At 42.3% G+C, this 72,089-nt stretch overlaps 2 protein-coding genes across 2 annotated transcripts; both read right to left on the bottom strand.

Moving 5' to 3' along the window:
* Window positions 1-16,148: 16,148 nt before the first annotated feature.
* LOC129868355 (phosphoglycerate kinase-like) lies at window positions 16,149-51,946 on the bottom strand. The gene is made up of 11 exons (XM_055942268.1): window positions 51,689-51,946; window positions 40,308-40,358; window positions 37,162-37,317; window positions 36,819-36,963; window positions 27,531-27,634; window positions 27,183-27,302; window positions 21,657-21,771; window positions 20,632-20,811; window positions 20,089-20,266; window positions 19,650-19,748; window positions 16,149-16,895 (listed from the first exon to the last, which is right to left on the bottom strand). Exons 1-11 carry the CDS (start codon window positions 51,751-51,753, stop codon window positions 16,855-16,857), a joined length of 1,254 nt encoding a protein of 417 aa, XP_055798243.1. The 5' UTR covers window positions 51,754-51,946; the 3' UTR covers window positions 16,149-16,854.
* Window positions 51,947-67,171: 15,225 nt separating this feature from the next.
* LOC129868353 (cytochrome c oxidase subunit 7B, mitochondrial-like) lies at window positions 67,172-68,708 on the bottom strand. The gene is made up of 3 exons (XM_055942267.1): window positions 68,603-68,708; window positions 67,599-67,714; window positions 67,172-67,420 (listed from the first exon to the last, which is right to left on the bottom strand). Exons 1-3 carry the CDS (start codon window positions 68,637-68,639, stop codon window positions 67,337-67,339), a joined length of 237 nt encoding a protein of 78 aa, XP_055798242.1. The 5' UTR covers window positions 68,640-68,708; the 3' UTR covers window positions 67,172-67,336.
* Between the last annotated feature and the right edge of the window lie 3,381 nt (window positions 68,709-72,089).

Below are 72,089 nucleotides of genomic sequence, written 5' to 3'. Positions count from 1 at the left end.
GGGAAATTCAGAGTTGATAACTACACTCATGGAAATGCTAATACTTTGAACATGAACAACCACTCATTCGAAAATATATAGCAATTTACATATTTACGAGTGTATGCCTTTGTTGTCCCTCTCTGTGATCGCCGGTCCGTCTGCTGGATAGATTTGTTGACAGAAAGTCTCTGGTTTGTCCACCAGAGATCAAAGTCTTTCGTAGATGTATCTTGTTATAATGGATACGTCAGAGTACAATTTGGTCATTCGACCGGTTGCATTTACCAGACTAAAGTACTTAAACAACTACAGCCTGAATAATTCTTCTTTAGTTTGTAGATTTCTTAGCCATTTCAACGTGGGAATGATCTCCCCATTCTCTGGCCTTGTCCTTTGGTAGAGTTGCCAACCATTTCAACATGTAGCGACAGCTTCCATGTTTCCACAATGAAATGGGGTGCAGGCCAGGCAGCAGGCTGTTAGCCAGCCTGCCAGCTTAGTGGAGTCTGCCACTAGCATAGTCAGTGTAGTCAGCTCAGCTATCCCCATTGAGACTGTGTCTGTGCCTCGACCTAGGTTGGGCAAAACTAAACATGGCGGTGTTCGCCTTAGCAATCTCACTAGGAAAAAGACCTTCTCCATTCCTGCCATTATTGAAAGAGATCATGATACCTCACATCTCAAAATAGGGCTACTTAATGTTAGATCCCTCACTTCAAAGGCAGTTATAGTCAATGAACTAATCACTGATCATAATCTTGATGTGATTGGCCTGACTGAAACATGGCTTAAGCCTGATGAATTTACTGTGTTAAATGAGGCCTCACCTCCTGGTGATCATATCCCTCGTGCATCCCGCAAAGGCGGAGGTGTTGCTAACATTTACGATAGCAAATTTCAATTTACCCCCAAAATAATGACGTTTTTGTCTTTTGAGCTTCTAGTCATGAAATCTATGCAGCCTACTCAATCCCTTTTTATAGCTACTGTTTACAGGCCTCCTGGGCCATATACAGCGTTCCTCACCGAGTTCCCTGAATTCGTAATCGGACCTTCTAGTCATAGCAGATAATATTCACATTTTTGGTGATTTTAATATTCACATGGAAATGTCCACAGACCCACTCCAAAAGGCTTTCGGAGCCATCATCGACACAGTGGGTTTTGTCCAACATGTCTCTGGACCTACTCACTGCCACAGTCATACTCTGGACCTAGTTTTGTCCCATGGAATAAATGTTGTAGATCTTAATGTTTTTCCTAATAATCCTGGACTATCGGACCACCATTTTATTACGTTTGCAATCGCAACAAATAATCTGCTCAGACCCCAACCAAGGAGCATCAAAAGTCATGCTATAAATTCTCAGACAACACAAAGATTCCTTGATGCCCTTCCAGACTCCTTCTGCCTACCCAAGGACGTCAGAGGACAAAAATCAGTTAACCACCTAACTGAGGAACTCAATTTAACCTTGCGCAATACCCTAGATGCAGTTGCACCCCTAAAAACTAAAAACATTTGTCATAAGAAACTAGCTCCCTGGTATACAGAAAATACCCGAGCTCTGAAGCAAGCTTCCAGAAAATTGGAACGGAAATGGCGCCACACCAAACTGGAAGTCTTCCGACTAGCTTGGAAAGACAGTACCGTGCAGTATCGAAGAGCCCTCACTGCTGCTCAATCATCCTATTTTTCCAACTTAATTGAGGAAAATAAGAACAATCCCCCCCAAAACATTGATACTGTCGCAAAGCTAACTAAAAAGCAGCATTCCCCAAGTGAGGATGGCTTTCACTTTCAGCAGTAATAAATTCATGAACTTCAATGAGGAAAAGATCATGATCATTAGAAAGCAAATTACGGACTCCTCTTTAAATCTGCGTATTCCTCCAAAGCTCAGCTGTCCTGAGTCTGCACAACTCTGCCAGGACCTAGGATCAAGAGAGACACTTAAGTGTTTTAGTACTATATCTCTTGACACAATGATGAAAATAATCATGGCCTCAACCTTCAAGCTGCATACTGGACCCTATTCCAACTAAACTACTGAAAGAGCTGCTTCCTCTGCTTGGCCCTCCTATGTTGAACATAATAAACGTCTCTCTATCCACCGGATGTGTACCAAACTCACTAAAAGTGGCAGTAATAAAGCCTCTCTTGAAAAAGCCAAACCTTGACCCAGAAAATATAAAAAACTATCAGCCTATATCAAATCTTCCATTCCTCTCAAAAAAAAATGAAAAGGCTGTTGCGCAGCAACTCACTGCCTTCCTGAAGACAAACAATATATAAGAAATGCTTCAGTCTGGTTTTAGACCCCATCATGGCACTGAGACTGCACTTGTGAAGGTGGTAAATTACCTTTTAATGGCGTCAGACCGAGGCTCTGCATCTGTCCTCGTACTACTAGACCTTTAGTGCTGCCTTAGATACCATCGATCACCACATTCTTTTGGGGAGATTGGAAACCCAAATTGGTCTACACGGACAAGTTCTGGCCTGGTTTAGATCTTATCTGGCGGAAAGACATCAGTTTGTTTCTGTGAATGGTTTGTCCTCTGACAAATATGTCCGTAAATGCCAGACCGGTTCCCCTCTCTCCACTGGGATTCTCTGCCTCTAACCCTATTACAGGGGCTGAGTCACTGGCTTACTGGTGCTCTTTCATGCCGTCCCTAGGAGGGGTGCGTCACTTGAGTGGGTTGAGTCACTGACGTGATCTTCCTGTCTGGGTTGGCGCCCCCCTTGGGTTGTGCCGTGGCGGAGATCTTTGTGGGCTATACTCGGCCTTGTCTCAGGATGGTAAGTTGGTGGTTGAAGATATCCCTCTAGTGGTATGGGGGCTGTGCCTTGGCAAAGTGGGTGGGGTTATATCCTTCCTGTTTGGCCCTGTCCGGGGGTATCATCGGATGGGGCCACAGTGTCTCCTGACCCCTCCTGTCTCAGCCTCCAGTATTTATGCCTCATTAGTTTATGTGTCGGGGGGCTAGGGTCAGTTTGTTATATCTGGAGTACTTGTCCTGTCTTATCCGGTGTCCTGTGTGAATTTATGTATGCTCTCTCTAATTCTCTCTTTCTCTCTCTCGGAGGACCTGAGCCCTAGGACCATGCCTCAGGACGACCTGACATGATGACTCCTTGCTGTCCCCAGTCCACCTGGCCATGCTGCTGCTCCAGTTTCAACTGTTCTGCCTGCGGCTACGGAACCCTGACCTGTTCACCGGACGTGCTGCCTGTCCCAGACCTGCTGTTTTCAACTCTCTAGAGACCGCAGGAGCGGTAGAGATACTCTTAATGATCGGCTATGAAAAGCCAACTGACATTTACTCCTGAGATGCTGACTTGCTGCACCCTCGACAACTACTGTGATTATTATTATTTGACCATGCTGGTCATTTATGAACATTTGAACATCTTGGCCATGTTCGGTTATAATCTCCACTCGGCACAGCCAGAAGAGGACTGGCCACCCCTCATAGCCTGGTTCCTCCAGGTTTCTTCCTAGGTTTTGGCCTTTCTAGGGAGTTTTTCCTAGCCACCGTGCTTCTACACCTGCATTTCTTGCTGTTTGGGGTTTTAGGCTGGGTTTCTGTACAGCACTTTGAGATATCAGCTGATGTACGAAGGGCTATATAAATATATTTGATTTGATGTACATTTTGTCGGAAGTGGGTTTTATACTTAGTAGAAAGGGGGGCGTTCCATGACGCTGTGTAATATCTGCGCTCACCGGGGCGTGGCCACTGACTGATCCTAAGTTACTATGGGACGCTAACGTCCCACTTGGCCAAAAGCCAGAGAAAATGCAGAGCGCCATATTCAAATAAATGACTATAAAAATCTAACTTTCATTAAATCACACATGAAAGATACCAAATTAAAGCTACACTGGTTGTGAATCCAGCCAACATGTCAGAATTCAAATAGGCTTTTCGACAAAAGCAAATGATGCTATTATCTAAGTTAGCACCATTGTAAACAAAGAGAGAGAAGCATTTTTCAACCCTGCAGGCGCGACACAAAACGCAGAAATAAAAATATAATTCATGCCTTACCTTTGACGAGCTTCTGTTGTTGGCACTCCAATATGTCCCATAAACATCACAAATGGTCCTTTTGTTCGATGAATTCCGTTGATATATATCCAAACTGTCCATTTATTTGGCGCGTTTGATCCAGAAAAACACCGGTTCCAACTCCTGAAACATGACTACAAAATATCTCAAAAGTTACCTATAAACTTTGCCAAAACATTTAAAGCTACTTTTGTAATACAACTTTGGGTGTTTTTTTACGTAAATAATCGATAAAATTGAAGAAAATCCATTGAAAACAGAGTGACCTCAAAAAAACAACAACATCTGAATGGTTTGTCCCCGGGGTTTCGCCTGCTAAATAAGTTCTGTTATACTCACAGACATGATTCAAACAGTTTTAGAAACTTCAGAGTGTTTTCTATCTATATATAATCTACTAACAATATGCATATCTTATCTTCTGGGGATGAGTAGCTGGATGAGTAGCTGGCAGTTGAAGTTGGGTATGCTTTTCATCCAAATGTGAAAATGCTGCCCCCTATCCTAGAGAAGTTAACTGGCTTTCGAAGACCTTGGAAAGGCAGGGTAGGATAGATATAGGTCTGTAGCAGTTTGGGTCTAGAGTGTCTCCCCCTTTGAAGAGGGGGATGACCGTGGCAGCTTTCCAATCTTTGGGGATCTCAGACGATAAGAAAGAGAGGTTGAACAGGCTAGTAATAGGGGTTGCAACAATTTCGACTGATAATTTTAGAAAGAGAGGGTCCAGATTGTCTAGCCCTGCTGATTTGTAGGGGTCCAGATTTTGCAGATCTTTCAGAACAACATCAGCTATATGGATTTGGGTGGAGGAGAAATGGGGGAGGCTTGGGCAAGTTGCTGTGGGGGGTGCAGGGCTGTTGACCAGGGTAGGGGTGGCCAGGTGGAAAGCACGGCCAGCCGTAGAAAAAAACTTATTGAAATTCTTAATTATCGTGGATTAATCAGTGGTGACAGTGTTTCCTAGCCTTAGTGCAGTGGGCAGCTAGGAGGAGGTGCTCTTATTCTCCATGGACTTTACAGTGTTCCAGAACTTTTTGGAATTTATTCTGCAGGATGCAAATTTCTGCTTGAAAAAGCTAGCCTTTGCTTTCCTAACTGCCTGTGTATATTGGTTCCTAACTTCCCTGAACAGTTGCATATCGTGGGGGCTATTTGATGTTAATCCAGTATGCCACAGGATGTTTTTGTGCTGGTCAAGGGCAGTCAGGTCTGGAGTGAACCACGGGCTATATCTGTTCCTGGTCCTAATTTTTTTGAATGGGGCATGCTTATTTAAGATTGTGAGGAAAGCACTTTTAAAGAATAACCAGGCATCTTCTACATACGGAATTAGGTCAATATTCTTCCAGGATACCTGGGCCATGTCGATTAGAAAGACCTGCTCGCTGACGTGTTTTAGGGAGCGTTTGAACGTGATGAGGGGTGGTCGTTTGGTCGCAGACCCATTATGGATGCAGGCAATGAGGCAGTGATCGCTGAGATCTTGATTGAAAACAGCAGAGGTGTATTTGGAGGGCGAGTTAGTTAGGATGACATCTATGAGGGTGCCCGTGTTTACGGATTTGGAGTTGTACCTGGTAGGTTCATTGATCATTTGTGTGAGATTGAGGGCATCAGGCTTAGATTGTAGGATGGCCGGGGTGTTAAGCATGTCCCAGTTTAGGTCACCTAACAGCACGAGCTCAGAAGACAGATGGGGGGCAATTAATTCACATATGGTGTCCAGGGCACAGCTGGGGGCAGAGGGTGGTCTATAGCAAGCGGCAATGGTGAGAGACTTGTTTCTTGAAAGGTGGATTTTTAGAAGTAGAAGCTCAAATTGTTTGGACACAGACCTGGAAAGTAATACAAAGCTCTGCAGGCTATCTCTGCAGTAGATTGCAACTCCGCCCCCTTTGGCAGTTCTATCTTGTCGGGAAATGTTTTAGTTAGGAATGTTAATTTCAGCGGTTTTGGTGGCCTTCCTAAGCCAGGATTCAGGAGTAGGATACGGCTACGGCTAAAGGCTATAAGAACTGGTCGTCTAGTACGTTCGGAACAGAGAATAAAAGGAGCAGGTTTCAGTGCGCGGTAGAATAGATTCAATGCATAATGTACAGACAAAGGTATGGTAGGATGTGAATACAGTGGAGGTAAACCTAGGCATTGAGTGACGATGAGAGAGGTATTGTCTCTAGAGACATCAATTAAACCAGGTGAGGTCACCGCATTGTGTGTTAGTTGGGACAAGAGGGTTAGCTGAGGCATATTGAGAAGGGCTGGAGGCTCTACAGTAAAATAAGACAATAATCACTAACCAAAGCAGCAATAGACAAGGCCTATTGACATTAGGGAGAGGCATGCGTAGCCGAGTGATCATAGGGTCTAGTGAGTAGCTGGGCAGGCTGGAGACACAGCGATTCAGACAGCTAGCGGGCTGGGGATAGCAGATTAGCAGAAAGGCCTTAGAGGGGATGTCGTGACGGAAGAAGTATGTTGTAGCCCCCTCGTGCGGTTACGTCGGCAGACCAGTCGTGATGGATCAGCAGGGGTCCATGTAATAAAAGGGTCCAAGCCAATTGGAAAAATAGGTATCGTAGCCCAAGAAATTGGCTGATGGGCCTCTTCAGCTCACAGTCCGGTATGCTAGCGGGCCACGGCTAGCAGGCTAGCAGATGGGCATTCAGGGGACGTTGCGACAGAGGAGCCTGTTGAAAACCCCCCTCGGGCGGATTACGTCGGTAGTCCAGTCGTGATGGATCGGTGGCGCTCCGTGTCGGCAATAAAAGGGGTCCAGGCTAATTGGCAAAATAGGTATTGTAGCCTAAGGAGTGGCTGATGGACCTCTTCAGGTAGCCGGGAGATGGGCCTAGCATAGGCTAGCTCCAGGCTAATTTGTGCTTGCTTTGGGACAGAGACGTTAGCCAGGAGAAGCCAATCGGATAGCAGCTAGCTAGCTGCGATGTTCCAGGTGAAGAGGTTCAGAGCTTGCGGTAGGAATCCGGAGATATGGAGAACAAGAAGTCCGATAAGCTCTGGGTTGAATCGCGCTGAGCAGACTGGCAGGAGTTGTCCGGGCTAAAGGTTAGCTGATGACCACTAGCAGTGGCTAGCTGACCACTAACTAGTAGCTAGTTAGCTGGCTAGCTTCTGTTGAGGGTTCGGGTTCTAAAGTAAAGAAAATAGCAGATCCATACCACATTGGGTGAGGTGGGTTGCAGGAGAGTATGTTGAAGTTCGGGTTAAGAAGATAAAAAAATATGTGCAAAGAAAAACTATATAAAAATATATATATAAAGATATATACACAGGACACGACAAAACGAAGACAAAAGACGCCTGACTGCTACGCCATCTTGGATAACAGTTGGACCATGACAGTTTACAATCCAGGTTAACTCCAAGCAGTTTAGTCACCTCAACTTGCTAAATTTCCACATTACTAATTTCGAGATTTAGTTGAGGTTTAGAGTTTAGTGAATGATTTGTCCCAAATACAATGCTTTTAGTTTTGGAAATATTTAGGACGAACGCCATTCTGAAACTAACTTCAGCTCTTGGTTAAGTGTTGCAGTCATTTCAGTGGCTGTAGTAGCTGACGTGTATAGTGTTGAGTCATTCTTTACATAGACACTCGGACGATTCGGACGATTTCACCGCTTTAAATGACATAAGTCCAAAAAAATAAATGCCATTATAATATTTATACATTAAAAACAAAAAGTGTGCACCCTATTTTAAAAGCCATTTTTCGTCCGAATGTATTGTTTAACTCTCCATGTTCCGGGGTACCCCTTCCGTTTTGACCATGTCCTCCAGGGGTGTAGGGGGTTCGATGTCGGTTGTACATTTTATCATAAAAAATACATACAGTTGACATATAGATATCTCGTAAAATTCTGTGTCCGCCCGTTGCTCCTCGGAATTCCATTCTAACGAAGGCTGTTCCATAGCATTTATCCCCGGGTGCAGTTGGCTTAATGTTGGATATCCTGCGAACGTTAGATAATATTAACATGTTATACGATATATATACATTTTTAAATGACAAGAATATGGGCATTTGACATTAAAAAATCGTTGTCATCGGTTTAAAAAACATATAACTCCTGTTTAATATTACAATAATATCAATAATATTCAAACAATTCCCCGCCTCCAAATCTAATATATATTTTTTCACTAACTCACCTTCAGAAAGCTCCATTAGGATGGATTCACAGATGATCTTTTAACTGTTCGTTCTGATAACACTTCTGGGTTGTTGGCCTGTGGGGTTTGTAGTTGCGCTAAAGCAGTGCGAACAGAGGAGAAAATATCTGTTTCACTAGACTCGTTACGCGGTCGTATCCCTAACGAGAGATAGTACGGAATGAGTTTACAGAGCAGGGGTGACGTTTTTTTCCCCGGGCGATATCCTGTATGCTAAAAATGGGCCTGGAGTACCTGGAGGGGGTGTCGAGACACATTCTGTCTGCTTGTATTGCATTTATGCTTCATAGCACCTTAGGGGGTGTCCGATGTAAATTTATAGACCGGGGTGGGGGCACCGTTAGTATATGCGCTGATTAGAAATAACAATGTTTTAACCCCGGGGGTCGGTCTAGACATATTGTATTCTTTCTGGGGTGTTTGACTTTTTAGCCCCCACATCCTCGGGGGTGAGATGAATTCGGATTTGAAAGGCATGTGTGTTAATGAATCGAAAGTGCCCATTTTAACCTCTAACGAGTCACCCTCCCGGATCCGGGATCCTCCTCATCAAAAAAGCTGACTAGCATAGCCTAGCCTAGCGCCACAGGGATATCATATAATATAATTTCATGAAATCACAAGTCCAATACAGCAAATGAAAGATAAACATCTTGTGAATCCAGCCATCATTTCCGATTTTTAAAATGTTTTACAGCGAAAACACAATACATATTTATATTAGCTCACCACAATAGCCAAACACACAACGCCATTTATTCACCGCCAACATAGCTTTCACAAAACCCACAAATAGAGATTAAATGAATCACTAACCTTTGAACAACTTCATCAGATGACAGTCTTATAACATCATGTTATACAATACATTTATGTTTTGTTCGAAAATGTGCATATTTAGAGGTACAAATCGTGGTTTTACATTGTGAATACGTAGCGATAATGCACCAAATTGTCCAGAGATATTTTGGACAGTCACGTAATCTAACCAAAAAACTCCTCATAAACTTTACTAAAAAATACATGTTGTACAGCAAATGAAAGATACACTGGTTCTTAATGCAACCGCTGTGTTAGATTTAAAAAAATAACTTTAGTACAACGTACAGCATGCAATATTGTGAGACAGCGCCCAACAATTCTCCGCCTTGTTGGAGCCAACACAAACCACAAAAATACGAAATAACATCATAAATATTCTCTTACTTTTGATGATCTTCTATCAGAATGTTGTGCAAGGAGTCCTAGTTCCAGAATAAATTGTTGATTTGTTTTAGAATGTCCATTTCTTCTGTCGAATTAGCAACTTTGGCTAGCCATGTGGAGGGCACATGTCCAAGAACTCTTAGCGCATGGAACGAAAAATTCCAAAAGTCCCAATAAACGTCGAATAAACTGGTCAAACTCGGTTGAAAATCCAACTTTATGTTTTTCTCATATGTATCCAATAAAATCCGAGCCGGAGCATTTCGTCGTGTATACCTAACGCATTTCAAAAGACAATGTGGGGTTCCCTTATGCACAGTTGAATACTGCCAATAGAGCGGACCTGTCACTCCAAAAGCTCTCATTCGGTCTCACATCAAGCTAGACACCCCATTCAACATTCTACTGCCTGTTGACATCTAGTGGAAGGCGTATGAAGTGCATACAGATCCATAAATATAAGCCAGTTGAATAGGCAGGCCCTGACACAGAGCCCCATTTTCAGAATTTTCCCTTCCTGTCTGGAAGTTTGCTCCCAAATGAGTTCTGATTTACTCACAGACATAATTCAAACAGTTTTAGAAACTTCAGAGTGTTTTCTATCCAATACAAATAATAATATGCATATATTAACAACTGGGACTGAGGAGCAAGCAGTTTACTATGGGCACCTCTGTGCACCTTTCATCCAAGCTACTTAATACTGCCCCTGCAGCCATAAGAAGTCCATTTGATGTCACAAAGCTGTCCAGTACTTTAAAAATATCCTGTTGTCCCGGTTTCCAGTGGTTTGCAGAAGAGGATGTCTTCCTTAATTGACCCCCCATAAACATAACAGACATATACCAGGAGCTGTGCCAGGCCCGCCACATCTGTTGACTCATCCAGCTGTAATGCATAGACTTCACTGGCTTGCATGTGAAGCAGTAACTGTTTCAAAACATCTCCTGCCATGTCACTGATGCATCGTGAAACAGTGTTGTTTGATGAAGGCATTGTCTGTATAGTTTTTGTTGGCCTTTTCCCCCAGCATTGTCCCAGCCATATCCGCGGCAGCAGGAAGAATTTAGTCCTCCACAATAGTATGGGGCTTGTCTGTCCTAGTCACTTGGTAGCTCACCATGTGGAGTTGCAATCTACTGCAGAGATAGCTTGCAAAGTTCTGTCATACTTTCCAGGTCTATGCCCAAACAGTTCGAGCATCTAAATTTTTAAAAGTCATCTCTCCAGAAATAAGTCTCTCACTGTTGCCACCTGTTATAGACCCCCCTCAGCTCCCAGCTGTGCCCTGGACACCATATGTGAATTGATTGCCCTTCATGTATCTTCAGAGTTCGTTCTGTTAGGTGTCCTAAACTGGGATATGCTTAACACCCCGGCAGTCCTACAATCTAAGCTAGATGCCCACCATCTCACACAAATGATCAAGGAACCCACTAGGTACAACCCTAAATCCGTAAACATGGGCACCATCATAGATATTATCCTGCCCAACTTGCCCTCCAAATACACCTCTGCTGTTTTCAATCAGGATCTCAGCGATCACTGCCTCATTGCCTGCATCCGCTATGAGTCGACGGTCAAACGACCACCCCTCATCACTGTCAAACGCTCCCTAAAACACTTCTGCTAGCAGGCCTTTGTAATCAACCTGGTCCGGGTATCCTGGAAGGATACCGACCTCATCCCGTCAGTCGAGGAAGCCTGGTCGTTCTTTAAAAGTAATTTCCTCACCATCTTAAATAAGCATGCCCCTTTAAAAAAAAAATAGAACTGAGAACAGATATAGCCCTTGGTTCACTCCAGACCTGACTGCCCTCAACCAGCACAAAAACATCCTGTGACGGACTGCAATAGCATCGAATAGTCCCCGCGATATGCAACTGTTCAGGGCAGTCAGGAACCAATTACACGCAGTCAGTCAGGAAAGCATCGATAAAAGATTGTACTGTGCAGCCGACTTCAGCGACCTGGCAAAAGCTTTCGACTCTGTCAATCACCGTATTCTTATCGGCAGACTCAACAGCCTTGTTTCTCAAATGACTGCCTCGCCTGGTTCACCAACTACTTCTTCAACGATGTCGCTCTTACTGCGGGTAATTCCCTGATCCACCTCTACGCAGACGACACCATTCTGTATACATCTGGCTCTTCTTTGGACACTGTTAACAAACCTCCAAACGAGCTTCAATGCCATACAACACTCTTTCCGTGGCCTCCAACTGCTCTTAAACGCTAGTAAATGCATGCTCTTCAACCGTTCGCTGCCCACACCCACCCGCCCGACTAGCATCACTACTCTGGACGGTTCTGACTTTGAGTATGTGTACAACTACAAATACCTAGGTGTCTGGCTTGACTGTAAACTCTCCTTCCAGACTCACATTAAGCATCTCCAATCCAAAATTACATCTAGAATCGGCTTCCTATTTTGCAACAAAGCCTCCTACACTCACGCTGCCAAACATACCCTCGTAAAACTGACTATCCTACCGATCCTTGACTTTGGCGATGTCCTTTACAAAATAGCCTCCAACACTCTACTCCGCAAACTGGATACAGTCCATCACAGTGCCATCCGTTTTGTCACCAAAGCCCCATATACCACCCACCACTGTGACCTGTATGCTCTAATCGGCTGGTCCTCGCTGCATATTCGTCGCCAGACCCACTGGCTCCAGGTCATCTATAGTCTTTGCTAGGTTAAGCTCTGCCTTCTCAGCTCACTGGTCACGATAACTACACCCATCCGTAGCACACGCTCCAGCAGGTATATCTCACTGGTCATCCCCAAAGCCAACACCTCAGTTGGCTGCCTTTCCTTCCAGTTTTCTGCTGCCAATGACTGGAACAAATTGCAAAAATCACTGAAGCTGGAGACTTATATTTCCCTCACTAACTTTAAACATCAGCTATCCGAGCAGCTAACTTATCGCTGCAGCTGTACATAGCCAATCTGTAATAGCCCATCCAATCTACCTTCCTCATCCGCATATTGTTTTTATTTACTTTTTTGCTGTTTCGCACACCAGTATTTATACATGCACATCTATCACTCCAGTGTTAATTTGCTAAATTGTAATTACTTGCTACTATGGCCTATTTATTGCCTTCCATCCTCACGCCCTTTGCCCACACTGTATATAAACTTTCTTTTTTTCTATTGTGTTATTGACTACGCTTGTTTATTCCATGTGTAACTCTGTTGTTGTTTGTGTCGCACTGCTTTGCGTTATCTTGGCCATGTCGCAGTTGTAAATGAGAACTTGTTCTCAACTAGCCTACCTGGTTAAATAAAGGTGAAAGAAAAAATATATAATAGACTCTTCTAGCCCCTTCTTATTAATGATATATGTTGCTTTTATACATTCTCAGTCTTCATTCTCTCTCAAAAAACTCGCTTGGCTTATTTTTCAAATTGGCACGTTTTGTTTCTAAATGTCTGCGCAAGAGTGAAGGTTTCATCTAGTTGTGAGATAGTACTTTTGCACCTATAACCCACTGTGGCTGAGAAAAGGCACTGGATGTTAAATTATTTGACTAGGCTACCTGTATTTGACATCGTGTTGTGATTTCGCTGAAAACTAGATGGTTTCATTTTATTTTTGGCAGTGAAACGAGGCTACTCAGGCGAGAGAAAAAAAAGAAAAAAAAAAAAAAAAAATCGCACCCAAATGTATAGCCCCGTTGGAAAATATAAAATGCACTGTTTGAAAATGTGAAGAAATAAAAAAATATATATATATTTGGTGTACCCCCAGTTTGGGAATACCTGCATTAGGCTATAACTAGCAATGCAAATTAATATCTGATTAAAATAATATTACTACACAGATCATACACGTAACATTAGTTAGCAAGCCAGCAAGCTAACGTTTGCTAGCTAACCGCACGCTTTTACTTGCAATAAAACGACTCTGACAAAATCAGACTTATCTGAAAATGTAGCTACTCTTACCCGCATACATGGCAGACTAGAACCATTTAACTCTGTTTTGTTTCTGGCCAGCATTGTGTCAAGTAACTCCAGTTCACACAGACCGGTTCACACTGACCGTGGCTTGTGTAGAATGTAGCCCATCACTTTTTACATCTGATCTGTCGATAGCGCCTGCTAAATTCAGGGCATCAATGTTTTTAAGAAAAGCAGCAAACGTTCAATCTTTCAAAAACGGTGCGATAGAAAGGACTGTCAACACATACTGAACAGCTCACGTTATAAACAGCAAAAAAAGAAACGTCCCTTTTTCAGGACCCTGTCTTTCAAAGATAATTCTTAAAAATCCAAATAACTTCACAGATCTTCATTGTAAAGGGTTTAAACACTGTTTCCCATTCTTGTTCAATGAACCATAAACAATTAACGAACATGCACCTGTGGAACGGTCGTTAAGACACTAACAGCATACATACGGTAGGCAATTGAGGTCACAGTTATGAAAACTTAGGACACTAAACAGGCCTTTCTACTGACTCTGAAAAAGACCAAAAAGAAAGATGCCCAGAGTCCCTGCTCATCTGCGTGAACGTGTCTTAGGCATGCTGCAAGGAGGCATGAGGACTGCAGATGTGGCCAGGGCAATAAATTGCAATGTCTGTACTGTGAGACGCCCAGGACAGTGCTATGGGGAGACAGGACGGACAGCTGGTCGTCCTCACAGTGACAGACCACGTGTAACAACACCTGCACAGGATCGATACATCCGAACATCACACCTGTGTGACAGGTACAGGATGGCAACAACAACTGCCTGAGTTACACCAGGAATGCACAATCCCTCCATCAGTGCTCAGACTGTCCACAATAGGCTGAGAGAGGCTGGACTGAGGGCTTCTTGGCCTATTGTAAGGCAGGTCCTCACCAGACATCACCGGCAACAACGTCACCTATGGGCACAAACCCACTGTCGCTGGACCAGACAGGACTGGCAAAAAGTGCTCTTCACTGACGAGTTGTGGTTTTGTCTCACCAAAGGTGATGGTCGGATTCACATTTATCTTCGAAAGAATGAGTGTTACACCGATGCCTGTACTCTGAAGCGGGATCGATTTGGAAGTGGAGGGTCCATCATGGTCTGGGGCGGTGTGTCACAGCATCATCGGACTGAGCTTGTTGTCATTGCAGGCAATCTCAACGCTGTGCATTACAGGGAAGACATCCTCCTCCCTCATGTGGTACCCTTCCTGCAGGCTCATCCAGACATGACCCTCCAGCCATACTGCTCGTACTGTGTGTGATTTCCTACAATACAGGAATGTCAGTGTACTGCCATGGCCAGCGAAGAGCCCGGATCTCATTGAGCACGTCTGGGACCTGTTGGATCGGAGGGTGAGGGCTAGGGCCATTCCCCCCAGAAATGTCTGGGAACTTGCAGGTGCCTTGGTGGAAGAGTACGGTAATATCTCACAGCAAGAACTGGCAAATCTGGTGCAGTCCATGAAGCAGAGATGAACTGCAGTACTTAATGCAGCTGGTGGCCACACCAGATACTGACTGTTACATTTGACCCCCCCTTTGTTCAAGGACACATTATTCCATTTCTGTTAGTCACATGTCTGTGGAACTTGTTCAGTTTGTGTCTCAGTTGTTGAATCTTATTTTCATACAAATATTTACACATGTTAAGTTTGCTGAAAACAAATGCAGTTGACAGTGAGGACATTTAATTTTTTTGCTGAGTTTACACAGAAGCATGCTACATGGCAGACCAAACCAAACGCATGTCCAGCCCATCCATTATTTCAGACAATCATGGCTGTCTTTTTCCATGGCTGAACCAACTGGGTTCGTAATTTAACAATTTTATTCGTATTTATGGATGGAATACAAGTTTGTTATTAAGGCACATGAAACGCTCCTGTGAAGTGGCGTGCGACATAGTTTCGTGAAACTAGTCACAAATGGTTAACGGTCCAGTCTGCAAGTATCCTAGTTTTAGAACAGCCTGCGATATGCTTTAAGAAATGTAAAATTCAGGGCACCAATGCACGATAGAAATTTAAAAAAACATAGTGCTGGTATTATGGGTCATATCTTTTTAACAGTAATCTCTCAAGCCGTTTTCTCTAAGGAAAAAAAGAGGGAGACTTGGCTGCAGAACCTGGGTATGAAATGTAGTGGGGAAAGTGGGAGGTTTGAGCGAAACTACTAATTCAAAGACAGTAAAATAGTCTATACTCAAGGGAGAGAAACATAGCTAGACAACTGTTTCACTATAAACTCAATGCTGCTATTGTTTTAAAATTTCGTAAAGCCGCATGTGTTTATTAACCAGGCAAAGGGTAGCTAACTAGAAGGCTTGTGGTGACTGGTTAGCTATGGGGAAGCAAGAAGTCTTGCACAATGTGTATAAGCGGAGGCGGAGCCTGTCTGCCCATACTCATTGCTTGCTCCCCCACAGCTCACCAGCTGATGCAGGCTGTGTGTGCTGCATCCTTCCCACTGCTAAACAGTATTAAGTGTGCTCATCAACGAAAATCTCTCAAAATCAAAATATTTTGTCCATTCCCCTTAGTAGTCATATTTTAGTCATAAATATTCACCTTGTTTTAGTAGTCTGAAAATATATATATTTTTTTTCTTTACTTCAAATTTTTTCTGGTTCTATTATTTATAGTCTTGTCAATTGCCACTGAAAAATAGGTGTTTGACAAATATTTGACGAAATTAACAATGAATGACACTAAAGTACAAATAACTAGTCCATTTTTATTTATTTTACACCGTTTTATTCTGTGAGCGTCTGTTCAGGTCACATGACTTCCAGTAGCTCGACCCCTGAAACCACCACTGGGGAACAACCATCTTACAAGCCACAGGGTCATAGGATGGATGACATAACAGAGGGGAGAAACATGATTGAGACAATGGGGGCAACTGACACAGAGACATTTGTGTGAAGACAAATATAAAGGTCTAGATAGAGTTACAACACATTTTTAGGGTTGTAAAACTCCCTGGGCTGGCTGGCTATACAAGAGTAATACAAACAAACACACGCAAGCACTCTTTTACACAGGCGATGCAGATGACAAATTCCCACATTTCGGTATGATGAATACAGTTGTAGCTGCAGTTGACTGGTCTCTGAAAAACACAGCTCGAAGGAACATAAGTGCATATGAGGGAGGGAGGGTGGTTTCTGCTGAGAACACCTGCACTTCCTCAGTGATGTAGAGGTTGAACACGTGTAGGAGCGAGAGAGATATTGCAGTTTGTGTCAGCCATCTGTACAGTAGTAGACTAGAGATCAGGGGTGGTGCTAGACAAGCGCAGGGTGGGAAACTTAGGGAGGGAAACTTAGGGAGCACTTTGCCTTGGGGGCTGGGTGGGTGTCCAAACTCTGGCGGGTGTTTGTCTTCACTCCCACCTCTCCTAGATGATGGGGATGGGGCTTAAGCGCTGCTGAGGGCATCCACACCGGGCAACACTTTACCTGTGGGCAGAGAGGAAGGACATACAATATGGTCACCGCACTACTGTTCCCTGAAAGAGGGAAACGAGGTACAACACGCTATGGGGAGTCGCACTCTTGCGACTTCAGTTGAAGTATCTACAATCACACCTGACAAGGCCAATGAAAATCGGTGCTGCGCCGGAAGCCCCGCCTTCCACAGGTGATAAGCATGAGGTTCAGATTCATTCCTTCAAATGTAATACCGGTCTTTACCGAGCCCAGCAACAGGCAGCGTGGGGCCAAACAGGTGTTGTACTTCATTCCCTCCTTCAGGGAACAGTAGTTATGGTCATAACATTACATTCCCTTTTATGCAGTCAACTTCGGAAGAACATAATATGGGGAAATATAAATTACACCCAAAGCCAGCCCCAATGGATACTAAATGAAACTGCTAATGGCAGACCACCAAGACCTGACCCTGCCAGATGCGGCAGTCTGGGTATTGCGCACCCGGTGCACTGCCTAGTGACTTTCCTCTGTCCCAGCATTAAGCACACTGTGGGCTACACAGAGCAGTGACATCCAAGCGACAACACCTCACAAGTGTGTGGTGATGCCCAACTTGCTGCAGCACAAATATCTCCTATAGTCAATGCTCAAGACGCAGTCAGCTGCCTGGCGGAGTGGACGCGTAGGAGATGGCCTCCACAGTCCAGTGGGAGATATGCTGCTTGGAGAGCACCCTGCCATGAGCTGGATTAGCAAAACAGACAAAAAGCTGGTCACATAACCAGATATCCCGTGTCCGTTCAATGTACGTGCGTAAAGCTAGCACCGGACATAGGGCATGTAACCTCTGTTGCTCCTCAGAAGCAAAAGGAGGTGGTGAAAAAGTAAATGGCTCAAAAGCTAAGGACCTGACTTTCGGGACAAAGGTGGCTTTTGGATGCAACGTCACCTTTGTCACCTGGGGCAAACTGAGTACAGGAAGGGTGTACAGATAACGCGTGGAGGTCCCCAACATGTTTAGCCGAGGCTCTGCCAATTCCCACATGACATGTTGAGATTGCAGCCATGTACACTTCTAAACATGGAGAAGGCCCCACCCCTGCTCAAAAAAGCTCCTGTAGGAACATAAGGATGTCCCTCACAGAACACTGAAAAACAACAAGCCCTTTCTTTCGGCACCAGAGCTCAAACGCTTTCCACTTGTATGCATATAGCCCTCTTGTGGAGGGCGCACTTGCAGACGGAATGGTAGCAATAACATTTTGAGGTAAGCCTCAAACCATCAGATTGTTCCTTTCAGGGGCCAGGCCCATAGGAACCAAAACGTGTCAAAGCTGCCCATGCGCCTGGGACAATGATCTTCGTGAACCAAGGCTGCCTGGGCCAACGGGCAGCCAAAAGAATGAGTGAATGAATGAAGCCCTCCTGGCGCACTCTCTTCACGTGGGCTGAATCAGAACCACTAGCAGAAATGCGTAAAGGAGGGTCAGAGGCCACTGGTGTAGCCCCCATTTTGAGGAAGAGGGCCCCCCCTGGATAGCAGATCCGCACCCGAGTTGAGGCAAATGGGAACATGCATCACCCGAAGTGAGAGCAAATGCACACTGCTACACAGCTATAGGGAGCGGGCCAAGATGAGGAGTGGATGGACTGAGTCCCCTCCGCCTGTTGATGTACTGTATACCACCATCGCCATGTGGTTGGATCTGACCAGCATATGCTTGCCGACAAACGGGAGGTGGCTGAGCGCTAAGGACACGGTCAGAAGTTCCAGGTAATTGATATGTCGGGCACTCTGACACTGTCCATACTCCCCAAATTGAGTAAACCTCGCACAGCGCTCCGCACCCTTGGGGGGGGACGAGTCATGGCCACCTTGCGGGATAACACCTGGCCCCGAAGGCATGTTGGGGACACCTGAATCGACTGGTTTAGGTGGCAAGATGCATCCAAGCGCGTTGCTAGCACCCAGCGTAGAACGGCTGCACCAATAATAATCCCAGGGGAATGACCACTATGATAGAAGCCATTATCCCCAGTAGGTGGAGGAACTGTCAAAAACGACATGTGCGCCCTAACCAGCCTCTCTGGACAATAAAACGTCACCCAGCTGAGCAGCCGAAAAGTGACAGTGCTTGTTCGGGAGTGTAGGATTCGCATTATCCACATCCTTGTTAGCAAAAGGGGCTAGGTAGCCAGCTAGCTTGCCACCCACTGGAGAAGTGTGCATCAGCCCTGCCTCCTCCAGATCCATGAAGGGGGCACACACTGGTAGTATCAGCTTAGCTGAATGCGGCTTGGACCAGGTTGTTGTCCATTCGTCAACGAAATCCAGTTTCCAATTGTTTGCTTTAGTAGTGTGAATCGTTTCTTTTCATACTCAGGTGAAGAGCGGAATAATTGAAGAAATGAATCTGAGCCTCACGCTTATCACCTGTGGAAAGTGAGGCTTCCAGTGAGGCGCGGATTTAATTTGCCTTGTCAAGCGTGATTGTAGATCCTTCAACCGAAGACGCAAAAGTGCAACTCCCTATAGTATGTTGTACCGAAGTTAACTGATTGAAAGGGAACTACCATACAGAAATGCAGTCATTTGTTGCTAGTCTGCTGTTGCATCTACTTACAGACACTACATCATACCACCTTGCAGATCTGAAACAACTTAATGTGTGTAAGCAATAGGGAAGAAACTACGTAGTGTCATGGGGTAGCAGTTAGGGGGTTGATTTTGAACTGGACATAGGTCAAAAGTCCGGATGAGACCGTGCTGACGTCACTCACCCTCCAGAAGCTCCAGACTGGCTCCGCCTCCTGTGCTGACATGGCTGACCTTGTCCTCTGTGCCCCATTTGGCGCAGCAGGTAGCGGTGTCGCCTCCACCTGGGCATCAACAAGACAACATGGGGTTAAAATTAAGGTCATACAGACCCTTCACTGTGATAGTGATCATTCACTACTATAGATGTGAGGAAGAAAGGGCGTTGGTATTTGGCGCCATCTAACGGTGAGAATGATAGAGTGGATGAAGAAAAACTTCTAATCAAAACGGCAGAGCAAGCATAAACTTGAATAAAAACATTTGTTAACATTATACACAGTAGCAGGCTTGGTTTAATTAAATATCTCAATTATACATGTATTTATTTGCAAACATTGTCTCAGGTGCCTGGTGAAAGACGTGCTTCATGGTAATTGTGCAAACAGTGGTAGAGGGTCTTACCGATGATTGTGACACACCCCGAGTTGGTGACCTCCACCACTTTGTCCATCAGGCTCTTGGTTCCTTTGGCGAAGTTCTCAAACTCAAACACACCCACGGGGCCGTTCCACACAATCTGCTTGGCTCTGCCTACAGCCTCTGCGAAGAGCTTGTTGCTCTCCGGTCCACAGTCCAGACCCTGGGGAGAACAGAGGGAGCGAGGGATACAGAGCTCAACCCCAGTTTTACCTATTCATCTACAATATCTACATAAAACCATCCTATATTTTATTTCACTATGAAAGTGATACAGTATATCAAATTGCTAGCTAGCACAATAACTAAGGAAAATTCCCATGACTACCCACCCCTCAAGAAGACAATAAAACCCAATCAGGGTTGTGTTCATTAGGTACCAAACTGAAGAAAACAGACTGAAACTTGGAGGGACTTCCCTTGACTTGTCCAAAGCTCATTTTAGTTCTCTGTTACAAAGCGTTTCAATGTTTTTCCCGTTGCATGCCCTTATGAACATGACCCAGGTTGCTCTCCTCCTCTCCTCACCATCCAGCCTGCGGGGATGCCAGCAGCCACAGTGGCGTTGCCAGTCTGGGCATGCTCGTCAAACTTCTCGGCGGTGATGAAGTCGACCGGTAGGTTGATCTTGACCTTGTTCTTCTCAGCCTTGGCCATCAGCTCTTTGACGATCTTGGCGCCCTCCTCATCATACAGGGAGGTGCCGATCTGCCAGGGAAGAGAGGATCACTCATTTTAACTACATCCACTATGATATACAACACAGTCAATCATTGAACATATTTAACTAGGGTCGCGTTAACAAAAGGATTGTGTTTTTCCACACAGAAAAGGAAAGACAAAACATATATTTTTTAATCTTTCTGCATTTTGTAAACGCAGATCTAAAGCGCTTCTTATTGTAAATTATGCTCAGATTAATTTCGTGCTTCAGTTGCAATACATTTTCTTTGTCATTGGATCACCAGACAGCGCTCTGACTGATGTGTAGGCTACTTTTCTCCAGTACTTTCCTCCAGAGTAGTTTCTCTCTGATAGCAAGTTAAAATGCAAGATTCACTTCAAGCAAAACATTAGGAAATGTAGCTGGCAAAATTCTTTCTATAATAAAGATTACAAATTTGATGGCCATACATCATTTTTGAAAAATAATACCTTGCTTTTTCATTGTAAGCCAAATAGCGTTGCACTTCTAATGAAAACGATATTCTGCGTTTTTTGTGTTAAGAAAAACTATAGTTGCATGCCCCTTATTACTCTATTGAAGAAAAAAAAAACTTTCAATATAAAAAGTCGGTGAAATGGTTGAAACTCCGATTTTTTGATGGTCTGCATTTTTTAAAGCTAATGTGACCCCAGATTTAACTAGATTGTGCTGAGGCATGAGTGAGTTGAGTTACATTCAATCAAATAGGTTAAAATTATGATAAACACAATTGGCCCAAAAAAAGGGGCAGAATCCTCCTCTCCATTTCTCCCACCCTTCTCCCCTCCAGTGTCTCCCTTAAAACAAAGTATCATCTCCCTCAGTCCTCCACCCCCTTTGTCCTCACCTCCATGTTGTTGAGGACATTGAGGAAGGTGAAGGCCATGCCACCACCAATGATCATCTCATTGACCTGGTCCAACATGTTGTTGATCAGTTGAATCTTGTCCTTGACCTTGGCTCTGCACACAACAAAGAGAAACTATGAAAACACTGGTAAACATAGTAAAACAATGATATGAAGCTCATTTATTTGAAGCCCATATCTATAATCCATTATAAAACACAGTTACAATTTTTTATAATTTTTTTATTTTACCTTTATTTATTATCTAGGCAAGCCAGTTAAGAACAAATTGTTATTTTCAATGACAGCTTAGGAACAGTAGGTTACCTGCCTTGTTCAGGGGCAGAACGACAGATTTTTACCTTGTCAGCTCGGAGATTAGATCTTGCAACCTAATGCAATGTAAGCGTAGTTATAAACACACATGGTAAAACTCAGTTACGGAAAGGTTTCTAGTTGAGGAAGATAGCCATATTCAGAAAGTCATTTTTTTGGTGTTACATTATTTGTTTGTTGTTTAATGAATTTAGAACTAAATCCTACCGCCTTTCATGCATTGTCGTGTGGCTTATTATTAGCCAATTCACATCAATGTACTTTGTCAGTGGCAGAGGGCCAAAAAGCTGAACTGTGGCAGTGAAAGAACCGGATTGGATATAGCGGTTGCACAATGCCCGGCTGAAATGGACTCCAACACTGGCCAATTTCGACATGTTTCCAACGGTAGCTAGCTGTGTGTGTGTGGCTCAATTTTCCCCACTGTGCAAGGCTGTAAAGTGGCCAGTGATAAGGAAAGACTAGAATGCATGAGTACTGCCAGAAATATTAAAGTATTACATACAAGCTTAAAAGAAACTAGTCCATTGTTGACATAGTGCCAAAACCAAAACCATACCAGCAACAGTGTGTGAAAACCTTGTGAAGACTTACAGAAAACGTTTGACCCCTGTCATTGCCAACAAAGGGTATACAACAAAGTATTGAGATAAACTTTTGTTATTGACCAAATACTTATTTTCCACCATAATTTGCAAATAAATTCATTAAAAATCCTACAATGTGATTTTCAGGATTTTTTCTTCTCATTTTGTCTGTCATAGTTGAAGTGTACCTATGATGAAAATTACAGGCCTCTCTCATCTTTTTAAGTGGGAGAACTTGCACAATTAGTGGCTGACTAAATACTTTTTTGCCCCACTGTATATGAAGTGCAGATAACAAACCCTTAAGAGACACCATGGAAAAATATTTAATAGGGATGAAAAGAAAGGAGAGAGACAGAGATAATGAGACAAACGTAAGTCTCCCGAAAGCTAAGACGAGGAAATATGACGACGCGTATGTAGCGCTTGGCTTCACTGTGACTACGGTGGGAGACGAGGAAAGACCGGTATGTTTACTGTGTCTAAAAATGTTGGTAGTGGACAACATGAAGCCAAATAAATTAAGGCGTCACTTAAAGACATTACACCCCAATCACGCTGATAAGCCGCTTGAGTTTTTTCAGCGAAAACGTGCCGAATATTGCCAACAATCGTCCCGCTTTGTGAATGCTACTTCAGTAAACCAGGGAGCACTGTTAGCATCATATCAGGTGGCTTACCAAATTGCTCAGTGCAAAAAAAACACTCCATAGCAGAGGAGCTGATACTGCCTGCAGCATTAGACATGGTCTCTGTCATACTGGATGACGCAAGTGCTGCAAAAATAAAAACTATGACTTCCTCATTTTAAATTTAAATTATTATTATGATTTTTTTTTTTTTTTTAATCATCACAAATTGTTTTATTCATTTTTGTTTTATAGGTCAGTGTTTCATATATTGTGCTCCTGGATTAATGTTGCTGATCAATTTGAATGTATTATTATTTAATGATTATATTTTATTTTTCAGTATCAAATGGTCAAAAAATGTTTACAGTTTAAATAAGGCTTGAATATTTTTTTTTAATTTCAGGCAAATCGATGCACTTTAAGTCTTTTCTGTTACAGACTAAAAAACAACGTTAATAAAGTTATTCTTTGTTGTAAGTTGATCTATATTTCTTTCTTTTTTTGTTTTCTTTAATGTTAATAAGGATACAATGTTATCCAGAGGTGTACTTATAACAATTTTATAGACAAATGATACTATTTACAGTCGCGGCGGAGAGTTGGGGGGCGCGAAATGTTTACTTCTTGCTAGGGGGGGCGTAACATAAAATAATTGAGAAGCACTGGACTAATGAAACAAATACCAAAAGATAGTTTTTGAGTGGAATTCTCCTTTAACACTAGAAACTCTAGCTAAAGCAGTCATTTTGACTGCTCATGAAGGTAATTTTTTTAATAACTCTGCCATTTTTTAAGTCCTGACCCCCTCTGTCCTTGACCTTTCCTAAATAAGTCTATAGAACACACTGCCATTGTTGGAATCTTAATATCACAAACAGAATTGGAGTTCAAATCAAATCAAACTTGATGCGCCAAATACAACAGGTGTAGACCTTAACGTGACATGCTTAGTTACAAGTCCTTAACCAACAATGCAGTTCAAGAAATAGAGTTAAGAAATACTTTTTTATATATATATATTTAGTAAATATTAACAAGGCTATACACAGGAGGTACTGGTACCGAGCCAACGTCGTGCGTGGGTACAGGTTAGTCGAGGTAATTTGTACATGGAGGTAGGGGTAAAGTGACTATGCATAGATAATAAAAAGCGAGTAGCAGCAGTGTGGTAGCAGAGAAAATAGTCTGACTTGGGTGACTGAAGTCTTTGACAATCTATTGGGCCGTCCTCTGACACTGCCTAGTATATAAGTCCTGGATGGCAGGAAGCTTGGCCCCAGTGATGTACTGGGCTGTACGCACTACCCTCTGTAGGACCTTACGGTCAGATGCCGAGCAGTTGCTATACCAGGCGCTGATGCAACCGGTCAGGATGCTCTCGATGGTGCAGCTGTAGAACTTTTTGAGGATCTGAGGACCCATGCCAAATCTTTTCCGTCTCCTGCGGGGGAAAGGGTGTTTTGGTGCCCTCTTCACGACTGTCTTGGTGTGTTTGACCATGATAGTTTGTTTGTGATGTGGACACCAAGGAACTTGAAACTCTCGGCCCGTTCCACTACAGCCCCGTCAATGTTAATGGGGGCCTGTTCGGCCCGTCTTTTCCGATCAGTCCTGCCACATCCGACGAGGGTCAGAGCCGGTGTAGTAGGATTCAATCTTAGTCCTGTATTGACGCTTTGCCTGTTTGATGGTTCGTCTGAGGGCGTAGTGGGATTTCTTATAAGCGTCTGGATTAGTGTCCCGCTCCTTGAAAGTGGTAGCTCTAGCATTTAGCTCGGTGTGGATGTTGCCTGTAATCTATGGCTTCTGGTTGGGATATGTACATACGGTCACTGTGGAGAGAACATCGTCGATACACTTATTGATGAACGCCGGTGACTGATGTGGTATACTCCTCAATCCCATTGGATGAATCACGGAACATATTCCAGTCTGTGCTAGCAAAACAGTCCTGTAGTGTAGCATCCGCGTCATCTGACCACTTCCGTATTGAGCGAGTCACTGGCACTTCCTGCTTTAGTTTTTGCTTGTAAGCAGGAATCAGGACGATAGAATTATGGTCAGATTTGCCAAATGGAGGGTGAGGGAATGCTTTGTATGAGTCTCTGTGTGTGGAGTAAAGGTGGTCTAGAGTTTTTTTTCCTTTGGTTGCACGTGACATGCTGGTAGAAATTCAGTAAAACAGATTTAAGTTTGCCGGCATTAAAATCCCCGGCCACTAGGAGCGCAGCTTCTGGATGAGAATTTTCTTGTTTGCTTATGGTCTTATACAGCTTGTTGAGTGCGGTCTTAGTGCCAGCATTGGTTTGTGGTGATAAAGATGGCTACGAATAATATAGATGAGAACTTTTGGTAGTGTGGTCTACAGCTTATCATGAGGTACTCTACCTCAGGCAAGCAATACATCAAGACTTCTTTAATATTAGTTAAACAGTTTTATGAGGGCACGTCCTTTTTTGAATTGTTTTCCCCGTTGCCCCTCCTCCCGACAGTAGGACCTGCTCTGCTCCTTCTCCTGATAGTGGAATGTGCCGTGCCCAGTTGATAAATCACCATGATAATTGCCTCAAAACATAACCTAAACTAATTTCACACCTATAACAGATTAAATAAATGAAGGAAAGTGTGATGGGGAGAATGGGTGAGTTGATGAGGGAGGGTAAGCGAATGATGCATAATGATGTAATCACCAATTGTGAAAGAAGATCAGGGAGGAACATCCTATTGCGTTGGTATATTCTAATTATTATCTCAAAATGGTGTGTACCCTATATCAGTCCTTCAAATCCAAGCAGTTTTATCAGTCTACTCTGGCATACTTGGAGTACACAGTGAGAGAGTGCGTAATTTACAATGGCAAGAAGACCAAGACGAATGGATACACATACTGCGTTAGGGCTGCTACAAGATCTGAATGAAAACGACTCAGACAGCGGGGAAGAAATTAATCTTGACATCGCTGATGATTATTCTTCAGATTCTGAGCCTCAGCCTGAATAACACAGAGGCCTAAGCGCAAAAAAGGCAGAACGGTGCACACCACGCATGTGCTCGTGCCACTACCAAATGAAACAGTAAGACAGGAGCGAGGAAGGGACAGCACCGTTTACATAGAACAAGCCGGTGACAACGCTATAGGTCGATTATCAGCACAAAATCTCATCACTAAGAGCACGGGTCCTACAGCTCAAGCAAAAAAACAACATCAGCAATGCACTCACCATCTTTCGTTGATTATGTGACATGGACATGCTACAGCATTCAGGGACTGTACTGTGGCTAAGGCGCACACGGAGCAAGGAGACACTGCCTGGGATCAGACTGTTGATGAGCTGGAAGCATTCATTTCAATCCTGTGTGTCCGTGGAGCATTCGGTGTAAAGAGCGTCTATATGGAGAGCTTCTGGTCAGACATCTATGGGATACTTTTCTTTAGAGAAACCATGTCACGGGAATGCTTCAGAGAGATCATGTGTTAGCTCCATTTTGATGACAAAGAAACAGACATTCGTCAATTCGTCATGGTATCCAACGTATAAATAATAGACTATCTGACTGCTGTCATATCGACACATTCATTATAATGCCATTATTGCTTTTGTGCTGATTTTCACTATTTATCAAGCACACTTTGCGCTTATAGTGATTTTAGGCTACTGATGTTTTCATTTGACCGTGCATCTTGCTGACCATGCGTCTTGGTGGTTGGGGTATTTTGGGGTATCATTATAAAAAGCTGTCACCGTGTTGTAATACATTCTCTTTCTGTTTCATAGTTGTAACAAAGAACACTCCACAAATAAAATTGATTTAAAACATTGGTGTTTTTTGTGCTGCTAGTTGAAGAGCCAGTGCTCAATAGAGTGATACCAGAGAAGCAGATGCAGGCCTCTGGGTACTTTATTCCTAATTGATCACCGATGAGCTATCCCAGCCCCATCCATAACCAGAGCCGTGGACCAGTTACTTACCCTCCGAGAATGGCCAGAAAGGGCCTGGCTGGTTTCTCCAGAGCCATGGCAAAGTAGTCCAGCTCCTTCTTCATCAGGAAACCTGCAGCCTTCTGGGACAGGTTCACTCCAACCATGGAGCTGGGGGAGGGAGAGGCAGGTATGCAGGGAAGGGGAGAAAGGGAGAGGAAAAGCAGTGTGAGAAGGAGAAGCAAGGAGACAGAAAAAAAGAGGAAGAGAGGAAGAAAGAAGAGAATAAGATTAAGGAAAGTAGGAGACACGGAGTGGCAATGAGTGATTTGACAGAAAAATAATTATCTTGAAGGACAATAATCATCATCACTCCACAGTAGTGTCCAGTGAACCTACCTGTGGGCTCTGTGTGCTGTGCCGAAGGCATCATTGACGTAGACATCTCCCAGTTTAGACAGAGAGGCTCTGAAGAAATCAATCTGCTCCTGGGTTGCTTTGGTCTAGCAGAGAAAGGAGAGGATAGAACACATTGTTATAGATGGCAGAGGGCTCAGGTTACAACCATCAGGCTCTATTACATCTAGAATAGAGAGCTGTACGACCCATTGTGCAGTATATAGAGAGGCCTCATTTATTCATATAGATGGTATCAATGCCTAGTCATTCTTTATATGAAGTTATAGTTCATTTTTGGAAATTCAACAATATGACCCATATCTACACAGTGTACAAAACTGCTCTTTCCATGACAGACTGACAAAGGTAAATTCAGGTGAAAGCTACAATCCCTTATTGATGTCACCTGTTAAATTGCTTTCAATCAGTGTAGATGAAGGGGAGGAGACCGTTGAAAAGAAGGATGTTTATGCCTTGAGAGAAACTGAGACATGGATGGTGTAAGTGTGCCATTCAACGCACCGGTTTGAGTGTGTCAAGAAATGCAACACTGCTTGGTTTCACACGCTCAGTTTCCCGTGTGTGTATTAACTACGGTCCACCACCCAAAGGACATCCAGCCAACTTGACAACTGTGGGAACCAATGGAGTCAACATGGGCCAGCATCCCTGTGGAACACTTGACACTTTGTAGAATACTGTCATGACTTGGCCTCCTGGATGGAGATCAAAGGTGCAGGCTAACCAAAGGTTTCAAGACCCCCCCTCTCCTGGGGGAGTTGGCCAGTTTTATGATGGTCATAAATACCTTGCAGGAACTCTCTCTCCCACTCTGCAGAAATGGAAGTTAAAAAATCCCGTTGTTACAACAGAGCGAGACTTTGCAGTACTGTAATATAAAAAGGTTGGACATTGAAACAATATTTCTAATGTAAATAATGTGGGAAATGGTTGGTGGGACAATAATCTTATCAAATCAGTTATTGTTTAGGACGGTATAACTAAATAACTATCTCTGAAAGTTTACGCATTCAAGGGGTCAGGTTTACATCTAAATGTTGTTATATGATTAAATATGAAACTATTTGGCCTCCCGGGTGACGCAGTGGTCTAGGGCACTGCATCGCAGTGCTAGCTGCGCCACCAGAGTCTCTGGGTTCGCGCCCAGGCTCTGTCGCAGCCGGCCGCGACCGGGAGGTCCGTGGGGCGACGCACAATTGGGCTAGCGTCGTCCGGGTTAGGGAGGGTTTGGCCGGTAGGGATATCCTTGTCTCATCGCGCTCCAGCGACTCCTGTGGCGGGCCGGGCGCAGTGCGCGCTAACCAAGGGGGCCAGGTGCACGGTGTTTCCTCCGACACATTGGTGCGGCTGGCTTCCGGGTTGGAGGCGCGCTGTGTTAAAGAAGCAGTGCGGCTTGGTTGGGTTGTGCTTCGGAGGACACATGGCTTTCGACCTTCGTCTCTCCCGAGCCCGTACAGGAGTTGTAGCGATGAGACAAGATAGTAATTACTAGCGATTGGATACCACGAAAATTGGGGAGAAAAGGGGGGAAAATTTATTTTAAAAAAATAAAAAAAATATGAAACTATTTGTGAGAAGATGAAATGTGATTTTAGCCTTCTAAATGAGAATGTTTTTTCAGACTTTTGCCAAGTCAGTAACCACGCCCACGTGAGCACAGACATTGGGGCAACGTGATGGAACTGCCCTGCAAGGCGAGTGCTTAAAAGGACTCGCTGATTAATTAACATAATAGAACAGCGTGACCGACAGCGTGAGCTGAACGGTACGAAATGGTTAGAAACTCTGAAACTTTCAACAGAGAAGAAAATCTCTACAGACCAGTACATTGCCGGGTTGCTGCTGGCATGTAAAATGGTTCTAGCTGTACCCTGAATAATCAACCATTGAGACCAGTATACGGACGGTGTTGCGCCAGATGTCACGAATGGTTAGACTCTACCAGACCAGAAATTGTAAGACTCAAACTCTCGAGTTAAGAAGATAAAGACTACATGTTGGAGAGGGGAAGAACGAGAGGGGAAGAACATTTTCCTCCCACCCTTGTGTGGTACTCTGATGGATCCAGTCTAACGAACACTTCCAAAACAAAGATAGCCTACTTCCACAACTACTAAGTACATTGTGACTTCTGGTGGACAACCAGAGACTTCTGTCAAACTACTCTCCACAGGCTGATCGAGTGATTTCAACAGAGAGAGACGACAAAGTCATACATGCGTAAATATGTACATTGCATTTCTAAAGCCCGAATGAGCGGTTGTTGGGGTGCTAAATATCCATATTTACCATGAGCGTAGTATTCAACTGTATGTACGATAGTTGAATTCTTTTGTCTCTCCTCCCGCTCTCTTTCCCCACCCCTTTTCTTTGTGCAACCAGCCGCCATATCGGGTTAGTCCACTAGGGACTTTTAATTGCATTGTGTTAGTAATCAATGTATAATCTAAGGTGTGTGTTTATGTAATTCTGTGTGATTATTTCATTAGTTAGTAAATAAATAAGCCAATTTGTGTATCGCCGATTCATCATGGAGACTAGGGTTCGTACAGATTTATAGGATATTACGGCGTTCAGAATGAGACTGAAACAGGAGCAAATTATTGATGGATGACGGATAGTATATCGAGACATTCTGATATTTAATTCGGGAAACGGTAACTCGTTAAACTTTTCCCGTGGTGCCCCAGATTACTACTTAATTGTTATATGATTAATTTAAATGCGTAATAATTGAACGTGGTATGTAATTATTCGATGAATAGCCATCATCGCATTAAATGGTAGCAACGTCACGACAATACCATGCCCCTACGAATTGAGGCTGTTCTGATGGCAAAGTTAATCAAGTGTATTAATGGTCTATAATACATGTGGCAGATCACTAGGTGTGGAACATAGGAGGATGGTGATGCGAGACAATTCAGAGGTGCAACACATAAGGCACGGTTCAAAACAAGGCAAAAGCTGGTATATTTATCAAATGAAACGGTGGTTTACAGAAAGGGCCCAACTTGGTCCAATCTTTCCGAGCACCCGTCTTTGTTGTGGCAACTTTGGTACCAGTGCTCCTCCTGGCTGGCAGCTGCAACCTTGTGGTGTGGGAGGTGAGACTTCCTTCCATGGTGGTTAGTCATTCATGTCTCTTCATTTGCCATCTCTGGTTCTGAATGTTTCCCATAAGAAACATTACCATATGAAATGGATTCACTCACCGAGTTAGTGGGACCCTGGTAGTTCAGCGTTTGGCAATCATCTTCCATCTCCCGCTCAGCATCCCACCACCACTCATCTTCTTCTTCTTGAGTGCACAGGGCCTTCAGCATTGCACTGGGGTCACACTCACATGAATCATGGTTAACATCAGCATGGGATGGGCAGTTTTGAGATGCATCATTCTTATGCGATTCATCAAGCCTGACAGTCTGGCTACTCACAGAGATTAAATCTGGTGGGGTGTCCGTCTGGCTGTGACCATCTATTAATGTGCTGGTTTAGCAGCTTACAGCTTGAGGAACAGTATAAGACGCACAAGTCTCGGTTTCTTTATCTTGACTCTCGGGTACCTGCACCAGTTCTTCCACTTTGGCCTGTAGCTCACTCCTCTCCCGTTTCAAGTTCTCAATGCACTTTCCTTGGACTGTGCATTCTTCATTGAGGTCATCAACCTCTTCTCGAAGACACCTTTTCTCCTCTTCAGTTTTGCACAGGAGATCTTGAAACATTCAGCCTCCTCTTCAAGTCTTCAGCTTCATCGTGTGGAGCACATTTTCTTCTATTTACCCGTTTCAAAGTTTGCAGCTCCTGCAAAGTACCCTTCCAATACTTCTCCAGCTTGGCGGATCGCCGTTGCTCTTTCTGTTTCAGCAGGCTTTCTTTAGCCTTCTTCCTCTTCTCAGCTTCGGCAGTTAGCGGAGCTTTTAGCACATTTTCCCTATTATCTGGTTTGCTGACAGAAACTTGGACTTCTTGCTCAGGGGACTGGGTGAGTAAATGTCCATCCTCCATGCTGACAATACACTGTAGAGTACTACTCCTGGCCAAGGCATCCGGTTCTGCTTGCCAGGCCTTTTGGTGAGTGTCCAGCGCCACATCCATCATGTTATTTATAGCTTTCCATAGCTCCATTGATCCTTTTTCCATCTCACATCTCTGGGCACCTGGTGGCTTCTTCAGGAAGTTTAGAAGGAACTCCCTTTGAGCTTCAGGCAGTACTTCTTTGCCTTCCCCCTGCAGCAAGAACAGTGAGGGGATCCGTCATCCATCCATGAATGTCTGCAGCCATTTTGTACAAATGTGCGCTCTGAAATTCTGTCATGCACTACACCTCTTGGCAGGGCTTCCCAAACTGCCCCCCCCCCCAGAAAAAGCATGCACGGGGGGGGGGGAACAGAATTTGGAAAACCCTGCTCTAGAGGCCACCAGGTAAAGCTGTGCCTGCATTAACTCCACCAGAGTGGCAGAACACTAGGTGTGGCACATATGAGTAGTGATGCAAGACAATTCAGAGGCTCAACACACAAGGCACGATACAAAGGTAGGGTGATTTACACAAATGGTCCAAACGTCAAGAGAAAACACTGGCCTCCACACTTCGATCGTTACTGAGCATAAAAGGGAAGTTCTATATTTTAAAACGTAATGTTAGAGGGTCCCTCACCCTGAAAGTAGTCGATGGGCCAGGAGAGACTAATCCATGGTTCAGTTCTTTTTGTGGAAAGTGCTACGCTGCGTACAGACCCCCCGCACACTCAACATCGTTGCGATACATTGAGTTTCATGTAAGTCAATTTGGCGGGAAAACTGAAGGTAGCTGTAGCCTATTTCCTGTTTCTGAATCTTTTATTAAAGAATGTGAAACAATGTGTATTTGCTGCTTTTCATGAAATCATGTAGCTGTTCTTTAGGCTTCATGGCCTAAAATAAATGTGTTCATATAGGCAGAATATTATATTTTGTAGCATAGGCTACCGAATGTATTAAATAAACAGATCAAGCTAAAACATTCGGATATGATAAAAGGCCGACATTTGATCTTTTCAATTAAAAAAAAGACTGTCACATGACAACAAAAACAGAAACATTGTGATTTTAAAGACACAAAGTAACAATAGCCTCTATGATTAAAGGGATCGGAGTCCATCTATTACTGGGCTCTCACTATTATCATTATTTACATCATTCAAATTCACCATATAGGGGTATTGGATTGGATCCAACATGGATCCCAACGAGACAAAATATTCTGGACATTCTTCCAAACACCGTTTTCCCGCACTGGCTGTTTTTTCATTGTGTGCTATAGGCCTATCACAACAGCGGTTTGTTGCTTGACTCTCCTTCAAAAAAATATTTCCTGGATCAGTTGATGATGGTCGACAATATCACAAGGCCTAACTAAACAGCTGGATACCAAATGCGCACCCAACAAGTAAGGTATATTAGACTATGCATAGCCTATTGAAGAACCACGCAAGTTAGGTGACTTTGGTTAAAAGCGTTTGATTTTGCAATTGCATAAATCCTTTGGATTTGTGTGCCCATGAAAAAAGGGTTTAACAGCGTAGCCTAACATATCATTATGAACACAATCTAATAGACTCAGCAAAACTTTGTCCCACTGATGGCCCCCATAATGGGTTGTGGGGGCCATAATGGGTTTCGTAATCAGATGATTGATCTTTGAGAACATTCACACTGTCACGTTCTGACCATAGTTCTTGTGTGTTTTACTTGTTTTAGTGTTGGTCAGGATGTGAGCTGGGTGGGCATTCTATGTTGTGTGTCTAGTTTGTCTGTTTCTATGTTTGGCCTAATATGGTTCTCAATCAGAGGCAGGTGTTTTGTGTTGTCTCTGATTGGGAATCGTATTTAGGTGGCTTGTTTTGGGATTTTGTGGGTGGTTGTTTCCTGTCTTTGTGTTTTCTCTGCACCAGATAGGGCTGTATCAGTTTGCCACATTTGTTATTTTGTATTTGTAAGTGTTCACGTTTATTCGTCTTAATTAAATATGTTGAGTACAAACTACGCTGCGTCTTGGTCCGATCCCTGCTACACCTCCTCTTCAGACGAAGAGGAGGAAGGCTGCCGTTACACACACCTAGCCTACTTGACAATCAGCTCAGTCATCTGGACACTTTCCTGGGTGTAGTGCAGGTCAGTCATATTTCCCTCTCCTTTTCATATCGAAAAAATGCAACTGTTAGCCTATTGATACAAACTTTACATAGGCCATCATCACTGTAACCTAATACTCCAATTGATTGAAAGATTGTGTGTGCTGCCGCCAAACAGCAGTACAGTATTTCTAATAATTAGCCTAAACTGAATCCTAAAAAACTCCTTGTGCTGAAAATGAATGAATCTACACAGCCCTTGCTAAAGCCAATGACGTTTGAGTAGGCTAGGCCTAGTTTATATTGATAATTAGATTCTGTAGATCAAATTGAAAGAAAAATAAATGTTATTTCAACCTTGTAATTTATTATGTGAAAGTTTTTTTATTCATTAATTAATTAATGTATTAGTAGACTTATGGATGCCATTTTTCAAGTTATTCACCCAACCCAGTTTTATTTATTCTAAAAGGCATGCAACGAATGCAGAGCATTTTAATGTATTTTATACAATACTCGGCCCACAGAACACATTTATATACACCATTCTGCCAATATGAACACATTTATTTTAGGGCTTAAATGAGCCAATATATGAGCCTTCAGGACAGGTTTAACTGATTTTCCCCACAGAAGAGATGTGAGAGCCTTTACGAGTTCCCCATGGAGCAACGAAGCCACCAGCACATGCATTGTCCCCCAGTTAATTCGCGCACACGCGGACGAAAGTAACCAACATAAAATAACGCATTGCAGCGGTGCTTCGATTCTATACAGTGTATCTATAAGATGGTGAACATACCGCAGTATGCCAGGAGGTGACTGCACGATCAGGGTACTGCACGTCAATATACTGTACATACTTTTGATCCAGTTCCTACTGCACTTTAGCAAGCCAAGTTTATAACTCTTTCACAGAAAGGTCAAGGCTGATCTGTGGAGTCACATCAAAATGCCATGAGTTGGCACAAGAGCAGTTCAACCAGGTCATCATAGAATGTGCCCTTAACCACAGACCTGGGATCAGATTGCGCTACCCACAATCCTAACCTTAACCATAAAATGAATTTAAAAATATCAGAACCCGAATCAGTGGTTAGGGGTAACATCTAGGCTTACCTACTCCGTCGCCTGCCACCACCCAGCCAACGGAGGACCTTGTGAAAGGTTGACAGCTGCCCCCTTTCCCTATCTCCTCTGCCCCCTCTAAGGGCTGCATACCAGCCAGGGCTCACATGGCAAGAAAAGCAACATGCTCGGCCCGGGACAACCCACTACCCTTCACTCAAAATGTCAGCAGGTCAGGGCAGCACCGCGGCTGTATGAGAGGAGATGGAGGTGGTAGAAGTAGCCTCCTGGCCTTTGATTCAGGCACAAGCATAGATACTACAAAACTTATCCTATAAACCTATGCATTGACATAATACTCTCAGAGGTGCAACCTTCTTAAGAGCTGCTGTCTGTTGTAGCTGGTCATTCCTCTCGAAACTAGAATAAAGAAAAGAGCATGATTTGGGGGATTTTCACGACATTTAACCATACAAGGGGGTCCTTTGGAGGAAGGATTGCCAATTTTTCAATATATCGTTGAACATAATATATTCTACGGGCATATCGAAGTTCCAGAGCGGAATCTCTGCTGGTTTTAAAGTTATGACCCATTTTATACAGAGAAATTGGCATAGTAGACAATCAATTTAACCGATCACAGCCCTCCTTTCACTTGTATCATTGCACATCCTGCAAATCACCAGCAGAGGCAACCATTTTGAATCTATTTTCACATTCACTGTGTTGGTAATGCTTACAAATTGGATCATAACTAAAAGTAGCAGAAATCCCACTCTGGAACTTTGATTTGCCCGTAGAGTTTATCATGTTCAACAATATATAGAAAAATTTGGCAAAACAAAAATTTGTATATTTCAATATAAAGGTTTATATTTTTCAATAATCCTCATTTAAATGTAAGAAATTTGTTATAGAAATCAAAATACTACTCATATTACAGTGCAAGCGGTACACTTCATACGACACCAATGTTTGCTTTGCAGAACCTACAGATGAAATATTATCGAGTCTTAAAGTCACATCACATCATATTCACATCAAAACGAATTTAAATGATTTTAGATGGGCTACATACCTCATGAGTACAGACATTTTTTTTAGCTAGGTAAGGCCAAAATGTCACAAATACAAAAACTTCAATTAATTATTTCTCAATTATGGTGTTAAGATACAAAACGTAAAATATACACAGAGTATACCAAACACTAAGAACACCTTTCTAATATTGAGTTGCACCCCCCGCCCCACCTTTTGCCCTCAGAACAGCCTCAATTCATCGGGGCATGGACTCCACAAGGTGTCAAGTATTCCACAGGGATGCTGGCCCATGTTGACTCCAATGCTTCCCACAGTTGTGTCAAGTTGGCTGGATGTCCGTTGGGTGGTGGACCATTCTTGATACACACAGGAAACTGTTGAGCGTGAAAAACCCAGCAGCGTTGCAGTTCTTGACACAAACCGGTGCGCCTGGCACCTACTATCATACCCTGTTTAAAGCCACTTAAATCTTTTGTCTTGCACATTCTTCCTTTCAATGGCACACATACACAATCCATGTCTCAGTTGTCTCCAGGCTTAGAAATCCTTTAACTGGTCTTCTCCCCTTCATCTACACTGATTGAAGTGGATTTAACAAGTGACATCGATGAGGGATCATAGCTTTCACCTGGATTCACCTGGTCAATCTGTCATAGAAAGAGCAGGGGTTCTTAATGTTTTGTACACTCAGTGTCAACAATCCTCCCTACAAAGGATTAAATGTTGTGAAAAATCCCCCAAATCATGGTCTTTTTATGTTCTAGTTTCATAAGTGTAGTATGGATGTACTCACAGACACCATTTTCTCTACCCTGGTCTCAATCTGAAAAATTATTGTTTTTTCAGTCAGATATCTGACTGGTGACTGTAAGCTTGGTTCTATTTTTCTTCTCTGCCCTTAGCGGCTCTGCTGACGCTAACACCACAGGATGGTGACGCAGCTGCAGCTTGGGCCTCTGCAGGGCAGGAGTCCTCCATTTATGTAAATAGAAAAGGCCTCTGGGAATGGCTACTGCGGCTGCAGCCGGTGATATGCACCCACCTTGTTTCCGGAGGCGTCCTTGCCCTTGCCCTCCTCAGCGACGTGGAATCTCAGGTTCTCCAGGAGAATGACGGAACCGGCTGCGGGGTCGGCGCAGGCCTGCTCTACATCGGGACCCACACAGTCCTTCAAGAAGTGCACGTCCCTGAGAATGAGTGCAAAGCAAACACGTGCACATTTGAGTACTTTATTGGGCTACATAATGAAACACTGACTAAGTACAAAGAACCCAAATATTTCCAAAATGACAAATATGATTAATTAATTGGGAATAGTAATATTTCACTCGGCGCATGGTAATAGGCAGCTATGGAGGGCCATGGAAGGAGCCAGGAGATCTCACTTGCCCAGCAGGCTCTTGAGCTCGGCGGCCACGGGCTCCAGGGAGAATTTGTCAGGCATGGGGTTCCCATCAGGACGACCCAAGTGGCTCATCAGCACCACAGCCTTGGCCCCGTGATCCAGACAGTGCTTGATGGTGGGGACAGCAGCCTTGATCCTGGAACACATAGGTACAAAGTATGAGCAAAGGCTGGGATAGGGCTCCTATAAAATGACATAGCAGCATTTAGTCTAATAAGGTGTATTACTAACAGAAAATAACAGAAAATAATTGAGAAGCACTGCACTAAAGGCATCAGTCATAGACAAGTTATACTTAAATCCAAACTGGTTCTCTAGTCAATTGGTTCGAATGTCTCATCCTATATTCAAGAAGGGCCTTTTCCCCTTTATTTAGATTACACCTGCTCACTTTCGGTTGTTTGAAAAGGAAATAATCTCCAAAATATCTTTATTTTTTAAACAAGCCTTAGAAAGTTGGTTGCAATTTCAGTTTAATCCACCTGAAAGGACGGAACAAATAGTACAACAAATATTGTGGTTAAATTCAAATATACTAATTGATTAAAAAAAATATTTATCGAAGACATTTTTAAAAAAGGTATAATTTTAGTGAATGATACCATAAATAGGACTGGTGGAGTTGTCACACATGCAGCTAACACAGAATTACAACCAATTAATTGCAGCATTACCACAAAAATGGAAGAGGCAAGTAGAAGGGGAAAAAAGTAAGGAACTTGTATGTCGGCCATGTATTAAAGAACATAAATGGTTAAAGAAAAGTGTGATAAATAAAAACATATACCAATTTCATTTAAGGACCAAAAAACTGACAGCTGTGCCATATAAATTGCAAAATAGTTGGGAAGAGATTTTCGATGTAGCCATTCCATGGCACATGGTTTATGAATTGATACGCAAAACAACGCCGGATTCAAAACTTCAAATTTTTCATTTTAAATTACTATACAAAATTCTTGCAACTAATAGAATGTTATATATATGGGGGATACAATCTTCCCAGCTCTGCAGATTCTGCTGTGAGGAGGCAGATTCATTAGATCATTTATTTTGGTATTGTCCATATGTAGCTCGTTTTTGGTCACAGATCCAGGAATGGCTGAAGAATTGCAACATTTGCCTTGAACTAACGTTACAGATAGCAATACTGGGTGGTTTGAAAAGCCATAGTCAATCAATCAATAATATAATAATTATTTTAGCAAAAATGTTTATTATTAATTTACAATCCGTAGAAGCTATGAGAATATGAAGGTTAAATTATTTTGTGAAGCATCACAGCACAGTTGAAAAATATATGGCAAATAGAAATCCGAAATGGATGATGTTGAGAGATAGATGGGAGAGGTTGAATGGAGCTGAAGGGTGGGACTAATAACAAGATAAACAATGTAAAGCATACGAGATCTGTAAAATGTATATAGGTTCGGAACTTTTGTGAAATAGCATTGTTACAAATAGAAATCAAACTGGATGGACATCAGAAATAGAGGAAGGACTAAGAACAAACAAGAGAGTACTATTGTAAAGTAGACTGTGTCTGTAAAATGTGTATAAGATGTATAAATTGAAGGTAAAAGCAGAAGTGTTTATTAGTTTACTCCAAATGAGGGATCGGTGGTAGGGTTTGCGGGGAATAATAATAAAGGTATATTCTTTAAAAAAGTATGTATGTCTATATAGGTATGTGTATGTATATATGTGTATATGTATGCATGTGTGTATGGATATACAGTGAGGCAAAAAAGTATTTAGTCAGCCACCAATTGTGCAAGTTCTCCGACTTAAAAAGATGAGACGCCTGTAATTTTCATCATAGGTACACTTCAACTATGACAGACAAAATGAGAAGAAAAAATCCTGAAAATCACATTGTAGGATTTTTAATGAATTTATTTGCAAATTTTTGGTGGAAAATAAGTATTTGGTCACCTACAAACAAGCAAGATTTCTGGCTCTCACAGACCTGTAACTTCTTCTTTAAGAGGCTCCTCTGTCCTCCAGTCGTTACCTGTATTAATGGCACCTGTTTGAACTTGTTATCAGTATAAAAGACACCTGTCCACAACCTCAAACAGTCACACTCCAAACTCCACTATGGCCAAGACCAAAGAGCTGTCAAAGGACACCAGAAACAAAATTGTAGACCTGCACCAGGCTGGGAAGACTGAATCTGCAATAGGTAAGCAGCTTGGTTTGAAGAAATCAACTGTGAGAGCAATTATTAGGAAATGGAAGACATACAAGACCACTGATAATCTCCCTCGATCTGGGGCTCCACGCAAGATCACACCCCGTGGGGTCAAAATGATCACAAGAGCGGTGAGCAAAAATCCCAGAACCACACGGGGGGGACCTAGTGAATGACCTGCAGAGAGCTGGGACCAAAGTAACAAAGCCTACCATCAGCAAGGGCATTGAAGATGAAACGTGGCTGGGTCTTTCAGCATGACAATTATCCCAAACACACCGCCCGGGCAATGAAGGAGTGGCTTCGTAAGAAGCATTTCAAGGTCCTGGAGTGCCCTAGCCAGTCTCAACCCCATAGAAAATCTTTGGAGGGAGTTGAAAGTCCGTGTTGCCCAGCAACAGCCCCAAAACATCACTGCTCTAGAGGAGATCTGCATGGAGGAATGGGCCAAAATACCAGCAACAGTGTGTGAAAACCTTGTGAAGACTTACAGAAAACATTTGACCTCTGTCATTGCCAACAAAGGGTATATAACAAAGTATTGAGAAACTTTTGTTATTGACCAAATACTAATTTTCCACCATAATTTGCAAATAAATTCATAAAAAATCCACCAATGTGATTTTCTGGATTTTTTTTTGTCATTTTGTCTGTCATAGTTGAAGTGTACCTATGATGAAAATTACAGGCCTCTCTCATCTTTTTAAGTGGGAGAACTTGCACAATTGGTGGCTGACTAATTACTTTTTTGCCCCACTGTATTTACCACAAAAATATGGGGGATTGGATATGATGCAGACAATTACATTGGGAGCAACATTCTTTCCGCAATATTAAGCTGATCCACCCCTTAACAAAAATAATAATAATAAAATATATAAATAATAATAATAATAATAATAAAAAAAATAGATGATTAAATTAAAACTTACCTCTGGTTGTTTGTGATTTTATGGTCCTTCATGGGCACATTGAAATCAACCCTGCAAAAGAGAAATGTCAAACATCAGTTTTGGACACAGTAATAGTGAATTGTGTTCAGGGAACAGAACAGAAAAATAACGACATTGAAGTACAGAACCAGAACCAAGAAAGAAAGTGATCTATACTGTTTCGGAACAGAACTGTTTTAAAGGCATCGGAACCAGTTCATAATGTTACTTTATGTTCAGGGTATTATTTATCCTAGTCCCACAAAAAAACGCCTATGCAAAGCCATCGCCGTCACTCAAACTTATTCCAGTGTCTGCATGCCTGCCAGCTGAAAATATTTGCCAGTATGGTGTAGGCTACCTGCCCCTCCCTCCAAATATTTTTTATTAGAGAACAATGGATTAATTCTTCAATGTTAGTTAACTACAAAAAGGTAAGATGTGTTTTTATTTTAATTCTGGTGCCTTTCTGCACACAAGCTTGTTAGCTACCTAGAGCTGGTCTAGCTCTCAATAAAATCTAGGGAGTATTATGTGTAATCTAATGGAACTGAGAGTCTTCCTATTATTAATTTCCTTCAACCAATCACAGTCATTTGTGTCAGTGCAGTACACGTTGAGTGCCCTTCTCTAGAAACATGCTGAATTTCTCAGAACAAGAATAGACTGACGAGCTTCAGAAGAAATGTCTTTGTTTCTGGCCATTTTGAGCCTGTAATCGAACCCACAAATGCTGATGCTCCAGATACTCAACTAGTCTAAAGAAGGCCAGTTTTATTGCGTCTTTAATCAGAACAGTTTTCAGCTGTGCTCACATAATTGCAAAAGGGCTTTCTAATGATCAATTAGCCTTTTTAAAATGCTAAACTTGGATAAGCTAACACAACGTGCCATTAGAACACAGGAGTGATGGTTGCTGATAATGGGCCTCTACGCGCATGTATATATTCCATAAAAAAAGTTTTGAATCAGCCAGTTCCAGCTACAATAGTAATTTACAACATTAACAATGTCTAAACAGTATTTATGATCAATTTGATGTTATTTTAAAACGGATTTTTAAAAAGTGCTTTTCTTTCAAAAACAAGGACATTTCTAAGTGACCCCAAACTTTTGAACGGTGGTGTACATTCAGCAGTCATTTAATCAATTGGTGTATGTGTGTCTGAGGCGGGGCTGAAGCTACGAACCCATAGGCTTGGCTCTCTCATCCTCTACAGGAATCTGGGAGGGAGGGTGGACAATGAGCCTGTCATAGCAGATGTAAGCAATGTCCCCATACGCTCTAGCAGCTTTCATGGCTGGGATCAGTTCTTTCCTCTTCTGGCACACAGCTTCAGGATAGTCCTCATTGAGGAAGATATACATTCCTTTTAAGTTATCTTTCCAGAACAGCTACCTTCTCCTTGAACCTCAGGAACTTGACCACTATTGGCATGGGCCTGTCACCTGGGCCGGTGGTGGGTTTTCCAGTCCTGTGGGCGCGCTCCACCTCTATCTTCAATTTCTCAGATAATTTCTCTCACTTTGACCTCAGACTCCGTCTAGGTCTCATGAGATTCTGCAATTCCGTCCACAACCATGTTGTTTCACTTTGATGGATAAATCTTGAGTGACTATCATTTTAATCATAGATTCACATACAGAACTGATGACCTCTCGCAATGACTTACAGATTGCTGTCATCTTGCCATTCTCCTGTTTCAACTTATAGAGCTGACCCTGGAGAACTGCAAACTGTTCTTCAGGTCCTGGACCTCTCTGGCCAGGTCGTCCATTATTTTATTAGTTGAATCCACCAGTATTTGGACAAAACACTTGAAGCTATTTTCCTGTTGTAACAACTGCTTGTAGAACTATTTTTGTTCGTTTAAAAGAACCTTCACGTGTGATAGAGAGACACCACTGTCCTCAATGCTACTCCCACAGGCTTTGGTCTTTGTCATGTAGCTAGCAATGTATGTTACGCTGATACTCTTCGCAGTTCCAGACAGGGCAGGTCACATGAAAGATTGAAAACAAACAGCAGGGATCTAGACAGCCACAAACCCAGGTCAATCCCCAGTCCCAGCCACAATGGCTAGCCGTGTTGTGGGCTGCGTTCAAGCCCTCAAGAAAACCCTGCTTGCTTCATATGCAGCTAGCTAGCAGGTAGGCTAGCTGCAAGCCCAAATAGCTCCTCAGACCCGTCCTTGGTCGAAAGATCACAGGACATAGACAAGCAGTCCAGGCAACTGATGCGATCCAAACAAAAAACGTTAGCTAGCTACTAAGAACTCGCACGTGCCAATACCAAAGTGGGCAGTCTCCCTATATAACGCAACATTTTTTGTGAGAAGTTGAAAATGTGATGGAAACCCATTTAACTAGTTTTTTTTATTCGGTATATGGGTATTTAACCTCAAAAGGTTTTATGTGCACTATGTCTTCGCACACAGCCTTTTATCTTCCATAATTCAATTTGATGGTAACATATCTGGTGGGAAAATGTGCATATTCTTTTTGCAGATTTTAGAATAGTCGCATGAAAATCTGTCGCCAATTGAATGGAAATCTAGTTTATGACACTGGGCTAAGTATTGAAAAGAAATGCAGTGACAAACACTTTCCTGTTTGACTAAGGGTCAATTTCACAGTAATGACATTACACTGAGACAGATTTTTTTTTACTTTAAACTGTATGACAAACAAAAATCATTGATTTCATAGGTTTAACAAACCATACAACTCTGCACAAGAACAATTAATATTGTCCCTAAAATCCATCAAGTTTCAATAATTCATATTTAAATTGGAAGTGCCCATTTAAAACAAAGATATGGTCACAATGTCAGGGTTCTCCCCTAATAAGAGGGGTGCTGCATCGCCAATGACATTGTTGTGAATTAACAGGCAGTTAATCAATTCAGAGCATTATCATCTTCCTCAATTAATTCAGCGCATTTCAGCAGTAGGCCATTTCGACACAGAGCGTACTCCGAGTATGCTATAGCATTATCAAATCCTAAACTTTGTAACGGTAGTCAAACAAAAGTTAAATGACCAAAGTTGCTAGATGTCTTGCAAGATAACCTCTGACAAATGACAGAATATCTCCTATATTTGGCTAAATGAAGTTGATGATTATACAGATAGGCAGCAGATCAGCTCATGAAGAACGGAAATAGTTAAGATATCTTAACGGGGATCAAGTCTTTAAAAAAATATCCATATCTACTCTTATACCGTTTATTGGTCACACATTCTCTACCGAAGCGCTCTAATGGGCAGCAAGTATGAGACAGCGCAGATAATTGGGGGAAATTGTATAGGGTCCATGCTTTCCGGGATCTGTGGGATGTACCTACCCTATTGAAGTTGAAATGTAAAATGGTAAAGGTTCGGGTAGGAATTAAGGTAGGGACGTCCGAAGGATCTTGGATAGCATTGACCAATGTTATAGCGGTATTTTGACATGCATAGGCGAAAGATGTGCTTTGATAATGGACAGTTCTCAATCTCTTCAATCAAAGACTCAAATCATGGACACTCTTACTGACATTTGTGGCTACTTTGTGTGATGTATTGTTGTCTTTACCTTCTTGCGCTTTGTGCTGTTGTCTGTGCCCAATAATGTTTGTACCATGTTTTGTGCTGCTATCATGCTGTGAAGCTGCCATGCTGTGTTGTCATGTGTTGCTATCATGCTATGCTGTCGTCTTTATGTAATGTTGTGTTGTCTTTTGCTATGTGTGTTTTGTCCTATATTTTTTATCCCTGCCAGTCCCTACAGAAGGCCTTTTGGTAGGCCGTCATTGTAAATAACAATTTGTTCTTAACTGACTTACCGAGTTAAAAAAAGTCAGTCGAAAAATAAATCATAAGAAATATGTTTTTGATGTAGATTATATTATTTCCAGCGCTTTCTTATACATACACCTACTCATTCAAGGGTTTCTTTATTTTTACTATTTTTCTACATTGTAGAATAATAGTGAAGACCTCAAAACTCTGAAATAACACATAAGGAATCATGTAGTAACCAAAAGCGTTAAATCAAAATATATTTTATATGAGATTCTTCAAAGTAGCCACCCTTTGCCTTGATGAGAGCTTTGCGCACTCTTGGCATTCTCTCAACCAGCTTCATTAGGAACGTTTTTCCAACAGTCTTGAAGGAGTTCCCACATATGCTGAGCACTTGTTTGCTGCTTTTCCTTCACTCTGCGGTCCAAGTCATCCCAAACCATCTCAATTGGGTTGAGGTCAGGTGATTGTGGAGGCCAGGTCAGAGCACTCTCATCTGATGCAGCACTCCATCACTCTCCTTCTTGGCCAAATAGCCCTTAGACAGGCTGGAGGTGTGTTTGGGGTCATTGTTCTGTTGAAAAACCAATGATAGTGGGCCTAAGCTTAAACCAGATGGGATGGCTTATCGCTGCAGAGTGCTGTGGTAGCCGTGCTGGTTAAGTGTGCCTTGAATTCTAAATAAATCACAGACAGTGTCACCAGCAAAGCACCCTCACACCACCCACCTCCATGCTTCACGGGAGAAACCACACATGCAGAGATCATCTGTTCACCTACTCTGTGTCTCACAAAGACATGGCGGTTGGAACCAATCTCAAATTTGGACTCCGGTGGAAATCTGTCCTTTTCATCTGTCTAATGTCCATTGCTCGTGTTTCTTGGCCCAAGCAAGTCTCTTCTCCTTATTGGTGTCCTTTACTAGTGGTTTCTTTGCAGCAATTCGACCATGAAGGCCTGATTCACGCAGTCTCCTCTGAACAGTTGATGTTGAGATGGGTCTGTTACTTGAACTCTTGAAGAAAATTTCAAAGTTTTTGAAATACTCCGGATTGACTGACTATGTCTTAAAGGAATGATGGACTGTCGTTTCTCTTTGCTTATTTGAGCTGTTCTAATAGGGCTATCTTCTGTATACCACCCCTACCTTGTCACAACAGAACTGATTGGCTTAAACGCATTAAGGAAAGAAATTCCACAAATGTATTTTTTTTTTTTTTTTTTTTGTATCCCCTTTTCTCCCCAATTTTCGTGGTATCCAATCGCTAGTAATTACTATCTTGTCTCATCGCTACAACTCCCGTACGGGCTCGGGAGAGACGAAGGTCAAAAGCCATGCGTCCTCCGAAGCACAACCCAACCAAGCCGCACTGCTTCTTTAACACAGCGCGCCTCCAACCCGGAAGCCAGCCGCACCAATGTGTCGGAGGAACCACCGTGCGCCTGGCCCCCTTGGCTAGCGCGCACTGCGCCCAGCCCGCCACAGGAGTCGCTGGAGCGCGATGAGACAAGGAAATCCTTACCGGCCAAACCCTCCCTAACCCGGACAACGCTAGCCCAATTGTGCGTCGCCCCACGGACCTCCCGGTCGCGGCCGGCTGCGACAGAGCCTGGGCGCGAACCCAGAGACTCTGGTGGCGCAGTTAGCACTGCGATGCAGTGCCCTAGACCACTGCGCCACCCGGGAGGCCATACAAATGTACTTTAACAACGCACACCTGTTAATTGAAATGCATTCCAGGTCAATAACACCTCATGAAGCTGGTTGAGAGAATGCCAAGAGTGTGCAAAGCTGTCATCAAGGCAAAGGGTGGATACTTTGAAGAACCTCAAATATAAAATATATTTAGATTTGTTGAACACTTCTTTGGTTACTACATGATTCCATATGTGTTATTTCAGAGTTGAGGTCTTCACTATTATTCTAAAATGTAGAAAATCATAAAAATAAAGTAAAACCCCTTGAATGAGTAGGTGTGTCCAAACTTTTGACTGGTACTGTATTTATTTTTTTTACACATATTTAACACCTTATTTTTGTTCAAACAAAACTACCTCCATAATGTTGGAGAATATAAGACAATAGATAAGGTAGAAGAAAATAGAAGAAAAAAACCACCCAGTTTTTTTTACCACCACCTTTGAAATGCAAGAGAAAGGTCTGTTATAGCCATCACTATGGTTGTAATTCCGATAGAGTCCACAAGATGGCAGCAGTGATTGTGCAAAGTTTCAGATGGATAACTTAGAGTATGACTGATCCTCAAGACTTTTAGTGTGAAGTCCCCATGTACACTTGGGCAAATCGTGAAGGAGATATTCGCATTCATATTCCATTTTTCTGCAAGAATATCGTAAAATCTGTATACTTGGACTTTGATTTAGCTTTCCAAATATTAGTAGCCATATTATAAGTTTAACATTTACAAAACAAACAGTTTTCATAACTTCATAACTCTAAATATCCTTAGAATTTTTGTCCAAAATGAAAAGGAATGCTGTCGTACAAGGTTAGAAGCTACATTTTACGACATATACATGGTTTCCGGATACTCCCATAAAGCCCAGCTCATTGGCTATCTAGCCTCTACAGAGTACCTAACCCGGATCCGGGATCCCCCCCACCCCCCCACACACTGATTAGCATAGCTAGCATAGCTTCACAAGTAGATAGTAGCATCTAAATATCATTAAATCACAAGTCCAAGACACCAGATGAAAGATACAGATCTTGTGAATAAAGCCACCATTTCAGATTTTTAAAATGTTTTACAGGGAAGACAAAATATGTAAAGATGTAAATCTATTAGCTAAAAACACATTAGCATAATCCACCATCTTTTATTTGTCCACCAACACCAGTAGCTATCACCAATTCGGCTAAACTAAGATATTTATAGCCCCTAACCAAGAAAAAAACTCATCAGATGACAGTCTGATAACATATTTATGGTATGGGATAGGTTTTGTTAGAAAAAAGTGCATATTTCAGGTAGATGGCATAGGTTACAATTGCACCCACCGTCACAAATGGACTAGAATAATTACAATGAGCAACGTGTTTACCTAACTACTAATCATCAAACATTTCGTAAAAATACACAGCATACACTAATCGAAAGACACAGATCCTGTGAATACAGACAATATTTCAGATTTTCTAAGTGTCTTACAGCGAAAACACAATAAATCGTTATATTAGCGTAGCACATAGCACATAGCAGCCCAGCATTGATTCTAGCCAAAGTGAGCGATAAAAGTCAACATCGCCAAAAGATATTAATTTTTTCACTAACCTTCTCAGAATTCTTCCGATGACACTCCTGTAACATCATTTTACAATATACATATACAGTTTGTTCGAAAAGGTGCATATTTAGCCATACAAAACCGTGGTTACACAATGAAAATAGTAGCAAAACAAGCCTGAAAATGTCGGTCGCCATCTTTCAGAGTGATCTAGTTTAATTAATAGCTAATCATATACTTGACTAAAAAATACAGGGTTTACAGGAATCGAAAGACAAATTAGTTCTTAATGCAACCGCTGATTTACATTTTTAAAATTATCCTTACTTTTCAATACAGGGTTCGCCAAGTGAAGCTATACCAAACAAAATGGCGAAATATGCGTTTAAAATATTTCGACAGAAACACGATTTATCATATTAAATATTGCTTACTTTGAGCTGTTCTTCCATCAGATTCTTGGGCAATGTATCCTTTCTATGTTATAAACGTCTTTTGGTCGATAGATGTCCTCTGTCCTTCGAAATGTCCACCACCAACGACCGACACCCCAAAACGTGTCCAAAGTTTCAGAGTGCACAACAAATAAATTCCTCAAAATCGCACTAAACGGATATAAATTGCTATAAAACGGTTCAAATTAACTACATTATGATGTTTTTAACACCTATAACGAGTAAAAACATGACCGGAGAAATATTGCTGGTTAGAAAACGATTTGGAACGAGGCAGGTCCGATGTCCTTCACGCTTCAGGCGCACGACGAGAAAGGGCGGTCTCTATACATTTTGGTCTTTTATAATGGCTGTGAATATCCCATCGATTCCATTGAAAACGTGATGACGTACAGACACCCAGAGGAAGACGTAGGCAGTGTCGGTTTCTTCATAGCATTCACTGTCGCCTTAAAAACAGACCCCAGATCAGAGGTAAAAAATTTTGAAATCTGAACCCTGTCATGAAAAGTGCTGTAGAAATTGTTCTGTACCACTCAGAGACAAAATTTCAACTTCTATAGAAACTAGAAGGTGTTTTCTATCCAATAATAACAATAATATGCATATTGTACGATCAAGAATTTAGCACGAGGCAGTTTAATTTGGAGACACAAATATGCTAATGCGGAACAGCACCCCCTATAGTTCCAAGAAGCTAGCTAGCTTTGTTAGACCCCGATTGGTGCTTATTTGACCAAAGATAGTCGTTCAAGTGATGGCCGCCCGCGTCATCGGTGTGCCATGAAGGCATCGCTCTCTGACCAAATATGTTGCCCTATAGGACATACTACACCCCTATTGAGATAGTGAAGTCTAGTTACCTTCTAGGATCTCTGAGGAATAGATACGAACGTGATTTGACTCGTTGATACGTTGAAACCACGTTTAGGATGAGATTTTCAGATTCCTTTCTTTGCAAATTGAACGAGGGGAAATGCAAAAATCTATCGTGCATGCTATATTGACTTTTTTAGGATATGAAAAAGGATTTTATCTCACAAAACAACACTTCATGTTATCTCTGGGACCCTTTGGACGATAAATCAGAGCAAGATTTCAGAATGCAAGTACACATTTCACCTTCAGAGGTGAACTTATCAAACCTATCGCGGTGAGAGAAAAAAACTGTTTTGTCCGTTGACAGGACACCGATCCTTAAGACATTTCCTCATACCTGCAATTTTTTCCTTAACTACAGACTGATGAATAAAGTTATGCAAAGTTCCTATTCCTCAAAAAGTTTATTGGAAATGTTCTTGCGTTATTTCTTATGTTTCTCCTTAAGCCAAAAGTTAAGAAATTAGATTCTTGAAAATAAAGCTCTTGGATTTGTTCTTTGAAATGTTCTTAATTCAAAGATAGCTAAACCCTTGTCTTAAACTCAGGGCATTGAGACAATAAGCTAATGAAAGCAAATGAATTCACTCAAACATCTGAAAGTTTAAGTATATTATTTGAAACTAAATAACACATTTTAGAACAGTAATCTCAGTATGAAATATGCTAACATGATTGCCATTGCCTGCTAGATAGCTAGCTAAAAATCATTTGCCTAGTGAGAATCATTTTAAGATGATATTTAATTGTAAATAGATTTTTTTGTAATAAATATCATGAAAATCATGAAATCTGAAGATATTGTTGAGGAATTGCACTTACAAACAATCTTATGAAGTTTTTTTGTATTCTTTTTTTAAGAAGCTTCTGCATAAGAAATGTTTTGTACATCTGGGCCCTAGTCTGTCAAACAGCGCTGTAGCTCTGTCACTTTCCACCGCAGATGCGGAAGGGCGACATAGGCGGATGTGGTGGATTGAGACGCAGCCCATAAAAAAAAACATCTCTAGCTTAATCTACGGAATTATGATGGGGATTGTGTTATTATGTTACTTAGATTGACGCACCGGTGCATCAATAGACTAGGGGATTTAATAAATCCAACTATAGTATCCTTAACTAGGATTATTACATGCATTATCTGAATTAGGCACATAATTATACATACGGCAGAGCGGTTTCTATGGAGGAACTTAAAATGTCATTTAACTACAAAGTTGGACCAGCGCAAACGTTATCTAGCTAGCTAACAAGTGTGTGTGTGTGTGTGTGAGCAGAAAAGCATTAGAATTAAAAACACATCATACCTTTTTGTAGTTAATACATTCAATGGGAAACGTGATAACTATAGTATCCTTAACCAGTATTGAAAAAGTAAATCCATTATTTTTAACATCTCTCCCTAATTTCTGAATCATGCTTGTAATGTTGTCAGTAGGCAGTGTTTTCCAAACTCAGTACTGGGCCCCGTGCACGTTTTGGTTTTTGCCCTAGCGCTACACAGCTGATTTTTTTTGTGTAGTGCTAGAGCAATACCTTTCTGAGTGACAGAGAGTGCTTTGCAAAATCACTTTGTTGCAATTTTTGTGGGACAGGTGGAAAAAATTGGCCTGGAACGTAAAATAACATTATTCGGTTCCCATGCTTTTAAAATAACGGTTCTGTTCTGGAACAGTATAGATCATGTTCGTTTCCGCTTCTGTTCTTCAAATAACTTCATACTCTTGCAGTTTTCGGCAAGGTTTCAAATGTTATCTGTTTGGGCTTCTTGCAGTCTACAAATTATGCAATTGTGTTCGCCCTCATGACCATGCACAAAAAAATGATCAGAAAATCACCACACAAAAACATCGCACCAACATATGACGCAATCTCAATTAGACTCCACTGATCTCACCGACCTAGATAAAATGAATACATATCTGAGAATGCTGTTCATTGACTACAGCTCAGCATTAAAAAAAACATTGTCCCGCCAACTTTAGGATCCTGGGAATGAACACTTCCCTCTGCAACTATCTACTCCGATTTCAGAGCACTCTCGTCTGAGTGTGCCAGAACGCAGAATAACTGACACATTTACAAACGCTCGTTGAAAATGACCGGTGTCAGTAAACGTTGGCAAAAATGTGTAATACATTTTTTTTGCCAGAAGCACAGTTGCAGTCACCAACGCTCTGGATAACATAAAAACAGCCTAACCAGCTCTGTTAGGGCGAGTAAAATGGTCAGAGTGAGCTGTTCTCTCATTTGTGTCTGGAAGTAGCTAGCAAGCTTGACAGCCGTTAGGTCAGAACTCTCGGATCAAGACTACTTCTCCTCCAGAGCGTCCTGTCTGCGCTCTAAACGCGCGGAGAACGAAACGCTCTGAATTTTAAAACGGGCAATCTGACAACGCTCTGCGTTAACGACCGCCCAGAGCACACTCTGGTACTCCAGATTTAAATTTACGAACACACCCTATTGCTAACACAGTCACGTCATCCATGCTACTGTACATACGAGAGCCTGTTGAAGGATGACACCCACACAAAGTACATTTCATGTATACACGTTTTATAACTAGAACATGTATTTTTTTTATGTTAATGTTGTTTATAGTTCGGTTGATAGCTGCAATATTACTACCCCCGGGCCTAAAATGGCAGTTTTGGGCTCAGTTCAGGCTGCCAGATCTAGGCCGAATGACTCTCGCCTAGTCTCTACCGTCATTCATTTCGGACACGGGCCGGATCTGTCTGCCAGACCCAGGCCAGCAGTTTTAGATTTGGCATGCCGGAATCAGGCCAGATGTTTGTGCTACCTGGGCTCCCGAGTGCGGATAGTGTTCACACCAGCCCAAACGAACCGAACTAAGGGGGTAAACCAACTGGTGTGAAAGCACCGTAACGAATTGGCAGGCAACTCGGTAGCGATCTTGTAACGAATCACCGTGGCAAAGATGGTCGCTAGCGATGGTATACTGTAATCCCCTTTCCACTGGCTCTTCGAAGTCACATAATTGGAACTCACCTCATGATCACGCGCTTCCCCTTTACGTCCACCTTGTCCAGGGTGAGTTTATTTGACAGCGACATTTTGATGTTTTACTTGCACCTGCTCTGTTCCTCGTTTCGATCTTCACCTCACTCTGCTGATGCCGGGTAGTTCCCGAATGAAATTACCTTAGCGCAGGGAGGAACTTCCGATGGACGGGACGTTAGCTTTGGTCAAAAGCTAATACGAGACTGCTGCATCAGCACTGCCATTGGGTTGTTCTTCTTCTACTTCGATGCGGTTTAACAGCGGTTGGCATTCAATACATTTTTGCATTACCGCCACCTACTACAGTGGAGTATAACTTGTACTTTGCTTAAAAAAAAAAGACAATTATATTTAATCAACAAATGTCCTACCATCTAACCCTACACTCACTAAAACCCACCACCATATTCCACAATTTAAATCTATCTAGTCCTTACCTCAGGCCATAAGCCTGAAAGGACGGGACACCACCACTCAACACACCTTGTAACTCTTCTGAAGTCAAGTCTCTACACCCAAATACCTCTCTGCAGCTGCCACCACAATCTCAATTTTCTGCTAATTACATTCCATACATGCAGTACAGTCGATAATCATTGCTAAAAATCCAATCTTACTGAAGCATATATCACTTGTAGACCTATCCCTCTGTACTGGTACAGTTCTACTACTCACACCACTCCTCTCAGGGTCCCTCCCTCTTGACCCATTTTCCACTTCTTTATTCACTGCCTCAGCATACGACAACTTCTGCACTACTCTAACCCTGGAAACCTCAACCTGCCTCTCTCGCACGGGACATTTCTGATCCCCAGCCCATGGGCACCCCTACAATTAACACATACCACTACTTTCCCCAATGCTACACATTCATTTTTTGTGTGTTTTTATTTTTTATTTTTTTATTTTTATTTCACCTTTATTTAACCAGGTAGGCTAGTTGAGAACAAGTTCTCATTTGCAACTGCGACCTGGCCAAGATAAAGCATAGCAGTGTGAACAGACAACACAGACTAACTAAGTCAGTTAAGAACAAATTGTTATTTACAATAACAGCCTACCCCGGCCAAACCCAGACGATGCTGGGCCAATTGTGCACCGCCCTATGGGACTCCTAATCACGACCGGATGCGATACAGCCTACCCCGGCCAAACCCGACGATGCTGGGCCAATTGTGCGCCGCCCTATGGGACTCCCAATCACGTCCGGATGTGATACAGCCTGGATTCAAACCAGGGACTGAAGTGACACCTCTTGCATTGAGATGCAGTGCCTTAGACTGCTGAACCTACTTCCTACACACTGCTGCCACATGCCCACAAGCTTGACACCTGTTACAACGTAATATATTCTGCACAAAAGCTCGTACAGGAAAACGTATATATCTAACATCACTTCATCAGGCAACGACACAACATCAAAACTTAAAAGAACAGGCAACGACTCTTATGTTTCCTCACTCACGCCAGCCTGTGCGTCTCACCAAACGATGAGCATCACAAACACTGGGAATCTTCCCCTTCAGTTGGTCAACTTTCACATTTACCGCTACCCCAGTAATCACTCCTTTTAATGGCACCCTTTTCTTGAGAGCACAACAATTCACATCTCTTGCCCCCATTCGTTTAACACGGAGTGCCTACTCCCTCTGACCAGCAGAAACACAAACAATTATCACAAGACCACTTCTGGTAACCTTCCCCCGATTCCACAGAACCTAATTCTGTTTTCACCCACCCTGAAACCACAAATGGATCAGCCAAAAGGCAATGGTACACTTTTTCAAAGAATTTCACTCCTTCCGTCACAGACTCATCTTTATCCTGACCCTCGTTGCAAGCCTCGGACTCCGAGAGCTACACCACACCTACCACCTCCGCTACTTCGCCCTCGCTCACTTCCATTTCTCCTCCTGTCTTCAATCCGGTGTACAGCTCACTCTGCTTACACTTTTTACCATTCTTATTTAACAAACTATCTCCCTTTTTCCCACCATTTTTAACCGATTCAAGCACATGCTCTTCCTCCCTCTCTCTTTGACCTCCTCTGCCTCTCTTTTTCCCTCCATTCGTCCTCTGTATACCCCCCTGTATATATTGTTATTTTTTACTGCTGTTCTTTAATTACTTGTTACTTTTATCTCTTATTCTTATCTGTATTTTTTGAAACTGCACTGTTGGTTAGGGGCTCGTAAGTAAGCATTTCACTGTTGTATTCGGCGCATGTGACTAATAAAATTTGATTTGAAGTATACATCTCCTTATGATAATACTGCACTTTTCCTGACATACATTTTGTTCTTTCCCTCAAGGGACGCCATTTTCTAGGCCCTGCCATTGGGTTATGTCAGTGCCGGTCAAATGAGCCCTGCCCTCCATTGAGTATACAGTATGAGTCATAATTCCTATAAAACCTAGCGGTAAAACCCAGAAATGGTTCCAATAGTTTTTCTATCATTCCTATTTCCATAGGGGTTTTTAGAAATACTTCATACAAGGTATGTGTTTTGTGTAGGCTTACCTTGGTGTGACGTTTTGATAACCGGGCAAATCTCTCTCGGACAAGGTCACTTTTATCAATATATTCACCTGTATATTCGCCCAAAAATAAAATGCTAATTAGCTGCTAATGTGGCTATCATACAGAACTACACATCCTGTTGCAAGCTTTGACATAAGCACTCAAGGCACAGGGTGAGAAAGGGTAATTTGTATATGTAGGTAAGGGTGAAGTGACTACAGTGGGTGCTCCACTAAAGGTTTTGTGATTATGCTGCAGGACTTAGAGGTCATTTGTGGTTTAGTACAGTACCCTGCGTCACTACTTCATTGCTCCAGAACAGCGCAAGGGGGAGTTAGAGCACTGATTATGCTTTTGGGTCCCATGGCGCTACTGTGTCTCTCCCGACCGGTCACACTGTACAGTGCCTGAGTGGCACAGCAGTCTAAGACACTGAATCGCTGTGTTGCTACAGATGCTGATTCAATACCCGTACTGGCCTCGACTGGGAGACCCATGAGATGACTGTAGGTTTTTTGTTTCTCTCACTCTAAAAATAGCAATAAATAATTCAAAATAAGAAACTGGCTTTACTTACAAATTAGTAACAATGTCTCACCCCATGTTCAAGAATGGCCTTTTTCTCACTCATTTTACATTATTTGAAAACAAAATAATCTAAAAAATATTGTTATTTTTTAAACAAAGCGATTATTATTATTATTATTATTAATTTAGAATTATATAAAGCCCCTTGGATATTCTCACAGATATAGTATTAACCCTGTTATTAGCAGGACAATATATATTGGTAATTTTGGTCATGGCCGGTGATGTACTGGGCCGTACGCACTACCCTCTGTAGCGCCTTACGGTCCGATGCCAGTCGATGGTGCAGCTGTGGAACTTTTTGAGGATCTGGGGACCCATGCCAAATCTTTTCAGTCTCCTGAGGGAGAAAAGGTTTTGTCATGCCCTCTTCCGACTGTCTTGACTGCCATGATAGTTCGTTGGTGATGTGGACATCAAGGAACTTGAAACTCTCGACCCGTTCCACTACAGCCCTGTCAATGTTAATTGGGGCGTGTTTGGCCCGCCTTTTCTTGTAGTCCACGATCAGCTCCTTTGTTGTCCTGGCACCACACTGCCAGTTCTCTGACCTCCTACCTATAGGCTGTCTCATCATTGTCGGTTATCAGGCCTACCACTGTTGTGTCGTCAGCAAACTTAATGATGGTGTTGGAGTCGTGTTTGGCCATGCATGTCGTGGGGTGAACAGGGAGTACAGAAGTACACACCCCTGAGGGGCCCCAGTGTTGAGGATCAGTGTGGCAGACGTGTTGTTGCCTACCCTTACCACCTGTGGGCGGCCCGTCAGGAAGTCCAAGATCCAGTTGCAGAGGGAGGTGTTTAGTCCCAGGGTCCTTAGCTTAGTGATGAGCTTCGTGAGCACTATGGTGTTGAACGCTGAGCTGTAGTCAATGAACAGCATTCTCACATAGGTGTTCCTTTTGTCCAGGTGGGAAAGGGCAGTGTGGAGTGCGATTGAGATTGCGTCATCTGTGGATCTGTTGGGGTGGTATGCAAATTGGATTGGGTCTAAGATATCTGGGAGGACGATGTTGATGTGAGCCATGACCAGTCTCTCAAAGCACTTTATGCCTACCCACGTGAGTGCTACAGGGGCAGTAATCAGATAGGCAGGTTACCTTTGCTTCCTTGGGCACAGGGGTCTATGGTGGTCAGCTTGAAACATGTAGATATTACAGACTCAGTCAGGGAGGGAGAGGTTGAAAATGTCAGTGAAGACACTTTCCAGTTGGTCCGCGCATGTTTTGAGTACACGTCCAGGTAATCCGTCTGGCCACGCGGCTTTGTGAATGTTGACCTGTTTAAAGGTCTTGCTCACATCGGCTGCCGAGAGCGTTATCACACAGTCATCCAGAACATCTGGTGCTCTCGTGCATGCTTCAGTGTTGCTTGCCTCGAAGCGAACATAAAAGGCATTTAGCTCATCTGGTAAGCTTGCTTCCCTGGGCAGCTCACGTCTGGGTTTCCCTTTGTAGTCCGTAATAGTTTTCAAGCCCTGCCACATTCGATGAGCGTCAGAGCAATTGTAGTAGGATTCAATCTTAATCCTGTATTGACGCTTTGCTTGTTTGATGGTTCGTCTGAGGGCATAGTGGGATTTCTTATAAGTGTCCGGATTAGTGTCCAGCTCTGACCTTTAGCTCGATGCGGATGTTGCCTGTAATTCATGGCTTCTGGTTGGGATATGTACGGTCACTGTGGGGAAGACGTCGTCGATGCACTTATTGATTAAGCCGATGACTGAGGTGGTATACTCCTCAATGCCATTGGATGAATCCCGGGAACATATTCCAGTCTGTGCTAGCAAAACAGTTCTGTAGCGTAAAAACAGTCTTCCTGCTTTAGTTTTTGCTTGTAAGCAGGAATCAGGAGAATTATGGTCAGATTTTCCAAATGGAAGGCAGGCGAGAGCTTTGTATGCATCTCTATGTGTGGAGTAAAGGTGGTGTAAAAAAAAAAATCCTCCTCTTGCACGTGACCTATAGCGGCAGATTTACGAGGGCAGCATTTTCTGGAGCTACACTGACCAAGACGCACATCCAACAACAACAAAACCTTACATAAATATCCCAGTGCACCTCTCCAGGGTGCTGTTGGAGAGACTTCGCTGTGGCGCTCCACCAACATTCAGTCAAAAAAAGTATCTAATATAAATCATGTAGCAGATATAGCATTTGGTAGAAATAGTATGTGACCTTTTCTGTAGCTTACAGGCTGCTGGTGATAAAATGTATGTCAATGTAATGAGACGGACACTTTTTACATCATGCACGTTTCTCCAATCAAATAGCCTAACCTAAATGGTGCCCAATCAAATAAAAAATGCGCTGACAACAAACATATCCTAAAAACAAGACAGGTCAAAGTAAAATGGGCAAAGTGTAATGGACAATCAGGTTACTCACAACTACTGTCCAGGAGTTTCATCCCGTGGGCTCAATTGTCATGATCAGTGGTTTCAAGTTTGTATCAGTACATTTTTTATGAGCTGATCATAGCGAAAAAGAAAATACTTCTGCATTTCCCGCTGTGTAAGCACATTGCAAATAAGCTCAGGATAACTCCTCCTGATAGAGTTGGGTAGCTGATATCCAGAGCTTAAATAGCCACATTGATAAGTCACAGGAATCAGGACATATGACCTGTTTTACAAATGGTGGGCCTACTCCATGGATGGGTATTCATACAATTCCATTGCTGGCTGACATGTTTTTTTCTCTTCTGTTGGTTCAGATTTTGTCAGGTCTGGACAAGCCTTGATTTGGCCTAAACATAGATTTTTTATAAATTACATTTTAAACTTTCATTCAGAATTGAAAATTAACTCGATTTCAACATCCGGAAAATATGTCTTTTCACCTTTCATTCAGATTTTAGACATATTTTCAATGTAATTTTGCTTACTGGGACAATTCTTGTAGGGCGGCAGAATGGCCAGGGCCAGCTCTGCTGGTCACCTATAGAGACCTGCCAAGAGGAAGAAACTTAAGTTCCACGTGCCTTTCAATGCATGACATTGAACACCTTGAAATGCATTTGTTGTAAAAAATATGCTATATAAATAAAGTTTGATTTGTTTGATGTCATTACAGCTGTAGAATATTAAATAAATTGTCATTTTCACAAGGACAAGTGCAGTTTTTCAATAAACTTTTCATTGATAACTTGGGATATAGTGGGAAGTATCCTGCAAATCAAGACCGTGTGAATGCATGTACCACTCTAAATAAATAAATATTGTCAAACAAAGTCAATTCTGAATGCCAATATATTTTTAGATTCATTCTAATCACTGACAACATTCTAGAACTGAGTTATCATTCATTTAAATCTGGTGTCTGGGATAATCTGGTTAATGATTATATAATTGATTAAGTGGTTCTTTCCTTGTAGAATACTGACAGCTGTATATAACACATTGTATTGCTAACATTTTGCCAAACACATACTTAATTTGAGGTGTTTGTAAAAGTCATTATGTGAAAAATGAATGGTGGAAAGACAATTGTAACTATTTCCATGTTTGACTGCTTGGTTTATGGGTATTATGACTGCTTGGTTTATGGGTATTAGTCCACTGTGGTGGAGGAAATTAATTACCTGGGCCTTCCCCGGGTGAACCGGGTTAGCATTGATTGCATTAGTTTTATAACCTGCATGTTGATAGCCTACTGAAGGTATACAGTGGGGCAAAAAAGTATTTAGTCAGCCACCAATTGTGCAAGTTTTCCCACCTAAAAAGATGAGAGAGGCCTGTAATTTTCATCATAGGTACACTTCAACTATGACAGACAAAATGAGAAAAACAATTCCAGAAAATCACATTGTAGGATTTTTTATGAATTTATTTGCAAATTATGGTGGAAAATTTGTATTTGGTCACCTACAAACAAGCAAGATTTCTGGCTCTCACAGACCTGTAACTTCTTCTTTAAGAGGCTCCTCTGTCCTCCAGTCGTTACCTGTATTAATGGCACCTGTTTGAACTTGTTATCAGTATAAAAGACACCTGTCCACAACCTCAAACAGTCACACTCCAAACTCCACTATGGCCAAGACCAAAGAGCTGTCAAAGGACACCAGAAACAAAATTGTAGACCTGCACCAGGCTGGGAAGACTGAATCTGCAATAGGTAAGCAGCTTGGTTTGAAGAAATCAACTGTGAGAGCAATTATTAGGAAATGGAAGACATACAAGACCACTGATAATCTCCCTCGATCTGGGGCTCCACGCAAGATCACACCCCGTGGGGTCAAAATGATCACAAGAGCGGTGAGCAAAAATCCCAGAACCACACGGGGGGACCTAGTGAATGACCTGCAGAGAGCTGGGACCAAAGTAACAAAGCCTACCATCAGCAAGGGCATTGAAGATGAAACGTGGCTGGGTCTTTCAGCATGACAATGATCCCCAACACACCGCCCGGGCAATGAAGGAGTGGCTTCGTAAGAAGCATTTCAAGGTCCTGGAGTGGCCTAGCCAGTCTCCAGATCTCAACCCCATAGAAAATCTTTGGAGGGAGTTGAAAGTCTGTGTTGCCCAGCAACAGCCCCAAAACATCACTGCTCTAGAGGAGATCTGCATGGAGGAATGGGCCAAAATACCAGCAACAGTGTGTGAAAACCTTGTGAAGACTTACAGAAAACGTTTGACCTCTGTCATTGCCAACAAAGGGTATATAACAAAGTATTGAGAAACTTTTGTTATTGACCAAATACTTATTTTCCACCATAATTTGCAAATAAATTCATTAAAAATCCTACATTGTGATTTTTCTGGATTTTTTTTTCTCATTTTGTCTGTCATAGTTGAAGTGTACCTATGCTGAAAATTACAGGCCTCTCTCATCTTTTTAAGTGGGAGAACTTGCACAATTGGTGGCTGACTAAATACTTTTTTGCCCCACTGTATATGGACTGATGGTCTGTTTACATAGCAGCAGGGGCGGACTGGGCCCAAACTTTGGCACTGGTATTTGATCCGCACCAGCCCATGTAACCGGTTTGAAATACTTGGCTAGTTAACGGTGCCCGCTAGTAGCATTTCAATCTGTGACATCACTCACTCCGGGACCTGGAAGTAGTTGTTTCCCTTGATCAGCAAGGGCTGCAGCTTTTGTGTAGCGATAGTCAACGATGCTTCGAGGGTGACTGTTGTTGATGTGTGCAGAGGGTCCCTGGTTTAAGCCCAGGTTGGCGCGAGGAGAGGGACGGAAGCAATACTGTTACACCCACATCACTCTGCGCGCCGCCAACTGTTCAATAAAAATGTATTACATACATCTTTATGTGCACTAACTAATATCATAGTCTAATTAATTTGGGGATCAACACCTGAGGAATTTGTTTGGATCCCCATTAGCTTTTGCAAAAGCAGTCGCTACTCTTCCTGGGGTCCACAAAAAACACAAACATGACGAGTTAAAAACACTGATACACTAATAGACAAGGACAGTCACACAAATGTAAAATACAATGATAAACAAACAATACAACAAAATTATACAAACAATACAACAACAAAAATGACTTGTGTGTTAGTGTATCTGTGTTTGTGTGTCCCCTCACAGTCCCCACAGTTCCATGAGATGTTGTTTAATCTGTTTTTTTTAAAAAGGTAGGGGCGTGGATCAGAAAACCAGTCTGGTGTGACCACCATTTGCCTCATGCAGCGGGACACATCTCCTTTGCATAGAGTTGATCAGGATGTTGATTGTGGCCTGTGGAATGTTGTCCCACTCCTCTTCAATGGCTGTCCGAAGTTGCTGGATATTGGCGGGAACTGGAACACACTGTCGTGCACGTCGACCCAGAGCATCCCAAACATGCTCAATGGGTGACATGTCTGGTTATTATACAGGCCATTGAAGAACTGAGAAATGTTCAGCTTCCAAAAATTGTGTACAAATCCTTGTGACATAGGGCCGTGTATTATGATGCTGAAACATGAGGTGATGGCAGCGGATTAATTGCAAGACAATGGGTCTCAGGATCTCATCATGGTATCTCTGTGCACTCAAATTGCCATTGATAAAATGCAATTGTGTTTGTTATCTGTAGCTCATGAAACATGGGGCCAACACTTTACATGTTGCGTTTATATTTTTGTTCAGTATATAATACCCACTGCTAGCATCCATGTATTTATCCAACAGTATAGGCCTATTGCCATCACAATGGCCGGTGCACACGCTCTATATCTCAAAGCCATATAAAATATCTTGGTTGTAAAATACCGTAAAACTTCAATTAAAAACATAGTCCTTTTATAGCCAGGCAACAGCACACATTTCAGCAAATAAATACCTTTTTCAAATAAACGACGGGTCGAAATTAATTGTTTACAAGGTTACCATGAAGGGACCAATCTAACAATTGAAATACATGTTCTTAAAGGTGGAAGGCAGGTGGTAGAAGGAGGCAAGATCAGCTGGGACCATTTTAGCCAATGAGAGGGCAGATAGGTGTGTGAACAACTCCTATATCAAGTCTGGGTTTTTTCAAAGTTGTCGAAATGCTCCCTGCGTCCACTTATATCAGTGCATTCCTAACAACCTAACCTCTACGGAACTTCGATTAAATAAAGTAAACGTCACGTTGCAATTATCAAAACCAAAAATTGTTGACCAAATTCAACTCTCATTGACTCTCATTGACCTCTTTACAAAACTTCCACACAGGCTGTAAAGTAACAAAATGTAGAAAAAGTGAAAGGTTCTGAATACTTTCCGAATGCACTGTATGTACTGGCCCAGACAATATTACAATAAAGTAGATATGGGTAAATTAAACTACAGAGTTAGGAAGCAAGCCTGATGAACCAAACCACTAACCACAAATTTTTTCCATCTACGTAACATTGCAAAAATCAGAAACTTTCTGTCCAAAAATGATGCAGAAAAATTAATCCATGCTTTTGTTACTTCTAGGTTAGACTCCTGCAATGCTCTACTTTCCGGCTACCCGGATAAAGCAAAAAAACTTCAGTTAGTGCTAAATACGGCTGCTAGAATCCTGACTAGAACCAAAGAATTTGATCATATTACTCCAGTGCTAGCCTCCCTACACTGGCTTCCTGTTAAGGCAAGGGCTGATTTCAAGGTTTTACTGCTAACCTACAAAGCATTACATGGGCTTGCTCCTACCTATCTTTCCGATTTGGTCCTGCCGTACATACCTACACGTACGCTACGGTCACAAGACGCAGGCCTCCTAATTGTCCCTAGAATTTCTAAGCAAACAGCTGGAGGCAGGGCTTTCTCCTATAGATCTCCATTTTTATGGAATGGTCTGCCTACCCATGTGAGAGACGCAGACTCGGTCTCAACTTTCAAGTCTTTACTGAAGACTCATCTCTTCAGTGGGTCATATGATTGAGTGTAGTCTGGCCCAGGAGTGTGAAGGTGAACGGAAAGGCTCTGGAGCAACGAACCGCCCTTGCTGTCTCCGCCTGGGCGGTTCCCCTCTCTCCACTGGGATTCTCTGCCTCTAACCCTATTACAGGGGCTGAGTCACTGGCTTACTGGTGCTCTTTCATGCCGTCCTTAGGAGGGGTGCGTCACTTGAGTGGGTTGAGTCACTGACGTGATCTTTCTGTCTGGGTTGGCGCCCCCCCTTGGGTTGTGCCGTGGCGGAGATCTTTGTGGGCTATACTCGGCCTTGTCTCAGGATGGTAAGTTGGTGGTTGAAGATATCCCTCTAGTGGTGTGGGGGCTGTGCTTTGGCAAAGTGGGTGGGGTTATATCCTTCCTGTTTGGCCCTGTCCGGGGGTATCATCGGATGGGGCCACAGTGTCTCCTGACCCCTCCTGTCTCAGCCTCCAGTATTTATGCTGCAGTAGTTTATGTGTCGGGGGGCTAGGGTCAGTTTGTTATATCTGGAGTACTTTTCCTGTCTTATCCGGTGTCCTGTGTGAATTTAAGTATGCTCTCTCTAATTCTCTCTTTCCCTCTTTCTTTCTCTCTCCCGGAGGACCTGAGCCCTAGGACCATGCCTCAGGACTACCTGGCATGATGACTCCTTGCTGTCCCCAGTCCACCTGGCCGTGCTGCTGCTCCAGTTTCAACTGATCTGCCTGCGGCTATGGAACCCTGACCTGTTCACCGGACGTGCTACCTGTCCCAGACCTCTGTTTTCAACTCTCTAGAGACTGCAGGGGTGGTAGAGATACTCTTAATGATCGGCTATGAAAAGCCAACTGACATTTACTCCTGAGGTGCTGACTTGCTGCACCCTCGACAACTACTGTGATTATTATTATTTGACCATGCTGGTCATTTATGAACATTTGAACATCTTGGCCATGTTCTGTTATAATCTCCACTCGGCACAGCTAAAAGAGGACTGGTCACCCCTCATAGCCTGGTTCCTCTCTAGGTTTCTTCCTAGATTTTGGCCTTTCTAGGGAGTTTTTCCTAGCCACCGTGCTTCTACACCTGCATTGCTTGCTGTTTGGGGTTTTAGGCTGGGTTTCTGTACAGCACTTTGAGATATCAGCTGATGTAAGAAGTGCTATATAAATACATTTGATTTGATTTGATTAATCTTTCTGATGATACCAACAGATTTCATCACTTTGCTACAGACAAAATGAATAGGATCTTTCCAGGATAAATGTTCATCAATAAGAACTCAGAGGAATCTAGTGGGTGTGACTTGTTCCATTTCATTGCCACCAATTGAGATTCTGGATCTTTTTTTTCCTTCAAAGTTTCTTATTCTTACTAGTGAATACAATAAAAAAGGATTTTTTTACATTTAAAGATTTAAAAAAATATCTTGAACCATTCAGAAAATTTGCCCATACCGGAGCTGGTGTCATTAATTTGTGAATTAAAATTCTTGAGAGATAAAATCTAATTGTTACCATCAGCAAAGAGAATGGGAAGTACGGTATATTTGAGCCGATGTGAGAAAGACTTTAAACAGGTCAACATTCACAAGGCCGCGGGGCCAGAAGGATTACCAGGACGTGTACTCAGAGCATGCACAGACCAACTGTCAAGTGTCTTCACTGACATTTTCATCCTCTCTCTGACTGAGTCTGTAATACCTACGTTTCAAGCAGACCACCATAGTCCCTGTGCCCAAGAAAGCGAAGGTAACCTGTTAAATGACTACCGCCCTGTAGCATTCACGTCGGTAGCCATGTAGTGCTTCGAAAGGTTGGTCATGGTTCACATCAACACCATCATCCCGGAAACCGTAGACCCCGTCCAATTTGAATACCGCTCCAACAGATCCACAGATGACACAATCTGAATAGCACTCCACACTGCCCTTTCCCACCTGGACAAAATGAACACCTACAGTATGTGAGAATGCTGTTCATTGACTACAGGTCAGCGTTCAACACCATAGTGCCCACAAAGCTCATCACTGGGACTAAATATCTCCCTTTACAACTGGATCCTGGACTTCCAGACGGGCCGCCCCCAGGTGGTATGGGTAGGCAACAACACATCTGCCACGATGATCAACACAGAACCCCTCAGGGGTGCGTGCTTAGTCTACTCCTGTACTCCCTGTTCACCCACGACTGGGTGGCCAAGCACGACTCCAACACCATAATTAAGTTTGCTGATGACACAACGATGGTAGGCCTGATCACAGACAACAATTAGTCAGCCTATAGGGAGGAAGTCAGAGACCTGGTAGTGTGGTGCCAGGACAACAACCTCTCCCTCAACATGAGCAAGACAAAGGAGCTTATCAAGTACTACAGGAAAAGGAGGACCGAACACGCCCCCATTCACATCGACGGGGCTATAGTGGAGCGGGCCGAGAGTTTCAAGTTCCTTGGTGTCCACATCACCAACAAACTATCATGGTCCAAACACACCAAGACAGTCATGAAGAGGGCACGACATCGCCTTTTCCCCCTCAGGAGACTGAAAAAATTTGGCATGGGTCCCCAGATCCTCAAAAAGTTCTACAGCTGTACCATCGAGAGCATCCTGACCGGTTGCATCACTGCCTGGTATGGCAACTGCTCCTAAACAGACCGCAAGGTGCTACAGAGGGTAGTGTGTACAGCCCAGTACATAACTGGGGCCAAGCTTCCTGCCATCCAGGACCTACCGTTGAAGTAGGAAGTTTACATACACCTTAGCCAAATACATTTAAACTCAGTTTTTCACAATTCCTGACATTTAATCCTAGTAAAAATTCCCTGTTTTAGGTCAGTTAGGATTACCACTTTATTTTAAGAATGTGAAATGTCAGAATAATAGTAGAGAGAATTATTTATTTCAGCTTTTATTTCTTTCATCACATTCCCAGTGGGTCAGATGTTTACATACACTCAAATAGTATTTGGTAGCATTGCCTTTAAATTGTTTAATGTTTCGGGTAGCCTTTCACAAGTTTCCCACAATAAGTTGGGTGCATTTTGGCCCATTCCTCCTGACAGAGCTGGTGTAACTGAGTCAGGTTTGTATGCCTCCTTGCTCACACACGCTTTTCAGTTCTGCCCACAAATTTTCTATAGGATTGAGGTCAGGGCTTTGTGATGGCCACTCCAATACCTTGACTTTGTTGTCCTTAAGCCATTTTGCACAACTTTGGAAGTATGCTTGGGGTCATTGTCCATTTGGAAGACCCATTTGCAACCAAGCTTTAACTTCCTGATTGATGTCTTGAGATGTTGCTTCAATATATCCACATAATTGTTTTTCCTCATGATTACATCTATTTTGTGAAGTGCACCAGTCACCCCCGTGCTTCACGGTTGGGATGCTGTTCATCGGCTTGCAAGCTTCCCCCTTTTTCCTCCAAACATAACGATGGTCATTATGGCCAAACAGTTATATTTTTGTTACATCAGACCAGAGGACATTTCTCCAAAAAGTACAATCCTTCTCCCCATGTGCAGTTGCAAACCATAGTCTGGCTTTTTTATGGCAGTTTTGGAGCAGTGGCTTCTTCCTTGCTAAGTGGCCTTTCAGGTTATGTCGATATTGGACTTGTTTTTCTGTGGATATAGATTATTTTGTACCGGTTTCCTCCAGCATCTTCACAAGGTCCTTTGCTGTTGTTCTGGGATTGATTTGCACTTTTCGCACCAAATTACAATAATCTCTAGGAGATAGAATGCGTCTCTTTCCTGAGCGGTATGACGGCTGCGTGGTCCCATGGTGTTTATACTGGCGTACTATTGTTTGTACAGATGAACGTGGTACCTTCAGGCGTTTGGAAATTGCTCCCAAGGATGAACCAGACTTGTGGAGGTCTACAATTTTTTTTTCTCAGGTCTTGGCTGATTTCTTTAGATTTTCCCATGATGTCAAGCAAAGAGGCATTGAGTTTGAAGGTAGGCCTTGAAATACATCCACAGGTACAACTCCAATTGACTCAAATTATGTCAATTACCCCACCAGAAGCTTCTAAACCATGACATAATTTTCTGGAATTTTCCAAGGTGTTTAAAGGCAGTCAACTTAGTGTATGTAAACTTCTGACCCACTGGAATTGTGATACAGTGAATTATAAGTGAAATAATGTCTGTAAACAATTTTTTGAGAAATGACTTGTGTCAAGCACAAAGTAGATGTTCTAACCGACTTACCAAAACTATAGTTTGTTAACAATAAATTTATGGAGTGGTTGAAAAACGACCTTTAATGACTCCAACCTAAGTGTATGTAAATTTCCGACTTCAACTATATATACACTAGGCAATGTCAGACGAAGGCCCTCGTTATTGTGTTACTTTTACTTTCGTTTATTTAGTAAATATTTTCTTAAGTCTTTCTTTAGGGCTTGTAAGTAAGCATTTCATGGTAAGGTCTACACCGGTTGTATTCGTTACATGTGACAAATAACATTTGATTAGGTCATTGATACAGATTAGGAATAACAAGGTCCAATTATCCAATCCTCTCTTGGCCCTGGTAGATGCACAGCAGTTCAAACAAATTCTCTATAAACATAACTACATGTATAATCATGAAAACTGTAATAATGCATTTTAGAAAGTAATATTTCATGATCAACTGTGTCAAACACTTTGGATATATCTAAAGATGCCAAGAGGTTATTCACTGTTAAGGGCTGTAAATATTTTATCCACAAGTTGCAAAAGAGCAAGTTGCAAAATATCTGTAGAGTACTTCTTACAAAAACAAATTGGTGCTTATATTTAACTACACATGACAGTAATTCTTATTTACAATGATGGCCTAATACAGTGTTGATTTAAATGTGGCAACATTCTCCTACACACCAATTCTTCTAGGATTTTAGAAAAACATGGTAGTACAGATATATTCTTGACTCTTACTTTCCTGATTCCATTTGACAAAGGCACCCCCTACCATTTGAAAGGTACATGAAAGGGGACACCACAACAGAGTGCTGAAGTAAAAGATATTCAGTCAATGTTTGGTTTACATTTCATTTACTGATTACATGGGTAATGCCAGGACGGCAACAAGTTAAAAACATGGGAATCCAGCTGTACAACCAGAATGTTTATAGGGATATCTGGGATAAGTGTTTTGTGGTCTGCTGTGGTCGATTTCTCAAAAGAGAGCAGTCTCAGTCCATTATTCTTCCACCTCCCTCCATGGTTTGGGTTGGACCTTCCCAACTGGAGACAGATTCCATGTGATGCCGGTTTGTGTTAGTACCTGAAAACGAGGACAGATGTTGAGCATCCCAAATAACAAATGTGTGTACACAGCAAGTTAGGATTTATGTTGGTGTGGGGAAAGAATAATACACACAAGAAAGACTAGGCTATACAAATGTTATACACTGTTTTAGGCCTACTATAACTTGGCACAACAAAGATTAAAATAAACATACAAATCCCCAGACTGATACACAGAACACGAATCCTCCAACCATCAGGCCAGTGCCATACTTGGTATGGAATTCGGGGGCATGCGTCGAACTGAGCCTCACATGACGAGCACCTTGTCCTGCATTGAATAGATAAAACAAAAATGTAAAGGAAAAGGCACAACATCCACATAGTGATTTTATGTCAGTGATTCAGAGGTCATGAGCCCTTGGTTATTTTGTATTTATTTAACCTTTATTTAACTAGGCAAGTCAGTTAAGAACAAATTCTTATTTACAATGACGGCCTACCCTGGTCAAACCCGGGCGACGCTGGGCCAATTAACAGGCTTCGGAATTCGAACTACTCCGTTTTAGCACCCCAGAACTTCTCTCTCATCTTATCCAAAGAGTGGTGGGGTGGAATGTCAAGATTACTTCTGCACGGTTTAACTATTTTGTCATGTTGGATTATTATATTAAAAAGTACATCAGTATCTGACTTTAACACCAAAATGCCCTTGAGTATGTTAAAATGGTGCAATCTCTAACCAATACATGACTCTGGGGAAGGGGTGAGGTGAGGACAACTAGCTAGCTAGCTAGGAGGCAAGTTGACATTGTAAGTGACCATCTAATTGTGCTCCTCATTGCCTGTAAATGAGTGTCAAGGCAAACTAACCTAACAATGACAAGAATTGCACGAAACAATAACACAGACCTGACCAATGTTCAAAGTGGACTTAGCTAAGTAAAGAACCTTCAACTAAATTAGCTAGCGAACGCAAGCCAAATAACTTTACTAGATACTACTACAATCACTGTCAGTCAATTTACAAGCGCTAACGTAATATGGTTAAATTAGGTAGGCTAGCTCACTACAGACTAAGTTAGCTGTCAGATAGTTTAGCTAGGCTAAGTAAGGACAGTCACTTATAACACTGAAAAATAATTTCCAGTTTACAGAAATGTTCAAACAGACACAAGATGAAGGTGCAGCAATCTATCCCTTTTAAACGATCTCTTACTGGAGACGTTCAGAGCTGCTTTAGTAAACCGAAGCATGTTGACTCTAGTTCGTAGATACCCTTCAAGAACGTTTACGACAATTACCGGAAACTGGTTAAAAGTAACTCATACGCGTATGCGCATAATGTGCTAAACCTCGGTTAGTGCTATCTGAGATCCTTCGGACGTCCCTACCTTAAACCCTAATCCTAACCTTAACCCTAACCCTCACCTTAACCATTTTACACGTCAACTTCAATGGGGTAACGTCAGAGTTGGGAAGTCCCAAGGGCGGCGCATAGCAAGGACCAAACATGATCAGCTATTTTTTAGCAATTTTAGAAACTGTTCCTACTCCTTCAAATCAAATTGTATTAGTCACATGCTTCATAAACAACAGGTGTGGACTACCAGTGAAATGCTTACGGGCCCTTTCCAACAATGCAGAGAGAAAGAAAATAGATAACTAATACAAAAGTAAAACACATAATAATAAAAGTAATAATAGATACACAATGAGTAACGATAACTTTGCTATATTCAAGGGGTACCAGTACTGAGTCGATGTGCAGGGGTATGAGGTAATTGGTGTAGATATGTACATATAACTTGGAATAAAGTGGCAGATAGTAAACAGTTGCAGCAGTGTATGTGATGAGTAAAAAAGTTAGTTTAAAAAGGGTCAATGCAGATAGTCCGGGTAGCTATTTGGTTAACTATTTAACTAACTATTTAGCAGTCTTTTGGCTTGAGGGTAGAAACGGTTCAAGAGCCTGTTGGTTACAGACTTGATGTATCGGTACCGAATGCCGTACGTTAGAGAGAACAGTCGATGACTTGGGTGGCTGGAGTCTTTTTTAGGGTCTTCCTCTGACACCGTCTGGTATAGAGGTCCTGGATGGTATGATGTACTGGGCCGTCCGCACTATCCTTTTGGTTTGTGTGTTCAGAGGGCATCGCAGGTTTTCTTATAAGCGTCTGGGTTAGGGTCCCTCTCCTTGAAAGTGGCAGGTCTAGCCTTTAGTTTAGTGAGGATATTGTCTGTAATCCATGGCTTCTGGTTGGGATATGTACATATAGTCAATGTAGCTTAGCATCTGCTTCGCCACTTCCTGTTTGAGTTTTTACTTGTAAGCAGGAATCAGGAGGATAGAATTATGCTCAGATTCGTAAAATGGAGGGCAATGGAGAGCTTTGTATGAGTCTCTGTGTACGGAGTAAAGGTGATCTAGTGTTTTTTCACCTCTAGTTGCACAGGTGACATGCTGGCAGAAATTACGTCAAACGGATTTCAGTTTTCCTGCATTAAAATCCCCGGCCATTAGGAGTGCTGCCTCGGGATGACATTTTGTTGTTTGCTTATGGCCCTATACAGCTCATTTAGTGTGGCCTTAGTGCCAGCATCGTTTTGTGGTAGTAAATAGATAGCTACGAAAAATATAGATAAAAACTATATATTCTTTTTGAACTAGAACCGTTTTAAATGTGCATAAATGCAACAAAGGCTTGAATGGGAAGTATTTGGATTTGCCACTGCTCTTGAAGCGTTTAAGCTAGAAACACCAAACCAACATTGACATGTACAGACTGACTTAAAGTAGATTGCTTGTGAAAAGATTGTTGATGCTATTTGCACTGTTTTGAACTATAATCATTTTAAATTAGCATAAAAGCTCCATAGACTTGAAAGACAAAATTGGGATTCACCGCTGCTCTTGATCCGTTTCAGCTACAAACACCACCCCAACGTTGACATGTGCAGACTGACTCAATTTAGATGGCTTCAACACAGCTTTTTGCTACCATTTCATGAACTACAAAGCTTGTTGTATCCCAATTCATTTCAATGGCGGAGTGCAGGCTTCAACATTCTAAACTGAAATGACCGCCACAAAACTTTCAGAATGTTCAAACTAGAACATTTTGAGAGCTTAAAAACACATTATGTGGCTTATGATTATATAGTCAAAGAAATAGAATGAATTCATTATATTCTATGGATATACTCACTAAAGACGTGGGGATATCATTGTTTAGTTTCTTTGACATTCAGGGGCTGATTGTGCTTGGGAAGTAATCTAATTCTGTCACTATCAATTGATTAAGCTATTCAACAGAAAATGTTTAAACCAAGACAGCTTTTAGGGAAACACTTGTGACCTTCTCTCGTTGGGTTAAGCCACGGAAAAAGAGATAAAGCTTACGTTTTTCTGCGTCGGTAGGCCTACTCTCTCTAAGGTGGAAAGGTAGGCCTATCTTTTGAAAGTACCATGCTCAGATTCCTAATGACGTCTCAGATTAAATGATTTTCAAACAAGGACAGTTTTGTTACAAACAAGACACACTGATTTGGCATTGGAGAAATATGATAAGATGAACACATAGGCCTATCTCTCTGTCCATTCTTAGCCTGTAATTTCAGTAATTTGTGTGTTATTAAAAAAAGATTCAGCTAATATGTAAAATCACATTGAATTGCATGAAATGTTTATAAAAGGCAATTTTTCTCGGACCTAGAAAAACACAGATAGACTGCCCACCCCAACTCACGCCCTGACCATACTAAATAAAGACAAAACAAAGGCAATAAAGGTCAGAACGTGACAGTTGTGTTACAGCCTGAATTCAAAATTGATTAAATATATTTTTTTCTCACCCATCTACACACAATACCCCATCATGACAAAGTGAAAATATGTTTTTAGGCATTTTTGAAAGTCTATTGAAAATGAAATACAGAAATATCTCATTTACATAAGTATTCACACCTCTGAGTCAATACATGTTAGAATCATCTTTGGCAGAGATTACAGCTGTGAGTCTTTTGGGGGTAAGTCTCTAAGAGCTTTGCACACCTGGATTGTACAATATTTAACCATCATTCTATTCAAAATAATTCAAGCTCCCGAGTGGCTCCTGAGTGGCTTCCGAGTGGCTCCCGAGTGGCTCCCGAGTGATTCCCGAGTGATTCCCGAGTGGCGCAGCGGTCTAAGGCACTCCATCTCAGTGCTAGAGGTGTCACTACAGACACCCTGGTTTGAATCCAGGCTGTATCACAACCGGCTGTGATTGGGAGTCCCATAGGGATACATACAATTGGCCCAGCATCGTCTGGGTTTGGCCGTTGTAGGCCGTCATTGTGAATAAGAGTTTGTTCTTAACTGACTTGCCTAGTTAAATTTGTTATTGATTATTGCTAGACAACCAAGTCTTACCATATAGTTTCAAGCAGATTTAAGTCAAAACTGTAACTAGGCCACTCAGGAACATTCCCAGTCATCTTGGTAAGCAACTCCGGTGTAGATTTGGTCTTGTGTTTTAGGTTATTGTCCTGCTGAAAGGTGAATTAATCTCCCAGTGTCTGGTGGAAAGCAGACTGAACCAGGTTTTCCTCTACGGTTTTTGCCTGTGCTTAGCATTTTTATCCTGAAAGACTCCCCAGTACTTAACGATTACAAGCATACCCATAACATGGTACAGCCACCACTATACTTGAAAATATGAGAG

Source organism: Salvelinus fontinalis, chromosome 13 (genome assembly GCF_029448725.1).
Source record: "Salvelinus fontinalis isolate EN_2023a chromosome 13, ASM2944872v1, whole genome shotgun sequence".
Classification (NCBI taxonomy): domain Eukaryota; kingdom Metazoa; phylum Chordata; class Actinopteri; order Salmoniformes; family Salmonidae; genus Salvelinus; species Salvelinus fontinalis.
This window is presented reverse-complemented; position numbering and strand designations above follow the sequence as displayed.

What these genes read in the sequence shown, in the direction of transcription:
- LOC129868355 (XM_055942268.1), bottom strand. Translation starts at nt 51,753, where the DNA reads ATGTCGCTGTCAAATAAACTCACCCTGGACAAGGTGGACGTAAAGGGG. An exon ending in GGGAAGCGCGTGATCATGAG is followed by an intron (nt 40,359 to 51,688) that starts GTGAGTTCCAAT and finishes TCTCTTTTGCAG; the next exon opens with GGTTGATTTCAATGTGCCCA. An exon ending in ACAGCACACAGAGCCCACAG is followed by an intron (nt 27,303 to 27,530) that starts GTAGGTTCACTG and finishes TCCCTCCCCCAG; the next exon opens with CTCCATGGTTGGAGTGAACC.
- LOC129868353 (XM_055942267.1), bottom strand. Translation starts at nt 68,639, where the DNA reads ATGCTTCGGTTTACTAAAGCAGCTCTGAACGTCTCCA. An exon ending in AGCAGCTCTGAACGTCTCCA is followed by an intron (nt 67,715 to 68,602) that starts GTAAGAGATCGT and finishes TATTCAATGCAG; the next exon opens with GACAAGGTGCTCGTCATGTG. An exon ending in GTGTATCAGTCTGGGGATTT is followed by an intron (nt 67,421 to 67,598) that starts GTATGTTTATTT and finishes CCTCGTTTTCAG; the next exon opens with GTACTAACACAAACCGGCAT.